At 44.1% G+C, this 51,398-nt stretch overlaps 3 protein-coding genes across 12 annotated transcripts in view; all 3 read left to right on the top strand.

Annotated features, from left to right (window-relative positions):
* Positions 1-2,357: 2,357 nt before the first annotated feature.
* Positions 2,358-8,394, top strand: LOC134100870 (bile salt-activated lipase-like). The gene is made up of 11 exons (XM_062554340.1): positions 2,358-2,420; positions 2,666-2,816; positions 3,280-3,399; positions 3,745-3,945; positions 4,247-4,377; positions 4,535-4,642; positions 4,826-4,940; positions 6,210-6,396; positions 6,508-6,711; positions 7,557-7,754; positions 8,126-8,394. Exons 1-11 carry the CDS (start codon positions 2,358-2,360, stop codon positions 8,304-8,306), a joined length of 1,659 nt encoding a protein of 552 aa, XP_062410324.1. The 3' UTR covers positions 8,307-8,394.
* Positions 8,395-11,237: 2,843 nt separating this feature from the next.
* zgc:92275 (cholesterol 7-desaturase nvd) lies at positions 11,238-27,765 on the top strand. Its single transcript, XM_062555165.1, has 7 exons — positions 11,238-11,667; positions 19,176-19,364; positions 19,717-19,895; positions 20,114-20,239; positions 22,872-22,991; positions 26,059-26,235; positions 27,595-27,765. Exons 1-7 carry the CDS (start codon positions 11,238-11,240, stop codon positions 27,754-27,756), a joined length of 1,383 nt encoding a protein of 460 aa, XP_062411149.1. The 3' UTR covers positions 27,757-27,765.
* Positions 27,766-37,683: 9,918 nt separating this feature from the next.
* The window catches only part of grin1a (glutamate receptor, ionotropic, N-methyl D-aspartate 1a), a 31,169-nt gene continuing 17,454 nt past the window's right edge, over positions 37,684-51,398 (top strand). For 6 of the 10 annotated variants that reach the window (XM_062554699.1, XM_062554698.1, XM_062554697.1 and 3 more), the window contains exons 1-11: positions 37,684-38,390; positions 40,885-41,019; positions 41,614-41,790; positions 45,581-45,643; positions 46,486-46,583; positions 47,178-47,299; positions 48,543-48,717; positions 49,166-49,310; positions 49,578-49,664; positions 50,156-50,304; positions 51,315-51,398. The exon at positions 51,315-51,398 is cut by the window's right edge and continues 43 nt beyond it. In XM_062554699.1, the coding sequence (XP_062410683.1) occupies positions 38,142-38,390; positions 40,885-41,019; positions 41,614-41,790; positions 45,581-45,643; positions 46,486-46,583; positions 47,178-47,299; positions 48,543-48,717; positions 49,166-49,310; positions 49,578-49,664; positions 50,156-50,304; positions 51,315-51,398 (1,484 nt within the window). In that variant the 5' untranslated portion in view covers positions 37,684-38,141. Of the gene's footprint in view, positions 38,391-40,884; positions 41,020-41,613; positions 41,791-45,580; positions 45,644-46,485; positions 46,584-47,177; positions 47,300-48,542; positions 48,718-49,165; positions 49,311-49,577; positions 49,665-50,155; positions 50,305-51,313 lie in introns of all 10 variants that reach the window. The other 4 variants (XM_062554700.1, XM_062554693.1, XM_062554692.1 and 1 more) reach the window with 2 other exon arrangements.

The following is a 51,398-nucleotide window of genomic DNA, read 5'->3' as shown; positions in this document are numbered from 1 at the left end:
GTCCTCCTGGTCCAAGGCACCGGGCTCCTTGTCCTTGTCGTCCTCTCCCTCTCGCTCCTTCACCTCCTTGTCCTCTTCCTCCTACTTCTTCACCTCCACGTCCTCTTCCTAGGCCTCCTCTAATTCTCACTCTTCCAGCTCCCTCCATTGTACTCCACACGGATATCTTACCTGTGCCTTATTTACGCTGCTTAGGCTGATTGCAAAGTGAACTAATTATCTAAAACAGTTTTCATGATGTGACCATGTGCCATACAGTCAGTAAAACAGTGTAAATAATAATAAATGTGTGTATTTAATTTTGCTAGGAGTGTGTTGGAAATTTGGGAATTGAGTGTAAGCAGTGAGTTGTGTTTAAAGTTCTGCAAAAAGAGTGCTGTGCAGTGAATTGTGCCAAAGTGTGTGTTACAAAATTGCAAACAGAGTGCAAAGCAGTGTTTGTGCTTTTAGTTTTGCTAGGGTTTGCACTCACTTAACTCAGTGAGTGGTTTTGCTATACGTATTAATAGTTTTAGAAATTGTGCTACAAGAATCACGAATAGCGCTTAAGCATCCAGAAAAACTGTAAAATACAATATCTTTTTCAAGATCTCCATGAGTGAAAAATAATGCCAATCGCAGAATTAGTCATTATCGAATTATCGTCAATAATCATTCTGTGGGACATGCAGGTAAAGTGAAACAACTGACATACCTGAAGATATGTTTGAAGTAGGCCTACACCTTATGTTGATAATGTTTTGTAAAAACTTTAGAAAGGACATAACACATATTTCTACATAGGTAATTTCTTCAAATTGAGAGCGTACCAGAAATAACATCAGATAAACACTTCAAAGTTTCCTTCAAAGTAGCCATATTGCCATCATTTTGTTCATTTCAATTCACTTAACACCTATAACAATAGGCCTACATAAACATTGCTCTGAAAATGCAAATTACACAGGCTATGTTTAAGCAGGCTATATCAACACTGCAGACTGTACACACTGAATGGAGAAGTCTTGTGGAGGCATGGCCATCTTATCTGTAAGATTCTAGGAATTTCTGCACATGCACTCTTTTTTTCCTCGCCTCCCATTATGATTAGGTTACGTGTTTAGCTGAAATATTTACTTTTCTGCGCAGTTTGTTTGTTTGTGTTTAACGACAAACAGTAGGCTATTATGGAACACAACTGGCGCAACATAGCGAGATACAGGCATACCGGTATGCCAAATTCTGTGCTCTCTGAGTAGCCTACCCTTTAGCTTAGGTCAGGGTTGACGTTATAAACAGGAAGGCTACTATGAAAAGTTATGTTAAACAATGCAACTTCCTTTGTCAGCTAAATGAACAACCAAACTAGCTTGCAAATACATTCATAACGTCAACTTAATTCTTAATCATTTCAACATCCCTCCCTGTCCGTTTATCCTATACTGTAAGTAAACAAGCCTGGTGTGGTGTCGACTTGTGGTGCGTAATTAGGCTACACATTATGGCCATGTCCAATTGTTAAGGGCGCACGTTGGATAGTAGGCCTATACCATTCTTTCCAGTAGCGTCTCAGATCATTGTTTTAGTCAGTCTAGCCAATGGATGAAAGCCAGGGGAAGGAATCCTGCATTGTGATTGGTCGAAAACTTTTCAGCTCACTCATAGCTCATTGACAGGCCAACTGTGCACCGTCAAACTTATAATAAAAAAAGGGGGAAAGCTTCTACTGTAAGCCTGCTTTCCAGGTCAAAAGACGCGGTTAATATGTAAAATGCGTACGGGTTAGCAAACTGTATATAAGCTCCAGATCAAATCAAATTAAATGCCTGCCCTTATACAATTCCAAGAACACATGGTAAGGTATTAAATATCAGAAATGAAATACAAGACTTTTTAAGACGTTTTACGTATCCATGGGGACCCTGCTATAAGGACGGGGGCTCTGGCCACACTGTCCTTATCTGTTGCTGTTGCTGATGTAGCCATTCTCTGTGGTTTGGGTGACACTGCAGAACTGAACTCTGTTGTTTTGTCTCATATACTGTACATATACTGAACCTTCGATCCACAACTCAAACCAGAACCTGTGAATGTATCGCTGTGATATTATTGCAATTGACAAACAAAGCCAAATTGGAGAAGGGCCCATTCCCTTGATGACACCTGGCACATAATGACCTACTCATACCTCCATGAGAGAGAGACATAGATCCACACATGTTAGTCAAAAACTGACATGTCACATGAGATTAAGCAACACTGGCTAGAACAGACTCTGATAGGGACAGGGCAGGGAGATAGCGGAGCTAGGCCAGATGGTATATAGGGCTGAGGAAATAAAGCTGTCCCATCCCTGCAGGACTTGCTGATCGTTCGCTATGGCCATGCTGGGACTCCTGCTGGCAGCAGCCCTTTGTCTGGGCTCTGCTTCTGCTGCTTCTGTGAGCGTGGTTGATTTTGATGACCCTTGGTTAATACATTTCTCTAAAGAATTAAACAGATAACCACGTACAGACAGTATATGCCATTAAAGTGTAGCCTGTCATGTGTGCTATATAATGGCGTGTTGGACACATTACAAATATTACATTGCTAATTTCACCTGTTCTTTTTTTTTCTTCTTTTTTTTGGTGATTTACATAAATGTATTCAGGGTCTGGTTTATTTATTGCACTTTTGTTTTCAGCTGGGAACTGTGATGACCGAAGGGGGGATGGTCGTTGGAAACAACAAAGCTGTTTCTGGACTCTTCCGCTACGTGGATTCTTTTAAGGGAATTCCCTTTGCCGCTCCTCCTGGTCGCTTTGAGAAGCCTCAACCCCACCCTGGCTGGGATGGTAGGTGACCCATGACTCTGCAAGGGCTGTGTGATGATAACACTTCTCTTGCTAAGTCAGACGACAGTCAATGTGCAATGCTGTGCCATGACCCATTGATGAATACGAACATAAATCTGCCAGGAAGGCCTGTGGCAGTTTGCATCACTAGTTGTCACGACAAGTGTATGATATGGCTAAATGTGAAGCTGTGTCATTCGTGATCATTTTCAATAACATTTCTAATCACTTCAATACAATTTTCAATAATTTGATTTTCAAATAAGACTCCAACATAATGTTTTCAAAGCAGCAGTAACATTGATGCAGGGCTCTTTAACATATTATATATATAAAAAATGCAATATGAAAACATGATATGTCTTATACTGTTCATATGTTATGCATATAAAGCAAGAACAACTATTTATTATACTATTTTTTGTATTTGTCCATATCACTTAATTTCTTCTCCTGTCTGTAGGTGTTCTGAAAGCCAAAGAGTACAGGACAAGATGTCTTCAGGTCAACCTTATCCAGACAATGACCCGTGGGGTTGAGGATTGTCTCTACCTCAACATCTGGATACCCCAGGGACGCAAAGGTATTCAAACCCAGGAATGTTTTGTATTATCTAATATGATATTATTATTATGTAATGATGGTATTATTATTGAATATTATGTTCTGTATTTTGGTGATACTGTAGTTTTGGGACTTTCAAGAAGTGTTAAACTAATCTGTGAAAAACTAGTGAAAAACGAATCTATTCACCTTACACTTAATTATTATCTTACTTTATTTCAAGTTATTATTTCTAACTAATACAGTATAATGTTCTTGTACTATAAGTCGCTTTGAACAAAACACACACTTTATTTCCAGCAGTTCTAATCTATGTAGACTACACCCTTATGTAAAATTCTAACCAGCAGCTCATCTCTTGCAGAGGTCTCTACCAACCTCCCTGTCATGGTCTGGCTCTTTGGTGGTGGCTTCCTTGTCGGTGCTTCCACCGGAGCAAACTTCCTCGACAACTATCTGTATGACGGAGAGGAGCTCGCCAACAGGGGGAATGTCATTGTGGTGACACTGAGCTACCGTACAGGAACTCTGGGCTTCCTCAGTACTGGAGACGCCGGCATCCCTGGTGAATAGGCAGCAGCACAAACTCATTAGGAGACAAAGTAAATATGTAGATTTGACTGTAGTTGCCCATCTGAATGGAGAGCTGAGCCAAGAAGAATGAACTTTAATTGAAATTCAACTGAATTTTGGATTCAACTATGAACAGGCATTATACTGTATAAAGTATACTATATTTGATAAAGTCTACTATATATATATATATATATATATATATATATATATATACACACACACACACACATTTATCCAAAGTGGAATTCAGACTAACTTGAACTAAAAGGAGTGATGCATACCACTGATAGGTAACTATGGCTTGTGGGATCAGCATGCTGGGATTGCCTGGGTGCACAGGAACATCAAGGCTTTTGGTGGAGATCCCGACAACCTCACCGTCTTCGGAGAGTCTGCTGGAGGTGCCAGTGTCAACTTCCAGGTAGAAATATCCCCCCCCCCCCCCCCCCTCTCTCTCTCTCTCTCTCTCTCTCTCTCTCTCTCTCTCGCCCTCGCTGCCTCTTTCTCTGTAGTACTGGCCATAGTTATCCAGCTAAACCCACCTACAGTCTCACCCCTCTTCTCTATGTTCCCCGCAGCTCATTACACCCTTGAATAAGGGGCTGATCCGCAGAGGCATCTCCCAGAGTGGAGTGGCTCTCTGCCCCTGGGCCGTCAACAGGAACCCCAGGGCATTTGCTGAGCTGGTAAACATGACACCACGCATTTCTATACACTACCTTCATGCCTATGTTGCAGATTGCATAGCTATGCAAAGAGTAAACTGTTGGATTTTGAAGTTTAGTAATGTATCTGTTATACCATTGTAAAGGAGACATGCAACTATTCCACTTTTTGCCACTAGTTTAATTGAGATACATTTTTCACAGGTTGCCGAAAGGGTGGGCTGCCCAACTGATGATAAGATGGTGGCTTGTCTGAAGATGACTGATCCTGTTACTTTGACTCTGGCTGGCACCTTGGACATGGAAGGGTCTCCAGAAAGTGAGTAGGGGATTGTGGGTAGTTGTGTTTTCCATATAATAGGCCTACATCTTCAAATGGTAAATGGGCTGCATTTATTTAGTGTGTTTCCACTCTTCTGAACATTCAAAGCTCTTTACATTATTGCATCCACTTACGCATTCATACACCAATGGTGGAAGCTGCTATGCAAGGTGCCAATCAGCACATCATGAACAAATGGGAGACCACGGTCTTGCTCAAGGATACTTCGACAGGTTCAGGAAGAGTCCGGCTTGAATCTTGGCTGGGTAAACCGATATGCCGACGATTTAGATTTTGCCCTGCAGCTCAGGCTGGAAACCTGCACATCTATCTCTCCTGCTTCCTGTCCATGTTTGCTGGCTCACAATCATAAGCTGGTTTATCCACCAGGCGCACCCGGATCGTTGGTCTGATTGGTTGAAGGACTATCCAAGTGTACAGAGTCTTTTGTGCAGTAGGAAAAAAATGCAGATGTTCAGTCTTAAAAGACTGAGCAAAGTATGGTGATAGTCTGACTAGCTTGAACCAACAAATGAACGGAACCAGTTTCAAATTTAGTAGTGAGTCTAAGGCGCTCAAGAGGATAGTTGTAAGTAAAAAACCTTTATTGAGCTTGACTTTCAATTAAAATCATGCCAACATGTTTCAGCCAAAATGGCCTTCCTCAGTGCAAGTTTAAAATGGGCTGTCTGTAGACTGCGTCTTCTAAATCTGAATGTGATCACACGACCAGACAGCACAGGTGATCACATGCAGGTGTGTATCACATGACGTAAAGAACATTTACAACACAATAAGTTAACATCCACAATTGAAGGTGAAACTGATTTGTGGATTTGTACCGAACCAGTTACTGAACTCCTCCAGAACCACCACTACCCAGCCCGTATATAGAGAGAGTTTGGCCAACTAGGGAATCGAATGGGCGCCATGTTAAATACCAATATACAGTATCTGTAAGGGCCTTTCAACATTCATATGCCTATTATAATGGTGAAAATAAGGGATTTATTTCAACATAATCGTCCCATAAGGTAACGCTGTACAATCATCTGACATTGGTATCCAACATGGCGGACTTGGCCAAACTCTCTCCATATACGGCTCTGCCACCACCTTTTTTTTTCAGTGGAGACATTAAATATAGTGTGTGTGTGTGTGTGTGTGCGTGTGTGCGTGTGTGTTTGTATGTGTGTGTGGGTGCAGGATGGTGTTTTATTTTTCCTTCCATTGCTTAATGGTATTTTTACTGTGTCCCTCCCTCAGAACCCATTGTCAGCGCCCTGGTCCTCTCTCCTGTCATCGACGGAGACTTCCTGCCTGATGAGCCTGCTAACCTGTTCGTCAATGCCGCAGACAGGGACTACATTGCTGGTGCCAACGATATGGACGGCCACATCTTCACTGGAGTGGATGTACCTTCTGTTAATCAGCCTCTCCATGCAACAGCTGTGTAAGTGTAGAGAATACTGTTGGTCTACTGTTCTGACAGTTTATTTTTTGACCTAACAATTTACATATATTTTTTTGTCTTCTCTCTTTCTCATTCGCTCTTTTACCTTAGGGAGGATTTGCGGCTCCTTGTGCGTTCCTTCACCAAAGAGAAGGGGCAGAAGGCTGCTGACCTGGCCTACAACGAGTACACCTCCGGTTGGGGGCACAGGCCTGGCAGGGAAGAGATCAAGAGGGCAGTTGTGGAAGTGGAGACCGACTACATCTTCCTGGTGCCCACTCAGGCCGCTCTCTACCTGCATAACAGCGTTGCCACGTAAGCCTTCCTGATGTGGACTCCGTTTTTTGAATGAAAGAGTCCAAAATCATGCAACACAGGGCTTCACTTGCCAAGCACTCACACATTCTCTCTCCTTCTGTCTCAGGCACTCAAATACACACACACACACACACACACACACACAGACACACACACACACACACACATACACACAAAACGCGCACACACAATCAAGTTTACTCAGAAATTACCACAATGGGCTAGCGCCTACCACTTCTCAATGAGACGTGGTCTAGCAACCAAACGTTAATTTTCTCATATTTGAAGAAATGTCATTTGGGAAGCAATGTCATCTTTTTGAAATGATACCCTACATAATATCTGTGACCACCACAGTCAAACATATATATATATATAAAAGAGACCTTCCCATGAGTCATGTTATAACTAATAAAAGCACGAAAAGACTGATGGAACAGAGACTATGTTGGCTGTTGAGTTTTGGGCACTCGCTCAACACTCCCTCACAATGGAGTTAATATCAGCAGAGAGGGTTAAAGCGGAGCGAGAGGCGCAAAAGTTTGACCATTTCCGCGTTCTGTTTTCGCAAAGGGGGGGGGGGCGAAATCCCCCTTTAAGCAGACCTAGAAAATGACGTTACATTTGAACTGAACTGCTTGCCGCGATCGATATCCCACTATGACGTCTTTCCTTAAGCAGACAGGAACTGTTTGAATTTTGCTTCCATAGAGATGAATTGTGTTGCTCTATCTTGTCAGTAACGAAAGATCTTTGATATCAGTGCTACTTTCTGATTACATCACTCTCCCACATCCTCTCTCTCTCCCTCCCTCTCCCTCTATGTTTCTGTCCCTCTTCAGAACTGGACGCACATACTCCTACCTGTTCTCTCAGCCTAATAGAAATCCTGGATTCCCCAGCTGGATAGGGGCAGACCATGCCGACGACTTGCAGTTTGTCTTCGGCAAGCCCTTCACCACCCCTCTGGGATACTGGCCCAAGCACCGTGATGTCTCTGGATACATGATCGCCTACTGGACCAACTTTGCAAGGACCGGGTATGAGAGAAACATTTATTTTCCAATCAATACACCTCTATGTAATTTACATTACTGTGATCATATAGCCTGGCTAGCGCCCACCACTTCTCAAATGTGCGTGTGTGCGTGCGTGCGTGTGGGAGGGAGAGAGGGTGAGAATTGGATGTGTGTGCAACCAAGACCTACTTGTATATAAAGGTATTTATCCTGTGGATATGTTGTGTCTTAGTGAACACTGTTTTATGGATTTGTGTCTATACTGTGCATATTGTATGTACTGTATATGTTATTGGTGAGACCGAAGACAATTTTCATGCCTGACGTGACAATACAGTCTATTCATTCATTCACTCATTCATTTAACTGCTCTCTCTCTTCCTCATTAACAGAGACCCTAACAAAGGTGAGTCTGATGTTCCCGTCAACTGGCCTGCTTTCGACAATCAGACCCACAAATATGTGGACATCAATGACAGGATGGGTAGAAACTCTGTCAAGCAGAAGCAGAGGATGCGCTTTGTCAACTACTGGACCAACACTTTTGCCAGCTTGCCCACCATCTCTGAGTAAATTGGCTTAGAATCATATGTAGTCACATACTGTACAGTCCATGTTAGTTAAATGGTCTGGAGCTTCATCAAAGTTCTACTCAAAGTGATATCAGCTCATTTTTTCAATACTTGATTGAAGACAATGAAACAATTGAATGCAATAAAAAAACATGTCAAACTTTCTTTATTGGTAATTTTGCTTCATGCTGTTGCACAAAACTCCAAGACTGAAGTAAAATGCAGACTGACTAGCCTACTCAGCGATTTAGCTTTCAATTTCTTAAACATGGGAGTACATACTGCCCTAAATACAGACTTACCAAAACAAACGTATTAACACAAGGAAACATATCAGAAATGAATTTGTATTTAAATGTCCCCTATAGGTGCAGTCAGTAAAGTCTCAACAGGGTCAAACTGTGTTATTTTTGTAATATTCATCTCTAATTCATCAAATTCAAGTTTCTAACACTTGCCTACAAAGTAATCTCCGGCTCTGCTCCCACCTACTTGAATGCCCTCATACAGGCATATGCTACCACTTGACTCCTCAGACGAACAACGTAGCTCTGCCACTGGCACGCTCAGCCTCAGCCTATACACTGGCCTCTGTATAGGCTGATATGTTATGAGAATGCCCCCATCAGCATTTTATTTTTGACGTGTTATCTCTCGGCATAATGTACAAGTCTCCTCGCATCATCACGCAACACACACACACACCCCCACACACACACACCTCCTATGTTTACGCGATGGCTACGCCCTTGTATGACACATTCCTATATTCACTCTTGTAAAACATCCCCTTAACACTGTCATGCTGTTCTTTTTGACTAAAGTAGCTTCATACAGTCATAGCAGTGTTCATATTCTAGCTTTCTCTTCTGCCATATGCAGAAGTCCACCTGTAAGTTGCTGCATCTGCCCCACGGTATTGATTGGCAGAGTTGTTGATAAGCCAGGGATTGAGTTTCAATACCAATGCCAGCCTAAGAGATTTCAAGGACTGGAAATCACTAACTTAACTTGGGCACTGCAGCTGAGGGCAGCACACAGAGTGTTTGAACCCAGATGGAATTTATGAATACATTACACATTTTCATTCACATGGTAACAATTCTCAAGGATTATGGTTCTGTTAATAGCCTACCAGGTTGACTGGAGATCATATGAGATGTCGTTTGCTGTTAAACATTACTTGAATTCCACCATTGCAACTACAACAGCATCTACATTACTACACAACTACACCCACTTTATTAAGGTATTTTATAAACATGAATAGACTGTATGTCTAAACCAACCTGCCGACTTCTCTTGGCTCCTGATCCACCAATGTGATGTGTTGTATTAACTAGGCAACCTTTTGCAGCAACTGCAATACGCCAAAACACCACTGGAGTGCAATAAATGCCTGCAATGCAGGAGGAAAGTTGAGAGGATACCATCGGTACTGCACCATTTCCTAAACGTATGACATAAATGTTTAATTATTTATCGTCATTCACAAAGTTTCAGGCATAGTAATGAGCAAGAAACGGCAAAACTATGATTAATTCGCGTGGACGCATACGTCTTAAGCTTATATTTCTTCCCACTTTGTTAACTGTTAGCAGAAACACGGATGGTACAGTAGGCATAATTCCAACACAAAATGTTAAAGCCATGACTATTTATAATTTAAAGCTTGACTAAAAAAGTTTCACACTTATGTAGCCAACTCAAAGAAATATTCAGTAACCTCAATACAGTTTATGGTCAGGTATAGGCCTAGCAGTTGAAAGCAAGTGCCAACAGCGGTTTGCATATCTCTGAATGGCTTTCTGTATCCGAGAAGGCACGATATGCCCTCCCTTCGACCTCTCACCTGAGTGGGGCGTGGCGATCATTACTTCAGATGCTGCTGTCCTACCGATTCATTCCCTACACGTTAAACACCACATGCCTTGGCGCACGCACCCGAGCATCCCCTTCGAATACACGCGACCGCCGAGGGACTGCCAGAGGCGCTATCAGGAAGGTCACTGGACTGGGAAACGTAGGTCGTCTTGTTATTGACTAGCTTTTGATATCTTTCTCGTGTAATTCTCTGTCTAGTAGCCTACCCAATGTGTTAGTGATGCCGTTCCTTTACATAAGAGCTTTACTCGTTAATCCATGTAGTCTACCTGGGGTTATGTGCGACTTGGTCAGTGAATCTATATAGGAAACTGTGATTACACTCAGATTGACACGATGCATCTTGGGCTCAATCCGGAATACGGCGATTTTGTATGCGTAATATTGACATTTGGCACAGGTTCACAACAGCCTTGTGAAGTTCCATTGTAGTCACATAAATGTTAACGAGTTTAAACTAGATGATGATGGCCTCTGGGGTCATACCATAGAAGTTTTGAAGAAGATCCACCCTCCGAATCCGCTACTCAGTTGATATCCATGGGTGAAGAATTTGCCAGTTACACATAATCCAAGGTGTTATTTATGGGACGGTGATTGTAGTCAAATGTAATTTCAATTTTTTTGTAATTAATTTCAGCTCAATATCTAAAATGTAGATTTGAATGTAGCCTATGCAAAAAGAGCGGCAACTTCTCTAGCCTATATTAATGCCGTAAATGCAGCTCGCTAGTTTATTGATAATAATAAGAAGAATTAATAATAATAACAATAATGCTAGGCCTACTAATAATGTACTACTAATTATTACATGTAATGATTTATGCTACATCTCTATGTTATAATACATCTTAACGTTATTTATTTCCAATCTTGAAAATGTAAACTCAATGTGTTTTCTTCTAGTGGAAGTTGCTGTGGTCTTCGGTGGCCCGCTGCTGGTGACAGCGTTACACGGGGTGGCACACTCTATGAACGGAGTAAACGGAGGACATCTGAGATTGCCCTGAGCACATAAACTCAAGACACGCGCACTGAGAATATCGCCATGGAGAACCCCAGTAACACGCTGCTCGGTAAGGTGGCCGCGGTGGTCGCGATCAGCATCACGGCCGCCCTCGTGATGCATGTCCAAGATCCATCCGACACTATCCTCGGAGTCGGCTACCCAGAATTGTGGCGGAGGACAGGACTAGCGGGCGCGCCAGCCAGAGCCGCAACGTGCATCCTGGCAGGAGTCTTACTCCTCACACTGGGATGGCTGTACAGGCTACTGTTCGCTCCTCTGGAGCTCCTGCGATCCCCCGATGAGGTGGGTTATATCGCCGAGGACGGGCGCTCCCGTGCTCAAGCCGCTAATGAGGTGAGACGGCGGCGGAAGACCGGAGAGCTACCGCCCGTTTATCCAAACGGATGGTACAGAGTGCTGGATTCGCACATGCTTGAGAGAGGGGATGTCAAAAACGTGACTGTGCTCGGTAAGTCGTTTAGCTCTAGTGCACAGCTATATTACACATCCTAGTGTAATATATATGCTACAAATAAGCATATCCTACAGACATTCAGTGAGACAGTGATTCATTGATGTTTTTTCATAGTAAAAGCATGGTCGAAAATGATGAGTGTGTTAAGACGCTCTCATCCTACAGTGTTGTGCGACTGCCTCTCAGCTGAAGCGTTCGGTGCGTACAAGTACACCCAGGATAAAAATAGCATGTTTTGTAACCAGGTCAGCACAATAACGAATTCTAGCTACTTTTATTCTGCTGACTGGCAAACCAACCGCAGTTAGCCAGTGGCGGGCTTTAACATACTACAGGACATCATTTTGTTTACATAATCACTATTTTTTTTTTATAATAATCTTTGTTTTATTGCCATTCGGCCTGCGCCTGTAATATTGTTATATGGTGTGCACACTTGCCAGTGATGCAAGATATGTTTTACATCCTCAAACTAGGTCCTGCCACACAGGTGGAGTTGCTCCATCTCCTAAAATATTTCCATGCCTATAACAGAAAAAAAAACACCTTTTTAGGCATATGAAAAAAAGGTTCAAAATATTTAGTTGGAAAAGCAATGCTATTACACATTGTTAAAAAGAAAACAAATAAGCACGATCCCATGTGTTTATCAATCTGTACAAAGTAGCAGGAGCTGATTTCCCTCAATACTGACTCAATGGCTACGGCCTTGGGCATAACAGGCTATTGCACATGCTAGTGCAAACCCATAGCCATAGGTATAGTTTGGTGTACAAGGACTTAGACTCTTCTGTCTGAGCACAGTCACTGCTGTCAATCCCAACAGTGAGTTTTCTTGATCGCTCACCTGCATAATATTGGTCTGCTGATAGTAGGCAGGGAATTAACTCACACATCGATACTATCACAAGATTTTGCACATGATAAAGATGATATCACTATTCCGCAATTCTGCCAAAAATGAATCTGATACATCACGCTTGTCTCACGTTATGTGGGTTGTGGCCTGATGACCTGTGAAATTCCCATGTCGGCCCTCTCCCACATCTGATCTAGGTCTGAGCTATTCCTTGAGTTTGTGAAGTACCGCTACCAGTATGCTTGAGTTGTCTACTTACTTACTAATGGATCGTTTTCCAATGTCACTCACAACCCACAGTAGTTTATTAGTACTGTATGTATTGTCAGAGAGTTGCCCACTCTCGACTCTCAAGTTCCCCATATCTACTGTAACATTACCAGGTCAACAGGATAGGATAGCTCACTCATCTAGCTAACTCATCCAGGGCTGTTAACAGGAGCTGAGGGTGTGTGCATGTAGGCAAGTTGAGTTGACACAGACGGATTTGTAACGAATCATTTGTTGCGGCATTTGTTACTATTGGGAGGATTCATTATCTATAGGCTATAACCTAGTCAGAACTCAATTAAACAAGTGTCAAGGCCTATTGACTCAGTGGCTAACATGTAGTGTAGTAGCCTCACAAGTGAGTGTCTGCTTGTCCAGAGGAGGTCAAGTTTTGGGAAACCATGGTATCAGGACACTGATGATGACCTGAAACAACTCCTGGTGAATCTTGTTGTAAAATGTCACGGTCAGAATAATGGGCAGTGCATTTATTTTTTTCTGGGATTTGATATGTGTATGGTAGACATTGTGATTCCTAGAAACTAAGGGTTGTGTCATGAGAAACCATGTGAATCTTGATTTCCATTAATCTTAATAATCCATTTGTTAAGCGACCTTGGGTTCTATGAAAGGCGCTATATAAATCCAAGTTATTATTAATGAGAGATAAGATAATGAGATAAGCTGTTTGACCAGAGTTACACAGTAGTCAGATTTGGCTATGGTCAGCAGATTGTCCAGAACCTTTTGCCAGGATTTGTATTGACTCATGACTGAATCACTGTTCCTTTTTTTAGATGTAGTGCTTTCAAAATATTTTGTTTTGTTAATAATGTTCATTCAACAGTGTTCTATATTTCACATCTCAACACACCATACACGTAAGGTTTCTGTGCATGTTAAAGAGGGTGGAAGGAGAGGAAATGTGCATAACCATCATGACCTGTCTTCAACTTGCACATGAGTGATGACAAAACCAGAAGTTTCTCATTCACTCCACTTGGCTGTTGTTGGAATAGTTGGCTTTCGTTGGTGCGCTTCATCCCGTTTGTCTATTGTTGGCCCTCAGTGTGGCTGTTTGTGGCCATGTTGCCACAATGCATACGATCATCTTGCAAGTCCTGTTGCCTCATAGTGGAAGTGTCAAACAAATGGTGATTGTTGTTTGGGGTAGAGGGTGACCAGGTTATGGTGTCTTGGAAACTATTCTTTTCGGTATCCAAGACTTAGTCTCCTTGTGAATAGAGGAATTCATTTGTGTTGGAACACCTTCAAAGCCAAAGACATTAATGGAAACGAGTATTGTGTTTCATTAGGTTAGGGTCAACGTTCTGCGTATAATATAACAAACTAGAAAAGCACTCAGAGAGCGCAGACCTCCGCCAGTATTGTTCTTCCTAGGTTGTTATACATTTGAACCTAAACTATTCAGATTGCCATCACATGGCCATACCATGCCATTACACCACTAAGTGAAACACATAAACGGCTCCGGAATCCCGACGGAACTACGGATCACTCCCAAAATGTATTTGTTTCTTCTTCTAATTTTCAGCTCAACAAACCTGTTCAGGTGGGAAAAAAGTGGAAAATGTGAAATATTTCCTTTGCCAGTGGTTCTTAACTGGTCTGGTTTTGGAATCCACATTTTCACATGTTCATAAAGTTGTGACCAATATAAATACAGTATTTTTAGCGTTCAAGCCAACGAATATGGTGAGCTAGCCTACAGTATATGGTAAGACACGCAAAGTGCCTATAGCCTACTTGTTTGGAAAAAGCAGATGTTTGGCATAACATTTGTGAAGTCTTAAACTGTTCATGTTGCCTTTCAAAGTACTACTCAACAGGTTTGTCTTTGACAGGGGTGCCTGTTGTTTCCATGTGGCATTTTAGTTTGGATGGTTTTATTTTCTCATGCACCCCACACACAGGGGTTTCTGTCTTATTTTGTCCGCAATTTAAACAAATCCATATTCCAGCTTATTTCAAATACTCAGGGTTGCAGCCAACTTGCTTTTAAAATTATACCTTAAAATTATACACTTTTATAAAATTAGCTCCCTAAAATTATTTCTAACATGACCTGTCACATACAGTAAACACTGTCTATGTCCATGGCAATGACTGACATAGGCTACAAATAAAGTTCCAATATTAGATCTGATCAGGCAGCCTTTTAAATTGGTGATTTTTCATTTCTGATGGCCACAAGCTCCGCGACCAACTCAGAACGGTTACACGACCCCCCTTTGGGATCTGACCCACCAATTAAGAAACACTGGCTATGTAAACTTCCCACAATGTCAGTATTACATTAGGATAGTAGGCTATTTACAATACAACACTGATTGACCTAGCAAATGTCTGCAGAGAAGGTAGGCAGATATAATAATTTGCCTACATGACGTGATTCCACAGTCGCATTACTGTGTGTGTGATAAGATAAATGGGCACTGGCAGTAAATAGATATGTTTGTGTGTTAGCACAAGCAGTAGTCTGTAGGCCTACTGTAAACTCACATGCTAAAAACAACAAGCCATGTAGCCTATAACTGCAAGTGTGTTTGTTATTACTTACATTTCAAACTACCGCGCTTCAAGTACATCAAGAAAGGTGTCGCCTTTGACTATTAATGGCAAATCGTAGACTAGGATTTTGGGGTGGCACCGGGGGTGGCCAATCGAATCTCAAGGGTGGCCTGTGCCACCTGGAGCCACCCCTCTGGCTACGCCCCTGTCTACCTGATCAACCATGATAGGGTGGTCAAACAAGCTGGTCAACCAGCAAACCATATATATATATATATATAAATATATATACTGTATATATATATATATATATATAGGTAGGCTATATATATATATACAGTATAAAGTATATACTGTATATAGTGATATACTGTGTGTGTATATATATATATATATATATATATATATATATATATATATATTATAGTGTATTATTTCATCATACAAACATTTTGCACCTTGATGCATTTTGCATTTTGATGATGAATGTCCAAACTATCAATTCATATGATGATATTTTACACAATTAGTAAGCCTACATGATGTTTGAATTTGCCTAAATGTCTGGGTATTTCTTAGATGTGTTCAGTTGCCTAGAGTTACCCAGTTTTTGGCCATGTGTTTACAGTTGACATGTTTTCTTCCATGTAGCCTGCAATAGTAATAGACTGCTGCCTTCCATTCAAACTGTCAGCCTACCTTCCATTCAGACTGTCAAGCCTGTCTGTTAGCCAGTTTACAGGAGCATTGTTACAGGCTTGTTGTCACAGATTAAGACTTCTGTCCTGTGCATGCTTAGTTTTCCAAAGGTTACTCTCGGTCAGATTTGAGACTTCACGACAAGAGTCACTTTCTATACAATTGGCCGATGTAAGCTCTAGCTGTTTGGCATCGCTTGCAGCGTTCACATTTCGCCCACACATTTTCTCATATTTCATGCCCATCAGGGATTCGTCTGTGTCGGTAATAGGACCACAGCTTTCTCTGTGCAAAAAAAAAAAAAAAAAAACATTCACTCCCACTGTTGTTATCATGGAAGCACAAATTAGCCATGCCTGCCGCTACAATGCAACAACAACTCTGAGGTAATTATCATGGTGATAATGCACTGCCTTTGTCTATTTCAGTGGTGTTTTGATGACATTCACAAAGACTGGAAAATAAGGGCTGTTATGTTCGCCAGAGTTCGTTTAGGTAGGAAAGAAGAGAAGAGGAGAGTATGTGAGGTGGAAAAGGACAATATTAAGGAGTTCAGAAGTGGGAAAGAGATAGAAGAAAGTAGATGAGAAAAGAATAGAGGGAGAGGAGGAGGTATATGAAGGGAAAGGACACACACACACACACACACACACACACACACACACAAAGAGGGACCACATTTCAGTATCTGCTGTTCTCAGTAATAGGTATTTATTTCCTAGGTTGTGAGCCAGGCTGTAGTGAGCAGTTTGTGTTCAGATTCATAAGATATCATTCCATGTAGAGAACATGTTTAACTTCAGCATTTCGACAGGATGAGTGTCTTCATTCAGTCCTTTACAACCACTGCTAACACCTCAGTGCACTTAGCACTAAATTTCAGACAGCATTCTCGCCTGCCTTCTTATATTTTGGTTCCACTGTAGTGTATGATTCGATGATTTCATCATGTTTATTGGGGCTGCATATATTACAGCAATAATGGCCAGACTTTTCTGCTTCATCCTCATTCATTTCTGTTACCCCCTCCTCCTCCTCCCTGTCTCCTTTCTCTGTCTATGCTTCATTGCCTGATGTACTGTAAGTGTCTGTCCCAGATTTGCCTCGTCCAAATCAAACTCGAGCCCAAGGGACTCGGCTCTCCCTGAAGATGACAAAGCCCAGTGGATTCTTATTGATCATCTTTGTGTACAGGAGAACCTATCCTTCATCCCTCCATCCCTTCGACCTAATGTCACATTAAACCAGCAAGAGCATGAAATGCCTAATGGTCTAATGACAGAAGTCAAGTATGGAATTGGATTTTATGGGAGTAGCGATTGTGTTCCATTTGCATGTGCCCATGTCCTATGCTTGTCCTATTTATGGTATCAGTGTCACACAGATGGGAATTGCAGGCCTATTGTGACCCTACTCTCATTTGTTTGTGCATCCTTGCTAATTCATTTGCGAACTGTCTGTCATGCTTGGCGGGTTTCAATTAACCCTGACAATGCGCAAATCTCAACTGCGAAATGAAAATGAAATGAATAGACGCACAAAAATAGCAAAGAAGTGGACGCAAAGTTTAACTGCCTAAAGATATCCGATCCGTTGTCGTCACATTAATCTGCAATTGCTATCTAGGCTAAAACATATTGAATCGTATTGCATAATTGAGAAACCGACTATTAGCTATTTTGTTTCTTCGACTTGTCGAACATAGCCTATGAATTAGCTCTTAGGCAAGGCTCTATGCTGCGGCGTGTTGTTTTTTCCTATTTTAATGGAGAGTAAACTCGCTTGCTTGCTTGCTTGCTTGCTTGCTTCTGCAAGTGTCGTTGAGCCAAGGCCACAGGTCCTGCTAATCTGAGCCCTAATCTGGGTGTAATCTGAGGTCTGGCGATCTCACGCTGCCAGCGGCAGGCACAAACTTTGATCCGCCTCGCTCTCCCACCCGGAGCGTATGTGCACACCGCATAGCGCACGTCTCACCGGTCGTCTGTTTGATGTCCCCTGGGAACGGCTTTGCACCGGGAGGACATGCACAAACAATTGCGTGCCCACGCAAAGACATGCATCGATGAACACACACACACACACACACACACACACACACACACACACACGTATAGCGGTGAGACAGGCTTGCCAAACTGACTCCCAACAGATTCGCCTATGTTTACCATAAGACTTGAATTTCGTTTGAATGTTCACTCCACTCAATTGTGTCGGTCCCCAGGATGTCCCATGCACCACATGCTGTGCCTGTGATTGCCTCAAACCAGGCAATGCAATCAAATTGCATATTAACGTTTTCATTGTTGCCATTGTTGTTTAGATTTGTAGCACAATTTAGGCAACCATAATGGGAGTTTATTTCGTGATTTATGACTTTAAATCTTTGAAAACATTTTATTTATGTGGATAGGAGGATAAATCAAATCTGGGTATCCTCATCTGCACTTCTGGACTTGCAACCTTGAAGTATGATACTGTATTAGAAGGGCGGTTAAGAGGTTCTGTTTCCCATCCGTGTTTTATGACACCAAGCTGGTTCATGTACTTGAAGTGTACCTCAGGAGTGCTTTGGGCAGCTGAACTGTGAGGAATAGGCCACTTTTGGCTGTGTCTCAAACGACATACTTCCGTCAGTATACTGCTAGAGTGCTTACTTGCACTGTGCCCACTCTTCAATGGTTAGTATTGTCTCAATATCTGCACTATATACTTAAGCTAAGTATTTGTGTAAGTGTGTAAGTAGGTGGTTTGTCTCTAATGACTGTTTTTAATGAGTGCCAGTGCTGCCACTCGCAGATGAATAGAGGTACTGCATCGATTGCATACGCAAAGACAGACAGGAATGTGAAAACAAGATGCCTCTGGGCTGACTTCAAGCACACGTCCAGTCAAGTGTTTATTTAAAATGCCTTTTATTGCAGCATTTCAGAATTTCTTACAAAGAAAAATGTGGTTTCAACCCTGTTGGGCTTTCTTCAGGAAATGTATGCTCTGTTATGTAATTTATGTTATGAGTCATTAAAAAGGGCCCTACAGACTTTATTATTGTCATGCTTGCAGATAATGTGTTGTTAGCTGAATGTGGAGCAACGGCACATTAATGATAAATGTACTTTGCCTCCCCGCTGTCTGTCTCATATAGGAGAGCAGGTTGCTGTGTTCCGGGGTCTGGATGGGAAGGCGTATGTGGTGGACGCCTACTGCCCGCACCTGGGTGCCAACTTGGCAGTGGGAGGGCGTGTGGTGGGCGGATGCATCGAGTGTCCCTTCCACGGGTGGCAGTTTCGGGGTGAGGATGGGAAGTGTGTGAGGATCCCGTATGCTGAGAAAGGTGAGCACTAACGCTTCTTTTCATTTCTGTTAAAAAATTCTCCTGTATGATAACATGAAGCAGATAACTTGTTGTGGAGAAGTGTATATACTATGTCAGTATTTATGTGTTATGTGACAAAATACCACTTCAGTGTTAGCATGCCAATCATCTATTTGTATCTATTATACTGTACATAGCTGTTATATCTATTCCTTTTAAAGTTCTACTGATCCAAGTTCCTAATAATATCACGATTCATTCATTACACCCTGTGCCTCCATTATGCATTCGACCCCTCATTAAAACCTTGCTAATGATGATGTATGTGTGCTGATGTGTGTCTGTGTGTGGGGCCCTGTGCTGTCCTCAGTGCCAGAGTTTGCTAAGGTGCGCTGCTGGCCCAGCTGTGAGATTAACGGGCAGATCCTGGTGTGGTTCCACTGTGACGGGGACGAGCCCGGCTGGAGAGTTCCGGAACAGAGTGAGATCACCCGGGGCGAATGGGTCTACCGCGGACGCACCGAGCACTTCATCAATGCGCACATAGAGGTAGGGTGTGTGCGTGTGTGTGTGTGTGTGCGTGTGTGCCTGCGTGCCTGCGTGCCTGCGTGCGCATGTGTGAATATGAGATATGAGTGCGCGTGCCAGTAATATAGCTCATAATTACTTTAAAACAAGAATTCAAAATCACATATGGATCTTGGGCAGATACAACAAATCCTAAAAGAAATCATTCATTGCAAGTTTTGTTTTTTTATCCACTGCAGGAGATCCCTGAGAACGCTGCGGACATCGCCCACCTGGCTCACCTGCACACACCTGGCATTGTGAGTGGGGTGGACCTGCGCTACACCAACAGCAAGACCTGGGAGTTTGTGCGGCATGACTGGAAGGTGAGGAAGCAGCTGTGGAAGACAGACACACACGTCTGCTCTGATCTGCATGATGTGTCTGTCACTATTACGCCTCGTTTTAGCATCATGGCGCTAGTGATATGCAGTTTTGAGAAGAGACTGTACGGTAGCTCTTAAGTATCACAATGTAAGAATCCCCCCTTTTCATCAATTTTCAACATACTTAGTATCCATTTAATGCTAAGGGGTTACCCAGTTCACCAGAATCTGATGAAAGGGTCACATTCTTGGTCAGAACCACAAAGTTACATGTACACTTTAGTGTAGAGTACCATAGTAGGCATGCAGTATGCAGTAGTCTGCATATCATCAAAATGAGTATGAAGCCATTCTTTTAACGTGAAAGAACCATTGTGTGTTACTTTAGGCCTCTTCTATCAGGGCGGTGAGCACTCTCAGCATAGCAGGGCAATTGGGTCGCTAGCTCCGTACAGCTGGATGGGTGGTGTCCTTTTTTGCTTTTGAATTGTTTGGCCTCCCATAGATAGTGGTGCAGACAGCAGTATGTTGCAGCAAAGCAGAGATCAGTATAGTGCTGTAAAGCAGAGATCAGTATGTTGCAGTAAGTCCAAGAGCAGTATGTTGCAGTAAAACAGAGAGCAGTATGTTGCAGTAAAGCAGAGCACAATGCTCTTGCAGTAAAGCAGAGAGCAGTATGCTGCAGTAAAGCAGAGAGCAGTATGCTGCAGTAAAGCAGAGAGCAGTATGTTTCAGTAAAGCTGAGAGCAGTATGCTGCAGTAAAGCAGAGAGCAGTATGCTGCAGTAAAGCAGAGAGCAGTATGTTGTAGTAGCCCAGCAAACATGCCCACTGTGGGCCCCATTACCGTCGTGAAATGCGGGGAACATGCGGGCCCCACACTAAGGGATCCTGGTGGGGCCCCTGTGGGCAAACCCACAGTTTGGGCAGAGTGTGGGGCTTGCCCACATTTGGCTCATTGGGCCCCCAGTGGGACCCATTATGGGCCCTTATATTCCCATACCCTCCCAAAATCCCCCACTACCCCCGAACTTGTGTGGGTTTACTGTGGGGTAGTGTGGGCTTACTGTGGGGTAGTGTGGGTTTACTGTGGGCTTACTGTGGGGTAGTGTGGGTTTACTGTGGGCTTAGTGTGGGGTAGTGTGTGCTTACTGTGGGGTACTGTGGGGTACTGTGGGCTTACTGTGGGGTAGTGTGGGCTTACTGTGGGGTAGTGTGGGTTTACTGTGGGCTTAGTGTGGGGTAGTGTGGGCTTACTGTGGGGTAGTGTGGGTTTACTGTGGGGTAGTGTGGGCTTACTGTGGGGTAGTGTGGCCATGTGTGTGCCCACACTACCCCACAGTATATGTAATAGTTGCAGTCAATAATAGAATAAAAGACAAATTGAATGTACATAACATTGAAATGTATTCATTAAAAACAGACAGAGACTCATACACAGAGAAATTAATTTGCTCTGTGTGTGAGCTCTTCGGCTCCTGCCTCCATCTCGGTCAGTTCTCAGACGGCAGGTTTAATCCGCCTCTTTCAAATTCCTCTGTTTGCTACTGGACAAAGCTTCAACTAATCACACCACTGTTTCCTCTGACGTATGTAAAACAACCACAACGATAGGCTTCTTGCAAAACCCCATTGACATGCCTACTAGTGCGTCATTGCCTTTACCGGGCCGTTAGTAATGCTTGATTTTCATTGGATTTCCCGATCCTGTGAACATTTGAAATGGTAGAGGTGGATAGGCTGCTTGGCCACACTGACTGTTCGCAAAATCTTGTGCAGCGTCACAGGAACTATGGGTGAGCCCAGGCTATCTAAACATACAAATTGCATGGAAATTTTCATATTGATTTGGCACTGCAGCCGTCAGCATTCAACATTGTTTGAACTGTTACAATTCTGAAATGATTGGTTGTTGGTTGATGTTCTTTTTCTATATATAGTGTACACACACAGTATGAAAAGAAGCTTCTTTACGACCAGCGTCTTCAATAAGTTGCCCACAGAAATTCAACATTGGGATTTCTATGGGCTGCGCTTTAGGCCTTTAGGGGGCTAATGCGGGTAAACCGTAGAAAAGCCACCAAAACTGGTCTGGGTTTACTGGGGTTTACTGGGGACCCTAAGGGAAGAAGCTGTGGGTCCCACATGGGCTCCCCTTACAGGGCCAATGCGGGCTAAGTGTGGGCAAACCCACATCGGGCTTGCCCGCAGAAATCCCTAAGTGGGGCCCCAAAGGGCAAAACAGCTGTGGGGCCCGCATGGGCTGCCCACATGGGGCCAATGCGGGCAAAGTGTGGGCAAACCCACAGTGGGCTTGCCCGCAGAAATCCCTAAGTGGGGCCCCAAAGGGGAAAACACCTATGGGCCAGCATGGGCTACCCCATTAGGGGCCCGTTTGGGATTAGTGTGGGTTAGCCCTGCCCACACTTGCCCACAGTAAACCCACAATTACCCATTGTGGGCCCACATGGGCATGTTTGCTGGGAGCCTACTGTACATCAGAGAGCACAGTATGTTGCAGTAAAGCAGAGAGCAGTATGCTGCAGCAAAGCCAACAGCAGTATGTTGCAGTAAAGCCAAGAGCAGTATTTTGCAGCAAATCAGAGCAGCGGTTTGGTTTGTGTCTCTCTCAGGTGGAGTGGAAGCCCGAGTCGGAGCCCAACAAGCACTGCTCCCAGATGCTGGTGAAGCATGCGCTGACCGTGTTCGGCCGCCGCTGGCCCCTGCTCGACCTGGATGTGGTGGCGAGACAGGTAAAGCAAAGACAACAACAAACAAAAACAACAATATGGATATCCCCAAGGCCTCTGTACACTCATCATAGCCTGTACACAGATACACAGCATACATACGCGTACACACACACACGCACATGCACTCGCACACGCACACGCACACATTCACACCATACATACTGTATGCGCACACACACACTCACACACACACACACACACACACACACACACACACACACACACACACACACACACACACACACACACACACACACACACACACACACACACACGCATGCACACATTTGATTGTTTCATTTGGAATGACCAACACTGATTAAAACAGCACAGCATCACCCACACACACTCATACACTAGCATACACACATTTATTTCTGCCCAGGTGTATTGTTTTAATTTATTTTGCATCCACAGTTATTTCCACCTCAGTGCACTTTACTTCTGTTCTGTGCTTCACAATTCGTGTCACTGAACTCTGCCACTCTACCAGAATGAATTACTTCCTACACATAGCACATAGCACTAGCACATAACACATCGTACTGTAATAAGGCTTTTTGTCAGAATCACTGTAAACAGGTCTCTTGCTATAGTCCACGTATGAGTTGCTTATAGCTCAATATTTTTTATTATTGTTATTTGGACCCCTGTCACATGCTGGTCTATCAGATGTACCGCCATTTTGTTTTATTATTAATGCTTACCTTTCAGAACAACCCCATATAGGGTTTGATGTTTTGACCCATGTGGCTTCGAAAAGTTGTTTTTCTGAACACCTCATCGTTTTCTGCAGATTAAGTTGGCGAACTTAAGTGTGTGTCAGTAACAAAGAAATGGCAAACGTCATCTTGATAAATTCTGATTCTTGTGTAGTCTTATGATCTTGAGGTGTCACTGACTATGGTAAGCTCTTGCTTTTGCACTAATTATGTTATTTTCACTGAACAGCTGCGCTATCAAAGATAAGCTAAAATAAAGAACATTTATAGGAATGTGCTTAATATAACTGATATAACTTTCTAAAATAAATTTAAAAAAAAACGTATTAAAATTAAAATAGTGGGACATTTGATGTGCAGCCATAATGCATGTAAAAGCCAGGGGGAGCCAGTGAGCTGCTGCTGGATATCCCAGATTGCTCACTGTCACTAAGGGCTACTGCAGTTTCTTCTGCCGATGCAGTAGCTCTGCTGTAATGAGCTGGGATCATTTTTTAAATTACATATTTTTTCACATTTCACAGTGTCACATTTGACATTGTTATTTGTACATGTATCACAGCATGTATTAGGAAAATGTCTCAAAAAGTCGGCGTGTTCCTTTAAGGAAGCATATGACAAGAGCCAGTAGATTCAGACAAGCCAAACTGTAATGTGTATTACATGTATATATATGTATATAAATATGGCTGACGTTAATTGGTTCCCCTCATAGGGTTGTGCTGTTTTGAACCCAGTCATCAACTACACACCCTGCTGTGCCAGCCATTTTATACTCATACTTATCCAGCCCACTGACAGCTGACTCAGGTTAGAGCTTGAGGCATGGCAGTGTTGTTGTCACCCTCTCCTCCACTCCCCCTCCTAGTTCCACCTGTCTGCCCCTGATTTAAGTCTGTTGGATTCTTGATTCGGGATTTGGGGGCTGTGTCTTACTGCAGCAACAGCAGTGGCCGTATCTTAAAGCGAGTCTACAAATCTTCTGCCGAAACTAAACCCCGACACTGTTTAATAGCCATCAACAGTATTTCACGAGCCTCCTGACAGCTCTCCTGACTCATGTGGGCTCACCTCAGCCAAATGTTTGCATCCATCAGCTTAGTTGCTGTCAGTACTGTCATATACCATATGAAGGAGGCCATTTTGACCTTGTCATTTTGAGAGTCTGATCATATAAGTTTGTCCTGTTTAAGAGTGTTAGGAGAAACTTTTCTGCTTTACTGTGTCACTGTGGTTCATCATCACCTGAACTAAGAATAAAAATAACATTCTTAGAAGTACTTACTTTTGGGCTCATTTGCCCGTTCTGGTCCAAAACAACCCGTCTGAGTGGGTCCCACATCCATAACTTCTCATGGGTGCCACCTTTGCTTGTCTTCTACTCGTCTGCCTTTACAGCGGCCATGTTTGCCAAGACTAGATCTACTACCATGTACCAACCGTAAATAATTCTTTTTAGTCCTGCCCTGAATGAACTGTTTATGGGCAAACAGCAGTCCAGCATTCACATCCATCAGTTGAGTGGTTCCAGCCCTGTCCCATATATTGTGCCTTTGCTGGCCTTCTCGCTTTTGGGCTTTGTGCTTTTGTGCCATCAGGGCCCCTTCCAATACTTGCTTCTCTCTCTCTATGGTGATGCCAGCCTTTCCCTCTGGTATTCTGAGATGGGCATCGCTCGCCAACGTACTGGCATATTACCTCCCAGCTGAGGAGGGTAAACAAGAGAGCAGATTACATTGCCCTTTTAGTGTTGCGACTTCCCTGTAAGTGGACATCCAAATGGCTGTGCTTAGAAAGAGCATACCAGAAAATGTGTTATCTGAGGAACACAAGTCTTATGCTTTGGTCAGCGTGTGTTTTACTCCGTGCTCAAATGTCTGAAAGTACTGCTGCACTCGTGGGTTTTTCCCTTTACTGATCTTAGAATAGTTTGGCTCAGCTACTTTCATTCTGTGTGAACAAATGTTGCCTAAAGGCACTTTGGCATTCATCACCACATATGCTCACTTTTCTTTTAGCTCAAGCAATTTCTTGTTTTGTGTGTGTGTGTGTGTGTGTGTGTGTGTGTTTGCTCATCTCTGTGTGTGTGCACGTGTGTATGTGTGTGTGTGTGTGTGTGTGTGTGTGTGCGCGCGCTTGTGCCTGTACATGTGTGTGTGTTCATCTGTGTGTGTGTGCATGCTCATCTCTCTCTCTCTCTCTGTGTGTGTGTGTGTGTGTGTGTGTGCGCTTGTGCCTGTATATGTGTGTGTGTTCATCTGTGTGTGTGTGCATGCTCATGTCTGTGTGTGTGTGTGTGTGTGTGTGTGTGTGTGTGTGTGTGTGTGTGTGTGTGCACTTTTCAGGTGGGCCCAGGCATTGTGTTCCTGCTGTTCGACCACAGCTTCCTGGGTCACGGGGTCATCATGCACTGCGTGACCCCTGTGGAGCCGCTCCTCCAGTGCGTGTCCCACACCATCTTCTACCAGAGCAGCATCCCCCCTCTGGTGCCCAAATTCATCCTACGGGCTGAGTGCATACAGGTAGGACACACACATGAACACACACACACACACACACTGAAAGAACGCATACACAAACACATTAGAGAGAGATAAAGGATAGTTAGAGAGAGACAGAGAAAACACACACACACACACACACACACACACACACACACACACACACATACACACTGGAAGAAATGCATACACAAACACATTAGAGAGAGGGATTAATGCGTTTTGGTCGTTGTTGTTACCTTACCGAGAGCCTATGCAGCCTATCCAACTACTGCCTGCAGCCTACTTCCAAAACTCCAACGCCTCTGCTAGATTTTGTTCTAGCCAGATTTTCCTCTAGCCTTCCGTTTTTGGTAATTTGGTGAACCGAAACAGCGCCACCTACAGGCCTGGAATATGAAGTAGCGTGTTTAGTCGTATTGAGATGGATCCATTTGGACGCAAATATTCTTTAAACGATGCCAGGGAAAACGGCAGGAGAAAAGATCGTTTTGGTACGTGTGGACGTGGCATGACAGAAACACACACAAACACATGAGAGAGAGAGGGAGAGAGAGAGAGAAACATACACACACACACACACACACACACACACACAAACAAACATTCCCTCACGGGATCAAAAAAGGATATATACTTATATACATACACTCAGACAAGTGCACACACTTGCAAACTGAACATACACATCCTCACATGATAACTCATCCAAAGGCTCACACCGCCTACAGAAGAAAACTGTATAGAACCCATCTGCTAGAACCCATCTGCTAGAAGCCACAGTCCAGGTCATCCATATCTGCCGAGTGCACGCCACCCTCCCCAAATGAAAAGCCTGGTGCTGTGACACCACCTCATTTAGAAAGTGTCAAAGGAGGCTCTACAGGGTATACACATTCAAAGGTGCATGCAGACTGCAGTGCAGACAATGACAACTGGGGAGGGAGCTGAAGGGAATCCACAGTCGCACGCTGTTTAGAGAGATTCCCCAGAGGTCTTGGGCAGAAGCCTCATCTTGTTTTGACAAGAAGCCCCCTCCGGTCAGAGCATCCATTATTTCGACGCCTCGTCGGGCCACGTGTGCAGTCGGCCTCTCGAGAAACGACTTGCCGCGCCGGCACAAACCGAGCCTGAATCACCACACTTTGGAATTGCTAAGCTGTGAACTGAACGCTGTGAACGTTTTGTTCTTTGGGATTTGAGGGTTATCGTTTTTTTTGCCTTGAGATAGCGGTTACATGAAGGCAGCACCTCTTTTTGTGAGAAAGAAAAGGAATAGTTGAATAAGAAATAATATGAATTCATAGGGAGGTGAATGAATGGGGGTCACCGCGGGGTAGAACGTCCTTTGATGCTCATCCATTCTTCTGTGTCTGGCAGTTTGAACGAGACGTGATGATCTGGAACAATAAGAAGTACATCTCCAAGCCCATGCTGGTGAAGGAGGACTCGGCCATTCAGAAGCACCGCCGCTGGTTCAGCCAGTTCTACAGTGACAACAGCCCCCGACTACGCTACCAGCACGACACCATGGACTTCTGAACATGCTCTGGAGGTATTTATGTCTATCTATCTATCTATCTATTTATCGATCTATCTATCAATCTTTTTGTCTGACTGACTGTCTGTCCATTCATCCACGTATCCATAATCCTCAATATCCTTGATGAAAATAGTATTCTGTGTGGATTTACTGTATGCTGTAAGTTTAGGTGCTGTGTCTTAAGAGACAGGAGATTTTGAACGGCGGCCCCTCGACCACTGTGTGGGAGAAAGTGCTTATTAAATTTCCACATGAGCTACAGGCCTTAGAAATCATAAAACCTTGTGGATGACAGTCAATTTCACTACCCATACTGGGTATATCCACTCCCCACAGAGAGAGAGAGAGAGACAGGGCCCTTGGCCAAGACAAATACAATGCTCACAAAAGGTAGGTAGCAGGGATAGAAAGAGATGAATGGCATCCTAAAGAAGGCCAAATGAACTGCAATGAAAGGGGACCGAGAGACTGAAAATGTGAGACTGAGAATGAACGAAAATCCCCTTTTTTTATCAGCTGGGAGCATAAAGAGCCAGGCAGAGTGGGTGAGATAGCTTTTCTAAACCTACATCGATTCCATCTCACCTAACACTGGGCCCATTAAAGCTAATGGCTAATTATCCGCGGATCTTGTGAATAGGTGCGCTGGGGATTACACAAGAGTCAAGAGTAATGAAGCTAACACACTCATATTCATGGCCGCCGTAATTAAAGCTTAATTGCAAAAAGCCGAGCTCCACCACTGAGACACGTCTCCGAAGTAAAGTTACTGTTTTCTCCTCATTGCTTCCATAGGTGTGTGTGTGTGTGTGTGTGTGTGTGTGTGTGATGGAGCCTTCCAGTGGAGTTTTGCATCCCTCTGGATCCAAGATGCTGTTTGGATGCATTTTTTTTTACAAAGACTTTTGACGACTGAGGCTGAACAAAAATGACTTCTGAAGAGGACGATCAGATAAAGGAGACGAGGTAGGAGAGGGTGTTGACTAGGAGTGTAACGATATGCCAATGACAGTATGCTCAAATCAGTTGATCTAAAATGAACTGTACATTAATTATATTATATTGAGTTTCCTATAATCTTAAATACAAGAATATAACCAGAATTGATATGTTAAGAATATTTATACCAGACTAAAAGCACCCTGTTGTGATTGCATACTGCATTGCATTGGTATACCAAAATCATGAAGTTGTGCAATTATTATATTCCAAACCGTTGCACTCCTAGTATCAAGCATATCCCATATTTGATGCAAAGTGCAAGCTTCCCTCTGGACAGTGGGGTTTAGGAGAGGGGGTTGAGGATACTTTGAGGACCTAATAGTCCTTGTTAAAGTGCCTGAGAGGCCTAAGAATCTGTGGACTGCGATAGCATCTTGGCCTATTTAATACAAGGACACATCAAAGTCAGGCTCCCTCCAAGCACCATGCTATCTCGAAAGCCATCCCAAAGAAACAGATGTCATGAAACAGCCTGAGAATATCGAACAGCTTCAAAGCCAGCAGAAGATATCCGAATGCCAAGATTACCTCAACCTTCTCGCAAGCCTGAAGGACTCATTGCACAAAACTGACACTGACCTCACAAGCTGTTTCAGCAAAAAGTGTGTGTGAGAGAGAGAGAGAGAGAGAGAAGTCGTTTGATGTTGAACTTGTATGTGTATGATGTTACAGTCAATGCTTTTGCTGTAGTGACAGGATCATAGGTCATGTCAGCTCTGCATGTCTTGTTTATTTGTTTGATTTTGTTCCGAGTCGAAGAGGAAAACATCACGCGCGTGCGCTTTGATCTGAGTATGTTCACTGCACTGCGGTCATCATGCTCAGTGACCCACGACGATGGACTCTGTTTCATCCCGGTCCTGTGACGCCCACACCTCACCGCAGATCGGTGAGAGGCGCTGGCGCGAAATGGGCACAGATAAGCCTTAAAACACGACGTCACTCAGTCCTGGACTATGCCCAGCGGACTGCCCTCCCCCACTCCCCTATAGTGCCCCATAATAAGCCAGCATTCTTTCGCCACACCAGGCGTGTTTGTCCTGCAAAGTCAGACGTTGTGTTTGCTGATCCAGCCCCTGGGGGGCATGGCATGGCACTTATCTGGAGTTAGCAAGGTGGCTGATAGCGGATTGCATTAGCCACACTGAAACCTGATAGCGCTGGTCTCTTTCAGCGCTGGCGTGGGCACCTGAATTGAATTTCAGGTTAAACATTAGTAAACTCTATTAGGCATTTTGAGGCCGATTGCTGGTCAAGAACAAAGCCTCTGGGAGACATATTTGCACCGTCTTAGATTTAGATAGTTTTTAGATAGATTTAGGTATATATAAATTAGATTTAGACATGCATTACATCGATAAATTGTATGTATTGTCGTTTTTTTTACGACATATGACATATAGTAAGTACTATATCCTACACATCCTTCATGTACAAGAACATAAATCTTTGACAACATGTTGAATATAAAAGCTTTCAATCATCACATGTAATAAGAGTTAGTAGCCTATGCATAATGATATAAGCAACAGTAAATTTGGAGGATGATGACCATTTATGTTTTTGAAACCCCCATGTTGAAAGAAATACTACTAAACTAAGAGATCTTGTTGGAAAAAAAGATGGCTAAAAGATGGACTGATGATGACCAGGTAAAGCTTTTGTCCTTGCCTAGTCGGAGCTCTCACATAATTCTTGTCAGCCAATGAAATAAGTTAAAGAAGTGAATGTTACTTATGAAACAATTCATCAATTAATAATGCAAATCTGCTTTCGGTTTTAAGTTATAGTAGTGGAAAATGACAGAGCTCTGTGTAACTCTTCCTATCTCTTGGGTATTAATTCGTCTGTATTTCTGAGACAACTAAGGCCTCCAAATCTTGTGGAGCTTCTTCTAAGACCTGGATCACCTGTCATTTGTCTTCAGCCTACACGCTGACTGCATCCAAATCCCCAGCATTTGGAGCCGGCTGGGCTAATGGGCTAACATAACTCACTTCGCTGCACAGGCTTCATGCCAATGAATATAATCAAGTGGGTTGAGGAATGAGGGGTGGAAATCTCTTCGCCTGTTCAGCATTCATAGCGCAAGCTCTGAACTGCACTTTTATTTCTGGATGATGAACGCTGGTTGGAAGAAACACAAATGACCATTTACTGTTTGGAGATTTTTTTTAAAATGGTGCTCTGTCATCATAGTTCTACAGATGTCTTTAAAAATGACTTGAGTCGTAAGAATATGAGTTTCACATACAGTAGGATGGGCCAAACCTGCTGGTCAGGCCTACATACAGGAGATAGCCATGACGTTTGTCAAAATGCAGTAACATATTGTTGGATCTTATTAGATAGTTCTGTGTCCCACACATGGTTATGAAATGTTAATTTCCAAAGTTTGTCCTTCACCTTTCAGCCACAAAAAGTTGTAAAGGTGCCATTTTTTTATTATTTCTGTGAAGTGTCCTGTCATATTGGCTTCTTAGCTGCAATGCTACTCAGAAACGTTAATACCACTGTGGGTGATTTAGAGATGTTTAAAATACATTTTCATATGTATTAAATTGAGTTACTGAAAGACTAATAGTCTGGGTAGTCGGGTAAAACCGAACAAATGCAGCTTGGTTGACAAGAGCTGTAAGTCACTGAGACTGTTTCTTGATTTTTGTGCTTTCGACCGTATGTTTGATTTTCATTGAATTAAATCTGTGAAAAATCTGTGTTTGCTCATGTAAAGACTGGGTGATGCTGTAAGATGCTGTACAAATCAAGGCTCTAAGGCTTTTTAAGCTGTTACTGAATTTCTGCAAAGTGCATTTCCAATGTATATGTGTACATGTGTCTGTACCGAAGCAGCCAGAGCACACAACACGACTGCTCAAATTCTCTTCAGCAGCAGCCACCATGTAGTGGGTAATTGTGCTCGATGGTGCATTGGGAAGATCGTGTTCAACACAAGCCTACATCATTTATGCCACCCTCATAGCAATATGTAAAACATTTCTCTGAAAGCCTATTATCATTGCAGATTATTTTTGTAAAACCCTAGACATAACATACTAATGCTATCATTAAAACAATCGCCTCACAATTTATTCTGTATTTAAGATTAAATCTGTATTACGAATCATTTCTGAATAAAAGATCCTATGTACTTTTCTGTCTAACGCCCCGAAACGCTGCTGTATGGCCTAAGCATTTCTAACAATGCTGTATGTGTGTTAGAAAGGCTCACACACTCGTGTGTGCTGTTTCTAACAACCACTGCCTCAACTGCTGTTGTGGGTAGCAAGTGCCAGTGTGATGATAATGTTGTTAGTGGGAGGCTGGGAGCTGCCAGCTCCTCTCGGTGGCGAGCCTAAGGGCTTATCACACCTTATCACCGTGAGTAGCGGAGAGCCAGGAGGAGGCTTTTAATGAGCGAGGCCCCTCCTTACGGCCGATAAGCCAGAGAGAGAGCGCCGGCACCCCCGCCAGCGTGCCTGCTTCATTAAGTTTGGGACACGTTTTAATTAAAGCGCGCAATCCGCGCATGCTTCGGCGAAGTGCTGGTGCAAAGTGTCCGGAATATATCCTCGTGGGTGGCCCGGCAGTTCGGCGGAAATCTCCTGTGGAGGTGAGAACTTTTTTTTTTTTTTTTGATGTGGTGGTGGCGTGGAGTTCGGACACAGGAAATGAGCAACGGCAGTGACCTTGACACAGGTGAACAGGAGAGCGGTATGTCGGAAAGGGAGAATGCTTGTGTCTCAGTGGGCGAATCGCCTTCCACAGAGGTCTGTCCAACAGGTCACCCCACACCAGCGGATAGCCAATCACACTGCGGACTGCAAGAACCGCGGTTGTCCTCCAAAAGAAGTCTGCCTGACCTGGATAGCCGGCCCAAAGAGGACACCTCCGATCAGGGAAGCATGCGGCAAGAAGATGCCCCTGACCCGGAGTGTCCTCTTTCAGTGGGCAAACTGGGACACCCAGACGAGAGCTCGAAATCGCTGCAGTGCTTAGTCACGGACAGCCTACTTCTAGGGGGCCACGTCTCAACAGAAGACGGCGAACCAGTGGACTCAGCAATTAGGCTGACGGATGACGTCCGGCAGAGTCCTACAGCGCTCGTCTCGGATTTGATTGGCGGTTCTGATGATAACGCCCAGACGGATGAGTGTCCAGTCTGCAACGAGCTGTACAGGTCCGGGGGCACGCACCGGGCGGCGTTGCTCAACTGCGACCACGCGCTGTGCGAGGACTGCCTCTCCGAGCTGGTGCGCCGCGCGGCCGACCCGAGCCGCGTCCAGTGCCCGCTCTGTCGCCAGCGGACGCCGCTCCTCCGCTGGGAGATCCGCCGCATGCAGGAGGAACCCGTGTCCTACGGAGCCTTCGCCGACCTCGCCGACGACCCCTTACTCGACTCGACGACGTCGTCCTCGTCGGCCAGAGAGCTGCCCGGCTCCCGGTGCTGCGAGGCCCTGGAGCGACGGCTGCGCGCCCGCGCCGAGTCCGAGGTGGTGTGCGGCTGCTTCCGGCGGCCCCGCTGCCTGGCGCGGGCCTTGGGGCGAGCGCGCCAACGCCGCCGCCGCTGCTGCTACGTGGCACTGCTCCTGGCGCTGACCGCCGCCGAGCTCGGCCTTCTCCTGCTGGTCTTCCTCCCGGTCGTCATCCTCGTGCTGCTCTTCACACTCGTGGGCAGATAAGAGGTCGGCCCGGGTCATGGCCACGAGGGACGTCCTGACGATAAACAAAAAGGGCCACAACTCAGACGAGAAGTGAAATGAATTGTGCTCTCTGGGAGTTAATGTGGACATACCACAGACAGAGTGGAGAGAGACATTTTCTGTTAGAACACCAAAACAAGCTGATTTATTGTACACGGACATAAAATACTCCACATAAAGCTATACGTGTATTCCTATGAGACAGCTCTAATATAAAAATAACACAATCATTACTTTTTTTGTTTTGTGAAAACACATGGCTTAAAAAGCCTAGATTGCATTATATCTTGATAACATTCCCAAAACTCCCGATTCCCAAATGGTTCCTAAACAAACTTCTATCCAAAGTGATCCAGACTGAGAATGAATGTAGTTGCTTATCTGTCGACTACATTCGGCTTAATGTATGACCATCTCTTCTACATATGTGCATGTCATGAGTCTAACACGGCCATGTCACATCAAATTTAAAACATCTAGGGCCATGTGGGACTATGCAGGGCCAAAGGCTCATAAAATAGTCCACAATATTTTGCCCCAGACAGAAAAGCATTTGAGCTGTGTTGGCAGCTGCTTTTATTGTGCCACTCTCATGCATTCTCCTCTTGGTGCAATAATTTGCAGATCCTCAGATCTCGGCCTGCTTTTCTCTTTTTTTTTCTTCTCCTCCTTCTGCTGTGGCCTAGTTTGAGGCAGAGTTGTTGCAGCTTTATAAATATCCAGTGCAACCTTAAGAAATTATCCAGTTATTTCTGTGTGGATGACGTGGGCTTTGAGCTGGGTAAAAAAAAAAAAAACAACGCGAAGCTACTGCCCTCTGAGTCAGTTGGCCTTGTTTTGAACACTGAGCGGTTTCTTTTCTCTCTCTGGCCCGCATGAAGCCAGCATCCTGTGGTGCCAGTTTAAATTTCACCCCCCAGAAAAAAAGATTAGTCTTATTTATATATTTATTTATTTTTTTCTTCACATGATTATCTCACTTTCTGCCGACTAATGATAAGCTGAGAGATTTGCGGCAGGACTGTGGCGTGCCATCTGAATCACTGGCTGTGTTAGTGGTGATGACTGAGATACTGATGGGATGTAAGGGCTGGGCCATCAATAATGCATGTTCACTTCATACACTACATGGGAGACATCAGCCCACACACGCAGCCATGGCAAAGGCTCTCATCCATGCCTTCATTACTTATGTTGCGTTGCAATAACTCGTCCCCCTCCCCCGCAATCAGACCCATACTATTTCAGACATGCACTACTTCCAGGAGGCTTCTAGTTTAGTGGTGGGTTTTCCCTTGTCTTCTTCAGCGTGTCTGCAAGGGATGTGGTACACCGAGCATCTAAGTCTCAGTTTAAGACCACCTCTCAGAGTTTTTTTTATTATTATTTTATTTTCATATGACACTATTCTCTCATACTGTACCAATAGTTTTGTTGTAGTGAACTGTAGTGTAGGTCGATAGTCATGGCCCTCAGGGGCTTGGGCATGTATTGTGTGTATCTGTGACCCATCTCTCTCTCTCTCTCTCTCTCTCTCTCTCTCTCTCTCTCTCTCTCTCTGTGTCAGTGTGTATCTGTGTGTCAGTGTGTGTGTCTGTGTTGCCAGTGTTTAACTGACTGATTGCTCTCTATGTATGATTGTGACTGTGACCATATGTTTATCACCATTAATCATTACTCACTCCCAGTGTGACAATATGCACTGTTTTGGCTTCTCTCTGCATGTTATCCCCACTTCTACACTTTAAGTGTTTTGTTGTGATAGAGAGTTTCTTCTTGGCCGGGAACTGAGTTATATAATGGCTGCATTGCAGGCTACCCCAGCTGTATTGATGTGTGGAGTGTTTGGGGAGGCGGAGTGCAGTTGAAGCAAACGCGGCTGAGGCCAGCGAGAGCCTTGATGCGCGGCCAGTCCTTTGTGTGGCTCGCACAACAAGCAGGGCTCCGTCCACTTAGTCACAACAATTTATATGAGCAGTGAGAGAGTCCGCCTCGGCTCTGCGATGAACCTGACCCAGACTCAGCTCAAATGCAGGGGGCAGCGCGGTTTGAATGGTCTCTGTGTGGCAGTTCAAGGGCTATGTAGAGATTTAACATCGCGTTTTAAAATCACAGCCATAACAATTACTGAGATTCCCTTTTGGTCTTTACCGCTTCATCACAAGTGTGGTGGCCTGCTGGATAAACATCGACTCCTAGTTAAAGACACGAAATTGGAACTGCTTTGAGAAGCACTAAGCGAAAGTCAAGAAGGAAATATTTGCATATCCATAACGGATGTAATGCATGAGATCACATAGCTTTAGTAGCCTAGGCCAAAATCATATCTTTGCCCTGAACATGGCTTATTCTATGTGGGGGTAATTTATAATTTAGCAGGCTGTAGATCAATTGTGACCTACATTTCTAAATCCTCTTTCATTTCGATTTCAATGCGTTCCTGACATTCACATAATCGCGCGCCCATGAGAGTCCGTGGCAGGGGGTGTATTTCCCGCTAAATTAAATATTCATCAAGTATTGATTAGCCTACACGTGTAGCCTATAGCCTAATGCGAATATATCGCAAGGAATGTTTCCACATGGTGAGATTAAATCCATAGGATCCAAAGGTTCTTCTATGATAAAGTGCAATTTTGTGTGGGAGGACGAGCGTTTTAGAGTGTGTGCGAGTGTGTGTGACCGTGTGTGTGTGTTTGAGGGGGTTGAGTGGGTGGCATAACCCACACTCTGGCGCTGTCACTATGAGCTGCGGTTGTTCTACTACCTTATGTGTGTTTATTTTGGCAGCTGATGTGCGCTGCCTTTAACCGAGGCATTTCACACGTCAACAGGAATGTCAGATTATCGTATTAATATTCCCTGTCGCCGATAGCCACAGATTCAGATTTCTCAGCAACTTCACACTCACGGATGAGATGCTTGTTTCCTTGGTAACCACTGCTTTTTTGCCACCGACACTGATTTTTTTACCCTTTACTTATTTATATGTTAAACTTTGACTCTCACCTGAGTCATCAGTCTACTCAAAGTGATTTTCCATGGATACTTTCACACAGGTATAGATAGGCCTACTGTCAACATCTAAATATACGAAAACTCTGTTTTCTCTGAGAGTGTTCAACAAGGCGTGAGCAAATGCTTTAAAAGGGAACGCTGCGAAATTATTCAAACATTTTCCGCTCTCTTCTTTTGCTCTATATAATTGCTTTTGTCAGTCTGGAGAGAAGACATTCACTGGAGTAAGGACTCGCAAGTTTGTGCATGATTGAGAAGTTTTAAATATGGATGACGTGGTTGCATAATTGATCTGCCTTGAGGACGTGGAGACGCCTCCCACCATTGACAGCGACAGCGGGTTGGAGGTGTTTAGCCTTTGCTCGTGCGTGCGCGCGCGCTTGTAAAGATGTACACCATGTAGTCAGAGGTTTATATACTGCTCGACTGATATTCAAACAGTTTGCTCTACGTTTTACTCATGAATATAAATAAAGGAAAATAAAATATTTCTCTGTCTCACTGTGTGTCTCTGCCTCTCTTTCTCTCTCTCGCGCGCGCACACACACACACACACACACACACACACACACACACAGAGAGAGAGAGAGAGAAAGAGAGAGAGCTACTACAGATTTACACTAGTTTCCAAGGCTGGGGATGCATTCCAGTGGAAGGAACAGATAGCCTACCGTCCATCTGTTGTTTTATGGGAATGCTGTGGGGGAGAAATAAATCACACATTGGCCCATTTATGTTTAAGGACGTTTTAATTGAATCTCATCACTTCACATCATATTGCCAGTGCCAAATATGTTTGGTTGATCTGTGAATTGGGACTGTGTTGAAGTAATTGACTATAAAGACATATCATATAATATCAAGTGTTCTCCAGTTACAGTCTGAAATGTTCGTGGTTTTTGAGAACTAGAGTAGCCTATGTACTGTATTTCTTTACACTTTATTAGCAAATCAGTCCGTGATGCTTTAGGCGTTTAGGTTTTGGAACCTCCCTCGTCTCGCATTGGAATAAAGCGACACTCGTCCTTTTTCAATGATATGCTTCATTTACTGAATATAATGAGCATTCCAGCAGAACGCCAACGCGTAAAAACAGGAGGAGGTGAGGGGTGGTTCGAACACGGGTACGCGCATTTGCTGGCGCGGGCACAGCTGTCAGCACCAAGGACAGCAGCTGAGCCTAGAGCGCCGCATCAGTTAATGTGATCACCTCTCTGCCGAGCACACACACACAGCCAACGGACAGAGAAACCGGCGATACACGGCCGGCCAGAGGCGCAATTCCATGCGAAGACACTGACTTGAAATAGCATGTAACTTGCCTCCGCAACAAGAAGGGATATACAGGATGAAACAAAGGACAGAGACTACCAGGATGTTGAAAGGGAGCGAAGATGCCGCCAGCTTATGCATGGAGAGACAGTGGTCTGAAGTCTAGAACCATGCACATTCCATCGCAAACGGAATAGCTTAATTTCTTACAAACTCTATTGGTGTCTTTTATATTTTCTTTTCCTCCGTTCTTTGTGTGAGCATACGGGGCGGCTCGAGTTGCGGTTTACTAAGGATAAACCGTGCCTTCTAAAGGCTATTCTCATATACCCACCGACAGTAGTGGGCGAAGCAACCGGGGTGCTCTCTGCGCGCTACTCGCTCACACAATGCGTCTGTTTTTGCTAGCCGTTTTCTTCTCGTGCTCCTGTGTACGGGGCGGCTGCGAACCAAAGATTGTGAACATCGGGGCCGTCCTCAGCCAGAAGCGGTATGAGCAGGTGTTCAAGGATGCGGTCACGCAAGCTAACCAGGTCTATGGCAGGGACAAATTCAAGCTGACTGCAATCTCTGTCACCCACAAACCCAATGCGATTCAAATGGCGCTTTCCGTTTGTGAGGATCTCATATCAAGCCAGGTGAGAATGTGACTAGTGTTGGTTTCAGCTTACTCCAGAATATTTTTTTATAGACTGCTCTATTCTAATACATACCAACTCGTTATTCTTGACGAGACAGACAGTGATGATGACACTGGAAAGTAATAGTCAATTAGTTTTTTTTTGGTGATAGGCGAATGTGGTATCCTAGTTACCGTCCTGAAAGCATTGGAACAATGTCCTCACTCATGCATAGTGTAGCTGTGAGAAGAAAAGACCCGTTTGGAGTGAAATAACTACGACAGAGAGGTTCGAGATTCATTACGCGTTGTCGTGTTGAATACTTCTGAGGGAGAAAGAAGGGCAGTTGAGGTCGGTGTCGTTCCAAGCGCCAATAAAACAGAAACACACACATACACGTCTTCCAATACCTCTCTCTCTCTCTCTCTCTCTCTCTCTCTCTCTCTCTCTGACAGTGAGAAGGGGGTAAGCCGTTAAACAGTCTTATATTTTATTACAAGGCAATAGACAAAGACTGCGAAAATACGCATTTACCTCAAAATGTTCTACATAATAGAATTAGCTATATAATATAATAATCTTTGGGAGATTAGATATTCCAGTTAAAATACACATACATGCTCTGTTACACAGTAGCCTAATTAGTAGCTACATGATAGTTCTTTATAAGGAAAATCCTGACGGATTTATCAGGAGTGAGTCTGATAAATCAAATAGCCCACTGATAGAGCTTTGAAAGTAGATTTGCACAAATATGCTTATGTCATTATACTGACACATCAGTTACGTAGTACAGAATAAGACCATGAAGATACAGTTCAGAGGAAGGGAATCCGTGGAAATAGTCCCATACTGAGCCGGACGCTTGAGGCGGCTTGCCACATGTCACCCAGCTATACTCCTTCCGAGCAGCTGTAGATTCGATAGAGCGCAAGGAGCAAGCTAACTGTGAAGTGATTGACGCATTCGCAATCACAGCTTTACGCCGCAGTTGCTACCTCCACAACCCGTGCCATACTATATTGCGACGCCAATAAAAAGAGGCCAACATGGCCGCATCTGCAGTGGTAGGTTTTGCGAGAGGTAGGAATGACTTGGGGAATACAAGATGAGGTACATCTTAAATGCGAGGCAGGCGACAGCAGTTCCAACGTGATATTGTTCCTCACAGCAATTCTGTTGACAGCTTGTGTAACACAATGAGACAAGACGTTGGAGCCAAGATTTAGGCTACACTTTTCACTGAGCTTAGCAGCATACTAAATTTTAATTGACCAGATGCTTTGCTAACACACTGAGTCACTGTCTCTAGGTCTATTTAACCACAGAGCCTTGAGGAGAGCACATATGTGTAGGGACTAGGGAGCATCTCTTGCAGGGTCTGTTCAGACAAAGCATTCCTTCATTAAAAGCTTGCCTCGACCAAATCAAATTAAGTGCTGTATTTTAAGTGTTCCTTACAGCAGTGATCTCATTTAAAAGAGCTGAGAGAAGCATTTCTCTCCCTCTCTCTCTCCACCCTCTCTCTTCCCATCTATCTCTCCCCCTCTCTCTTCCCACCTCTCTCTCTTCCCATCTCTCTCCCCCTCTCTCTTCCCACCTCTATCTCTTCCCCCATTCATTCACATCACTTATTACTTTAAGCTGTCGGTGCAGCAGACCATAGTTTTTGAGTGGTGGATGGTGGTAGTTACTAGTTAGCCATGGTTTAGTCATATTTTCTGTTCTACTGAATGTGTGTGTGTGTGTGTGTGTGTGTGTGTGTGTGTGTGTGTGTGCGTGTGCGTGGGTGGGTGGGTGGGTGGGTGTGCATGTGTGGGTTGGTGGGTGTGAGAGAGAGAGAGAGAGATAGAGATAGAGGTACTGGTGATGAGGCGTAAGAGTGTGTGTGTGTGTGTGGGGCGCTATCTCTTGGCTCAGCAGAGGGGTTTGCTGGACTGTATGTGTTGGGATGGCTTCTTCATGGCAGATGGTAGATGCCCGTAAGCTCCCTCTGGATGAAGAACTGTGTTTGAGGCCCAACCATACGGCTCAGCTTGCCCACAATGCCATCATGGCTTTGCACCATGCCAGTGCATCCCACCCCCACACAACCTTTCTGTTCTTGTTTTTCAACTTTGTGCCATGACTGATATTGCCTTTCTCCAGATTCCCCCATTTCCTAAATCCGGATCCATTGGTTCATCTTCAACATCTGTAACACAGTCTATGAGAAACCCAATGCAATTGTCAGCTATGTTTTTCACAGCTTTTGATCTTGTTTGTTGGTCAGATGGCCTCTATTTACTAAGAGCTCGGGAACATAAACAGAAAAACAGTCAAACAGTCGAAAGCTGTCATTTCAGTCGGTCTCCACTCGGCGGGTGGCTGGTATTGAGTGTGTTTTCTGCTGAAGCGCTCTCATTTGTCTGCGTCAGTCCTGGCCCGAGGTGGCCCTGGCGTGGTGCCGACACAGCGGCTCGACAGAGGTCGTGTCGGAAGGTGTTTATGTCTGTCTGACCGGTGTACGCAGGTGTACGCCATCCTGGTGAGTCATCCTCCACAGTCCAACGATCACCTCACCCCGACACCCGTCTCCTACACGGCCGGCTTCTACCGCATCCCCGTGGTGGGCCTGACCACCCGCATGTCCATCTACTCCGACAAGGTGAGTCACATGATGGAAAAAGGGGGGAGAGGAGAGTGGGGGAGGGTTAGGAGAGGAGTGGAAAAAAGGGACACTAAGGAAAAGAAAAAAAAATGGGACTTGATAGAACTGGAGGGAGGTGAGGAATTAAATGGGAATTAGCAAAAAGCGGCAAAAAAATTAACAAGAATATCACTCACTGGGAAAGCTGGGTTGGGCTGACAGTTAGAATTCTAATTGTGGAGAAATGAAAGGAGAAAGGGACTGTGGATAGCTGAAGGATAGAGACAAATTAAAGCAGTAAATTGAGAAGAATGGACAGATTCAGATTCAGTGGACACATTAAAAAAAAAGTCTGCTTGAGAGTTTCAAACAGAGATCCCTCTCAGGCATAATAGTGTTCAAGGACATCTTTGTCTGTGAGATAGAAATGCTCTCCAACCGAATAGAATCCTAATGTCCATGTCTCTCTGGTTCCATGTGCTATTCTCCATGGTCTTTTGGAATTAAGTCACCAGAATTTCTCTCTCTCTCTCTCTCTCTCTCTCTCTTTCACTCTCTGTCTTGCACTATTTCTTTCTGTTGTTCTCTCTCTGTCATTGTTCCTCTTATCAGAGCATCCATCTGTCCTTCTTGCGAACGGTCCCTCCCTATTCACATCAAGCCCACGTTTGGTTCGACATGATGCGCGAGTTCCACTGGAATCACATCATCCTGATCGTCAGCGATGACCACGAGGGTCGAGCTGCCCAGAAGAGGCTCGAGACGCTGCTGGAGGAGCGGGAGACCAAGGTGAGACATACCTGCGAATACGGGCCGATCCTACGCGTGCTTGGGCGTATATACGCCAGTGTGTGCGTGTGTGCATTAACGTAACTATCTCAAAGGTCTTCTCTGTTACGTAGTTATTTTTCCTTTTCTGTTGTGTGGCCACATCTTTCTTCTTCTTGTTCTCCTATTCTCTCTCTCTCTCATCGTTTTTGTAACTGTTGGCTAAGCCTCTATTGCTAGAGGCATCAACAGCGTCTTAATGTGGTCCTAATCTGAGGAGAGTCTGTACATTTTTACCCATTTCACATTGCTTTCTGCCATAGTCAAATTCTCCTGTGTCTTTCCACTACGGGAGCAGAATGAAAGAGTTACTTAACCTGGGGCTCTGCAAACCATCAGTGACTACCGACAGTTTCAAAATCTCAACAGTCTCAACAATCTCACATGGCTTTGAGGGAGAGTTGGTTTTAATGGGCCGCTTATTGTGTCGTGCCATTCTTCAAAGCAAAATGTAATGCGAGCTATTGAGCAGCATCTTATGAAGTCAGCTAATTTCTGTATGAAACAGCTGCTGATGTTCACGTGGAGTAGCTGTCATGAGAAGGATGTGTGCGTGTGTGTATGATGAGGGAGGGGGTGGTGGTGATGGTGGTGGTGGTGGTGGCACTGAAGTAATGTTTTGTCTCCGGGCTGAGCCGACAGTCATGACTTGAGGTTATCTGACATCATGTCAGCTCCCAGCTCCCTCAGGATGAGCTTGAATACGTTTAATCAAGACAGGGACCTTCGTTAATTACAGTGGGCCAACCAGCCCCCGCACACACATAGACCCCCACACCCCCAACTCTGATGGTTATTTATGTCATTAATAGGATGACGTGTTGGGTTTTTATTCAAAGTCGATGCGCCTCTCCCCGGGGATGTTTTCAGACGGAGCATGGCCTGGTTGAGATGTGAAGCAGAGATGAAGGGCCATCTCATGAAATATGAAGAGCTGCTTTTGGAAAAGCTGCACTCTCTCTCTCTCCCTCTCTCTCTCTCTCTGCCTAGATGCAAGATGCTGCTCGGAAGCACAAAGAGAGACATTTTTGGCGCATTTCTTTTTGTTTCTGGGGCATCTTACCATGTGTTGTCACATGTGGAGGAAGGGGAGGTACAGCTCTGGAAAAAATGAGGAGACCACTGCACGTTTTTTTTTGTATGTCTTCCTATGGTTGCTGAGTGACATTCGAATGATTTGACGGATCATATTCGAAATTAACAGACCCCTGCGAATTTATGAAAGATATGACTCATCACTCAGCACCCGTAGGATGACATCAGAAAAATGTGCAGTGGTCTCTTCATTTTTTCCAGAGCTGTATATCATACAGTGTTCCCTTCCCAACAATCTGAGAATCAAAAATAAACCATGCTATTTCTGGAGCCAAGTGGGTATGTTTATGGCCAGAATATGGTGTACTGTGGCAGCTATAAATAGATGGGAGATACACGCGATAGGAATATGAAAATATCTTATTTCAGCTCTATACTATTTCTTTGTTCTTCATGCAGGAGCTTCCTAAATCATTTTTGACAGAGTTCTCTCCATGTTGTGTAAGGCGTTGTGCTACAGTATTTCACTTATATGACTCATGGTCTGTCAGTCAAGGAAGGTTTGCCCCCAGATCTTATCCACCTACCCTGACACTGATAGACAGAAAGAGCAGACCCCAGATCAGATGGGTGATTCATGTATTATGTAAGGGAATGGTGAAAACACTGTGTGTGTTTATATAAACAGTGACCTTTTATAATGGCACAACGAGGGGTTTTGGGCAAATATCTTGCTACTAGATGCTTGGGAAGAGTTGAAATGTAATTGTAGGTTCAGTTCAGGGGTTCATTTTTTTTGCAGAAAACAATGTATATTAAACACTGACTTTGTTGTAGTATGTAAGTTACCCTTTATCTTAAGCAAATTACTCTAAGGCAGATATTTGAACACCATAGAGTATGTGTTCCCTGAGGCTTTAACCCACAACAGTAGAGCTGAAGAGAAGAACAGAAACCATTCACAGACATTTTGTTCTATACTCTGGTTTGATGGCCTGCGTTTTGCTTGTTGTCCTTGTACAGGTTGTGGAAGTCACATTCAGCATTGTAATCTGCATAAACTGCGTTTTGTGTGGATGCAGGGGAGTTCTGCGACATGATTTATTCAGGGCTGTTTAAGCTGTGTATATGCAAGCGCTCCACTCCTCTGGGACTTTAGCCCCCTCTTAACCGAATGCTATTCATTGCTGTCTGCTAGCTGTACTCTTTGCATCTCTTCAAATTATCGAGGAGTCACAGAACTGTCTCATTCAGGCTGACAGCCAATGGGTTAGCTGCAGTGTGTGGCCTTAATATAAATTTCAGTGTTTACATGAGACGTCGGGTTGAATAGCTACTTGCACCTTCAGGAAATTGTTGGAGTACGTAACTAAACCAAGGAAAATGAAGTGCAGCTCTGTTAAATGATTAGAATCAGCAGGATTAGAGAAGCAAAGCCACCCGGCCATCAGTGCAAGCAAAATCCCACAATAATAGATCCTATTCAATATTGATCTCAGAGAAAACCGCATATTTTTATATTCTCCCTGCAGTAGCAGTGCAGTTATATCTGTTCTATTTAAAATATATATATAAAAAAAAACTGTGCTGTATTTGATGAAACAGAAGCTGAAATGATCAGATTGTATTTGCTATTTTTGGTTCACATTGAAAAAAACAAGACCTGACTATTGTCCGATGTTGTTTCAAGTGATGGGCGCTCATGTTTCCTGACAGTGTAGCTCCACCCCCCCACCCCCCACCCCCCCTAAAAAACAGTTTTGTGATCCAGCGTAGCATCAAAGAGCCTCTGGCAGGTATCATATCAGGCTACCACAGCCGTGTGCATGCCATTTGTTTCTGAAAATAGAGCCATGTACAAAAGTGAAAGCTATGGCAGGGGTGGAGGTGTCTGGGAGCAGAATAAATGAGTTGATATATATATCCCATCCACAAAATGGTCACTGTGCGGCCTTTGTGAATCCCCCCGATGCCATGACGTCAATACAAAGCGTTCTCAGGGATGGGACAAGATGGTGGCGCAGTCTCCTCCTAGTCAGGGAGACTGTGCTGTAGGAAAGTCATGCACACACAGACTCACACACATATACACACAAGTAGTTGTACACCCACACCCACACGCACATGCGCACAGACACAAACACAAAGGCACACACACATACAGCAACATGCGGACATTTTTGGCGGTCTGCCGACTAGTGACAGGCCATTACTTTGTTGATTCATCTCTGCGTATCCAGACCTTAACGTGCGCCGTATTGATAAAGCTGCGGTTGAACCAAGGCCTCCTTAATCAATTTCCCTTTGATATTTTATTACTGTCATCACCAATGATAAATGCACTGCTCAAGAGCCTTTCACCTTGAGACACTTTTCGCTTCCAATCCACGTTATCTGCACAGTACGGCTCTGCAGCGGACATTGTCAGTTTCATAAAGATCCCAGACCTGATCCCCTCCCCCGAGAAGCAATTAACTTGATCAATACTGAACCCACTTAGCTGCAACAGCACCATAACTCAGACCTGGCGTCATATCAAAGGGGTATCTGTGGACCGGTGGCAGTCTTTGATGTCTTTTGCAAGCCCCAGTGTTAGGCATTCCAATTTGGCACAGAACAATGGGAGATTTTGTTGGATGCTTTGCTGCTCTTCATTTCAACTGTTTATAATACTCTTCTGTGTCTGCATATTTTCTCTGTGCACATTACTCATCAGAATAAAAAAAGGAACTATGAAAACCTCGACCAACTGTCCTATGACAACAAGCGAGGACCTAAGGTATATTTGCATGGTCAATGCACGCCGCCCACCAACTTTGTAAAAGTAGCAACTAGAATCCAGCCCAAACCAGTCACTGGCCAACCCACAACTGCCCTTATCACTGCCCTAATCTTGGTAGCACGTTTTTTTTTTCTTTTTCGTTGAGACATTTTCTTCCAACCCTTATGATTTCAATGAAGAATGGATTTGTTTTGAGCGATGATTATGATTTCGATTATGAAGAAAAAAAAGGAAGCTACACTCCGCTTTGATCATTGTCATTTTTTTTGTTCCTTTAATGAAGGAATGCATGTCCTCCAGTTCACCCCAGAGAACAAAAAAGTTTGCAAGCCTTATGGAGATCCGGTAGTGTTAGGATCCAGTATTTTCCCAGATACTACCGCCTCCCCCGTTTTTTTGTAGCACTTCCTGATTTTTTTTTAGTTTTGGGGAAATGCAGTCCCCTCACTTCCTCCTCTCTCCCCACCCCTTCACCTGGTTTCCTTTCCGATTGCATCGGTCTTATTTTGAATCCCGGCCTCTAACTTGCACGTCCTTCTCTGGAGCCTTGACAACCTTCAGTTTGCATGCAAACAAAGAAATAAAATTGCAGATTTTTTTCTCTCTCCCCACCCCTCCTCCAAGGCTTTTGTTTTACTTTATTTTTCCGTTTTTTTATTTTTGTTTTCCGTTGAACCGATTCCCTTGGAACTCTGTCCCTTTTTTTCTCTCCCCCCTTTTTCCAACACCAAAAAGAAAAAAAAAAATCGAATCAAGCAAAAGTGGTTCAGAGGTCTCGGTTCAGAGGTGGTAGGTAAGTAGACCTGCTTGACTGATTCTGTGCCCCAATCACCAAACAGGCAGAAAAAGTCCTCCAATTCAGCCAGGAGACTAACTTAACCGCTCTGCTGCTGGAGGCCAAGGAACTGGAGGCACGTGTCATCATCCTGTCAGCCAGGTGAGCACCTTGTTTAGTGAGGACCATAAGACACTGCATTGTCCCTGTGGTTTTATGAGAACCCAATAAATCAGGTCACTTTTCACACACACCTACCAATGACACAGATCAGTCTTCCTGAGGTCCAAACACACACACACATGCACACACGCAAACACACGCGTGCGCGCACACACACACACACACACACACACACACACACACACACACACACACACACACACACACACACACACACACACACAATCATTTGATGGCAACTCCTATAAAACACATAGCTTCACACACACACACACACACACACACACACACACACACACACACAGGCACAGACACAGTCATTTGATGACAATTCCTATAAAACACATAGCTTCACACTCCACACACACATGTCTAGTGAGGACCATAAAGTATATTCATTGTCATGTCGATCTTGTGAGGACATATCATATGAGTGAATATATCAATGTACATAATGGCATAATGTACTGTAGCTCTCACGGAGAGATAAATTCGCACAAACTAGTCCCACATGGATCCTAACTTGTTCTTCTTCTAAAATACGTGTCTGTCTGTCTGTCTACCTGCTTCCAGCGAAGAGGATGCTGCTTCAGTATACAAGGCTGCACGCTTCCTGAACATGACCGGCTCTGGCTACGTGTGGCTGGTGGGCGAGCGAGAGATGTCCGGTAAAGCACTGAGCGAAGCACCAGACGGTACGTATGGCCTTCTTTCTTGAGACAGTCCACAGCGACATCAGAAAAAAAATAAAGCCTGGAGGGAGAAAAAAAAAAGGCCCAAAAATAAAAAGAAATGGCGGCCTTTTTCTGATGTCCCTTCATTGTTCAGCATCATACTGAGAGAGACATCATGCCAGGGAGCATAATCGTCCATATGGTGTGAGTGGGTGTCTGTTGTGTGTGTTAAACGTTTAAACGTTTAAACATTGGATATGTTTAAAGGTTTTAAACGAGCCACTGTTGAGGCCACTGTGGAAGCTCTGGCTGAGTGTGTCTGATGGAGTGTGCTGTGTGTGTGTGTGTGTTTGAAGTTTTCAAAGAACTGTTCTTTGACTCAGCATCCTTGCTGGATAAAATAACCTCCCATATGTTTTATTTCAATTCAAAACATATGCACGGGGAGATCTGTCTGTCTGAGTTTTGAGTACAATACTGTGTATGTATGAAATATTAATAGACTGGCTCTCATGAATTTATGAAGGGTCTTTGTCAGTCCCCTACTTTGAAGTTCTGTGGTAAGCGATAACTGTCCTTTCTCTGTCCTTGGATACTACACTAGTCTGTGTGAAGTCTGCACTTTTGTGGTCACTGTCTTTCCTTTAAGCACCCAGTCACTCAAAAAAACCCTTCGTTCTGAGTCTTACGTCACGTCCTTGTCCAAGCACTAATGATATTTAACCTTTCACTGTGCAGATTTTATTGTAAATGTTGATGAAAATGTGTTGATGGTGTAGGTGTTGATATATTGAGACACTACTGGGGCCATTTGCAATAAAAAACTCAGTTGAAGTTGGATTTAAATATGAAGTATATATCATTTTGGATATATTTCATAGATAAATGTGTGCTGGCCTTTCACTGATGCACTGAGGTGTCGACCCTCCAGATATATCTGGTCCTGTGATGAAATCCAACCTCAAGGGTCTGTGGGAGCCATTCTGGACAAAAACACTTACAAACTAAACCTTTGTCTGATGATCTAGCGAGCTTTCATCTGGTTGTCGTTCCAATCCCCCATGAATTAGAAATACAACCGATAAAAAGACTCACCAAATCACAAAATGGAGGTCAACCCTTTGTCCTGTAATGGTTGTACAAGAGACCCTATGAGTTTTTTTCTTTCCACTTCCCCCCATGTCATTGCAAAGGGGTGCCTGAAGGTCAGCCCACGGGAATTGTGGGTAATTTGCTTGTTTTCTGGTGTGGGCGTATATGGCAGGTCTCATTGGCCTGCAGCTGATCAACGGGAAGAATGAGTCGGCGCACATCAACGACGCGGTCGCCGTGGTAGCGCAGTCCATCCAGGAGCTCTTTGAGAAGGAGAACATCACGGAGCCGCCGAGGGGCTGTGTGGGAAACACGAACATCTGGAAGACCGGGCCGCTCTTCAAAAGGTCAGGCTACGAGCACGGAGAAATGTCAGCCTTATTAGGCGCCCGTACGAACTTGTCTGTCACAAGCCAACCGTGATGATGGAGTTACACTATTTTTAAAACCCTGTACAGCATGGGTCATGGTTGCACAATATGTCACAAATGTTATTTGTGTTTGAGGTAAACAGATGGAGCAACTGTTTGTTTGTTTGTTTGTTTGTTTGTTTGTGTGTCTGTGTGTGTGTGTGTGTGTGTCTGTGTGTGTGTGCGTGTGTACCCTCGTTACTTGTGATTTATAGCCTGCTTTCAGGTCTGTGGCTGATAGGTGAAGGTCATTCATTAGTCTCACTCTGTCATGTCCTCACAAAAACACCCCCCGCACACACAAACACAACACACACACACACACACACACACACACATACAGTACACTCACACTTACAGAGATTGGGTAATTCTTTTCTGTCAGGGTGCTGATGTCATCAAAATACCCAGAGGGCCTCACGGGACGTGTTGAATTTAATGATGATGGTGACAGGAAGTTTGCTCACTACAGCATCCTCAACTACCAGAAGAGCAGACTTATACAAGTTGGCATTTACAACGGAACACAGGTAAGGAGCAAAACAGAGGTTTTTCCAATATGCCCTACTCCACATCTAACTAAAATATTGTTGATCATCTTAATTTGTTATTGCACAGTCTCTTCCAGCTTCCAGCTTCCGTCTTCCAGCTTTTCATTCTGAAATCATGTGGACCAGACAAAGGACATTTAGTAATGTCCTCAACACTAAAAACATTGGAGACACAGAAAAGAGATGTTGATCGTATCGTTATAACGTTGGTTGAAGTAGGCTAATATGGTTCCTCTCGGTCTTTAGGTGGTGTTGAACAAGCAGAGGAAGATCATATGGCCCGGAGGACAGACAGACACGCCAAGGGGTTTTCAAATGTCGACTCGACTAAAGGTAGCTGGAATATTTTTACTGCTGGACCTTACCAGCATTCAGTCATGATTACACAAATGCTAAGCTACTTATGTTTATAACACATTTAAACATGTTATGTTGGGGATGCGACACTTTTTGATAGTTTTTATTACTGCGGTGATATCCTGTGTCAACAACACCTTTATTTAATTCAAACTTATATAAACTCAAATACATACATGTATTCCTGTCACAACTTCCAAGAAGCAAAGAGACCAGTATTTCTGGGCATCTCTCACAGAGCGATGGCTGTACACTTGGCCTGCTGTTAGTGGCTCATATGATGTATTGTGCATGCAGCAGAGTACAGAGTGGATATCTGAAGGTCAACTGACATCGAACTGCCGCTGTGCAAAACAAGTACTGCCAATCTCACTGCCTTGTTCTCTCTTTCTCTCACATCTCTCTCTCTCTCTCTCCCTCTTTCCCCCTCTCTCTCTCTGTTTGTCTCTCTCTCTCTCTCTGAGTAGATAGTGACTATACACCAGGAGCCTTTTGTGTATGTGAAACCAACCAGTCTGGAAGGAACATGCAATGAGGAGTATACACCTAATGGAGTCTTAATAAAAAAGGTGATCTGCACTGGGCCGAATGAGACCATCCCAGGTAACATAACAGGGACGTTTATGATATCACTGTGCTTTTACTACGCCCGCCATTCCAACTGGAGATGCATACATATATATGCAGTAGGTATTTATATATGTATGCATGCAGCAGCGTGTGCCATGTGCTGTGTGCTGTGTGTGTATGTATGTGATGTGTGTGTGTGTGTGTGTGTTTGTGTGTGTGTGTGTGTGTGACCATGGTGGTGGTGGTGGTGGTGGTGGTGCGCATGTTGTGTGTACATGGGTGCATCTGGGATTTTTCATGGGAGGTGGGGCTCTGACCTTGTGTGTGTGTGTGTGTGTGTGTGTGTGAGAGAGAGAGAGAAAGAGAGAGAGAGAGGGTGTGAATGTGTGCGATATCTTGTTTGCTCTCCTGCAAACCGTGCGCTCATTTGCTTTGCTGTGTTTGCCATCGATCATAGGTTTGTATAGGTATGTAGTGTGTGTGCGTGTGTTTGTGGGTGGGTGGGTTGTGTGGGGGTGTGGGTGGATTTAATCATGTTAAGTATTTGTAGAACCAGCGGTGTGTGTGTGTGTGTGTGTGTGTGTGTGTGTGTGTGGTAAGGCAAGGTAAGCACCTAAGTGAGCTGTGGGTTGTGTTTAAAGATAGAGACAAGATTAATTTCTCAATTTGCCCCCCGAGGCAGAATGTGAATTTGAGAAAAACAATTGCCTCTATTTATGAAGAGTGTGAGCCTGCATAAACCTATCTGCACGATTGTATATCTGGTTGGATTTAGGTGGTTGAGTGTGTGTGTGTGTGTGCGCGCGCAGGCGTGTGTGTGGGTTGTGTGTGTGTGTGTGTGTGTGTGTGTGTGCGCGCGTGGGCGTGTGTGTGGGTTGTGTTTGTGTGTGTGTGTGTGTGTGTGTGTGTGTGTGTGTGTATGTGTGTGTGAGTGAGAGAGAGTGTGTGCCCCATGTGTGTGAGTGTGTGTGTGTATGTTCACCCAATCATTCAACCATTCCAATTTTAACCTTCAGTTTGGTGTAAACCGCAATCCCTTTCTGGTTTGATTATAGGACGCCCAATTGTACCTCAGTGTTGCTATGGTTTCTGCGTTGACCTTCTGATTAAGCTGGCAATGACCATGAACTTTACCTATGA

The sequence above is a fragment of the Sardina pilchardus genome, chromosome 14 (genome assembly GCF_963854185.1).
Source record: "Sardina pilchardus chromosome 14, fSarPil1.1, whole genome shotgun sequence".
NCBI classification, from domain to species: Eukaryota; Metazoa; Chordata; class Actinopteri; order Clupeiformes; family Clupeidae; genus Sardina; species Sardina pilchardus.
The sequence above is the reverse complement of the archived record's forward strand: the minus strand, read 5'-3'. Positions and strand labels throughout refer to the sequence as shown.

Coding starts and splice junctions, on each gene's coding strand:
- zgc:92275 (XM_062555165.1), top strand. CDS start 11,238: ATGGAGAACCCCAGTAACACGCTGCTCGGTAAGGTGGCCGCGGTGGTC. Junction 19,365..19,716: donor GATCCCGTATGCTGAGAAAG/GTGAGCACTAAC, acceptor TGCTGTCCTCAG/TGCCAGAGTTTGCTAAGGTG. Junction 22,992..26,058: donor TGGATGTGGTGGCGAGACAG/GTAAAGCAAAGA, acceptor TGCACTTTTCAG/GTGGGCCCAGGCATTGTGTT.
- LOC134100870 (XM_062554340.1), top strand. CDS start 2,358: ATGGCCATGCTGGGACTCCTGCTGGCAGCAGCCCTTTGTCTGGGCTCT. Junction 3,946..4,246: donor TGGAGACGCCGGCATCCCTG/GTGAATAGGCAG, acceptor TACCACTGATAG/GTAACTATGGCTTGTGGGAT. Junction 7,755..8,125: donor ACCAACTTTGCAAGGACCGG/GTATGAGAGAAA, acceptor CCTCATTAACAG/AGACCCTAACAAAGGTGAGT.